Source organism: Musa acuminata, chromosome BXJ1-1 (genome assembly GCF_036884655.1).
Source record: "Musa acuminata AAA Group cultivar baxijiao chromosome BXJ1-1, Cavendish_Baxijiao_AAA, whole genome shotgun sequence".
NCBI lineage: Eukaryota > Viridiplantae > Streptophyta > Magnoliopsida > Zingiberales > Musaceae > Musa > Musa acuminata.
The window spans coordinates 39879532-39934258 of NC_088327.1; the positions used below are offsets into that span (position 1 = coordinate 39879532).

At 37.1% G+C, this 54727-nt stretch overlaps 3 protein-coding genes across 9 annotated transcripts; all 3 read right to left on the reverse strand.

Moving 5' to 3' along the window:
• Positions 1 to 11850: 11850 nt before the first annotated feature.
• On the reverse strand, positions 11851 to 12727 carry LOC135679671 (UBP1-associated protein 2C-like). The gene is made up of 2 exons (XM_065193663.1): positions 12678 to 12727; positions 11851 to 12235 (listed from the first exon to the last, which is right to left on the reverse strand). Exons 1-2 carry the CDS (start codon positions 12725 to 12727, stop codon positions 11851 to 11853), a joined length of 435 nt encoding a protein of 144 aa, XP_065049735.1.
• Positions 12728 to 12981: 254 nt separating this feature from the next.
• Positions 12982 to 30768, reverse strand: LOC104000390 (zinc finger CCCH domain-containing protein 37). 4 transcript variants are annotated; one of them, XM_009422428.3, is made up of 12 exons: positions 30376 to 30768; positions 20435 to 20682; positions 18527 to 18586; positions 18335 to 18433; positions 18164 to 18223; positions 17890 to 18084; positions 16716 to 16753; positions 16576 to 16622; positions 16309 to 16439; positions 16155 to 16208; positions 15501 to 15644; positions 12982 to 13289 (listed from the first exon to the last, which is right to left on the reverse strand). In XM_009422428.3, exons 1-12 carry the CDS (start codon positions 30662 to 30664, stop codon positions 13128 to 13130), a joined length of 1527 nt encoding a protein of 508 aa, XP_009420703.2. In that variant the 5' UTR covers positions 30665 to 30768; the 3' UTR covers positions 12982 to 13127. The 4 variants fall into 4 exon arrangements, with proteins under 4 accessions (XP_009420703.2, XP_009420696.2, XP_065048130.1 ...); XM_009422421.3 differs by having other exon boundaries at positions 18164 to 18229; XM_065192058.1 differs by lacking the exon at positions 17890 to 18084.
• Positions 30769 to 31717: 949 nt separating this feature from the next.
• Positions 31718 to 40685, reverse strand: LOC135678853 (uncharacterized). 4 transcript variants are annotated; one of them, XM_065192071.1, is made up of 21 exons: positions 40172 to 40685; positions 39160 to 39239; positions 38926 to 39012; positions 38692 to 38742; positions 38462 to 38579; positions 38061 to 38177; positions 37900 to 37964; positions 37694 to 37777; positions 37539 to 37589; positions 37376 to 37438; positions 37236 to 37282; positions 37044 to 37113; positions 36865 to 36927; positions 35216 to 35305; positions 35093 to 35131; positions 34728 to 34955; positions 34562 to 34647; positions 34407 to 34455; positions 34212 to 34292; positions 34044 to 34137; positions 31718 to 32101 (listed from the first exon to the last, which is right to left on the reverse strand). In XM_065192071.1, the coding sequence occupies exons 1-21, from the start codon at positions 40287 to 40289 to the stop codon at positions 31881 to 31883; spliced, it is 1902 nt and encodes a 633-aa protein (XP_065048143.1). In that variant the 5' UTR covers positions 40290 to 40685; the 3' UTR covers positions 31718 to 31880. The 4 variants fall into 4 exon arrangements, with proteins under 4 accessions (XP_065048143.1, XP_065048157.1, XP_065048149.1 ...); XM_065192085.1 differs by having other exon boundaries at positions 38061 to 38117; positions 40172 to 40684; XM_065192077.1 differs by having other exon boundaries at positions 38061 to 38165; positions 40172 to 40683.
• Between the last annotated feature and the right edge of the window lie 14042 nt (positions 40686 to 54727).

The window sequence follows — 54727 nt, forward strand, 5'->3', positions numbered from 1 at the left end:
GGAAAAATTATTGGCAAAGGAAATATAGGTAATAAATCAAACCTCTTAATTAAAAATATTTTATAAGTAGATGGTTTAAAACATAAATTACTAAGCATTAGTCAATTGTGTGATAAGGGTTATAACATCAAATTTGAATCTAATACTTGTCTTATAGAGATACCACACAAAAATAGATCTATGATTGCCTTAAGGACTAATAATATGTATATTATTGATCTTGATAATTTTTGTGATGAAACTTACTTTTTGGTTTTAAACGATGATGCATGACTTTGGCATAGAAAATTAGGTCATGCAAGTATGAAATTAATTTCATAAATTATAACTAAAGAACTTGTAAGAGATATGCCTAGAATTACATTTGTCAAAGATAAAATTTGTGATGCATGCCAACTAGATAAACAAATAAAGAGTAGCTTTAAGTCTAAAATTCAAGTAAGTACCTCTAGACCACTATAATTAATTCATATGAATTTAATTAGACCAATTGATATCACAAGTTTAGGAGTTAGTAAATACGCTTTTGTGATTGTTGATGATTATAGTAGATATACTTGGACATATCCGACCGAAAAGATATACTTGGACATACTTCTTGGCATATAAAAGTGATTGCTTTAAATGTTTTTTAAAATTTTATAAACAAGTTCAAAATAAAAAGGGTTTTATGATTTCTTCTATTTAAAGTGATCATGGTGGTGAATTTAAAAACTATGATTTTTAAGATTTTTATGATTTAAATGGGTATGACTATAATTTCTCTACTCCAAGAAATCCACAACAAAATATAGTTGTTAAGAGAAAAAATAGGAGTTTATAAGAAATGACAAGAATCATACTTAATGAATATAGCCTACTCTGATATTTTTGGGTCGAAGCTGTTTACACAACATCCTATGTCATGAATAGGGTTCTCGTAAAATCACTACCGTCTAAAACTCCTTATGAATTATGGAACAATAAAAGACCTAACATTTCATATTTTAAAATTTTTTGTTATAAATATTTCATTTTAAATGAAAAGGATGCCTTAGGAAAATTTGATGCAAAACCCGATGAAGGTATTTTTCTTGGATATTCTTCTATTTCTAAAGCTTTTCAAGTTTTTAATATAAAAACCTTGGTTATCGAGGTATCTATCCATGTTGTTTTTAATGAGTTTTTTGAATTTAAGAAAAATGATCTTGATGATAATTTTAATTTTGATACTTTAAATTTAAATGAAAATTCTCCTCTCCCAAGCAATTAGGATGCATATACTTCCAAAGAATTCTTACCCAAGGAATGAAAGTATGTAGATGCTCATGTTAAGGAGCTAATCATTGGAGATACATCAAAAGGTGTTCAAACTCGTTCTTCATTTAAAAACTTTTATGCTAATGCTGTCTTTTTGTCTCAAATTGAACCTAAATACATTGACGATGCTCTAAAAGATTATTCATGAGTTTTTACAATGCATGGAGAATTAAATCAATTTGAGAGAAATAAAATGTGGACGCTTGTTCCTAGACCTTGTGACCATCTTGTAATTGGCACTAAATGGGTCTTTAGAAATAAGCAAGATGAACTTGGTATCGTAATTTGAAATAAAACCAGATTAGTGGCCAAATGTTTCAACCAAGAAGAATGTATTGACTATGAATAAACCTTCGCTCCTATGGTAAGACTTGAAGACATAGGGATACTTCTTACCTATGCATGTTGTAATAATTTTTAAGTTATTTCAAATGGATATTAAAAGTATTTTTCTTAATGACTTTATTTCTAAAGAAGTTTTTGTTGAACAACCATCCGGATTTGAGAATGTTCTTTTTCCAAACCACGTTTTTAAGTTATCTAAGGTTCTCTATAGATTGAAACAAGCCCCAAGGGTTTGGTATGAGAGACTTAGTTCATTTCTTATTAAGAATGACTTTTTGAAATGCAAGGTCGATACCATGTTATTTATTAAATATTTTAAAAATATTTTTTTATTATTTAAATTTATGTTGATGGTATTATTTTTTGTTCTATAAATGAGTCTTTATATGAATATTTTGCCAAAAGTATGAGCCAAGAATTTGAAATGAGTTTAATGGGTGAATTGATATTTTTCTTATCATCGCAAATTAAACAACCAAGTGAAAGAACTTTTGTTAGTCAAACTAAGTATATTTTAGATCTATTAAAACAATTTCATATGGATAGTGCTAAGGCTATTATCACACAAATGAGCACTTCTACAAAATTAGATATAGACAATGAAGGAGAATATTTTGATAAAAAAACTTATAAGGGCATATAAGTAGTTTACTAAATTTAGTGTTGGACTAGGCCTGATATTATATTTTGATAAAAAAACTAAGAAGGAGAATATACCTCACAGCAACTAGGCCTGATATTATATTTAGTGTTGGACTTTGTACTAGATTTCAATCTAATCCTAAAAAATCTCACTTTAAAGTAGTTAAAATGATTTTTAGATACTTAAAAAGAACTCCTAATATATGATTATGGTATCCAAAATTTAAAAATTTTGAATTGTTTGCTGATGTTGACTTTGCTAGATGTAGAATAGATAGAAAAAGCATATTTAAAATATGTCAACTCGCACTTGTTTCTTAGTCTTCCAAGAAATAAAATTATATTGCTTTATCTATAGTCGAGGCTGAATATATAGCACAAATTATTTAGATGAAAAATACTTTAGAAGACTGTGGACTTTACTTAAAAAATATCCGTATAAAATATGATAATACTGGTGTTATTTGTTTAACAAAGAATCATATTCAACACTCTAAAATTAAACACAATGATATTAAACATCATTTTATTAGATATCATATTAATAATAATAATATATTTTTAGATTTTATTGACACAAAACATCAATTAGCAGAGATTTTTACGAAACCATTGAATGAGGAACAATTTGATTTCATTAGAAGAGAATTAGGCATGTTAAATCTTCGAAATGCATGAATTTTTTTCATATATATTTTGGATTATTATCTTTAATTCTCGATTTTCATAACTTGAGTTTTCTTTTTGAATCAATATCATTTCCTATGATTCCTTCTTCTTGCTACTTACAAAAGAAAAGATTTGTTAAAATGATTCTTGATCTTCCGGTATTCATGACTTAATCTTTCATTTTTTTTGTGATGATTGAATTGAAATATTGATATAAATTTTTTACACCTTTAACTCCTTCCCTTCTCCTTCCTTTTTTTAATAACAAAGGGGAGAAAGAAAATTGCTAGCATGCCATTTTCTAACTTGCACATCTCAAGAAAAGTAAAAAGTGCTAGCTTACACATCTTAACAAATGTAAAAGTGCTAGTTTGTACAACTCAAGATAAGCAAAATTGCTAACTTACACATCTCAAAAATTTGCTGGCTTGCATGTTCTAACTAGAAGTAAAACTTGTTAACTCATGTTTCAAAAAATTACTAGTTGTACTTTTCTCCTTTTTGTTGATGACAAAGGAGGAGAAGTAATTATAATTTAAAAATTTTAATATTTTGGTATCATGCATGTTATGCCTAAAGTGATGATGATTTTATGTTTTATGAATGATAATTTAAAATTATGCATGTAATTCTTTAATTTATGAGGATGGTATATGCAATAATATGCATATAAAGTAAGTAATAATAATTTTGATATTATGATAATGTATGCATATGAAGTGTGAAAGTCACCTTCATTAAAATTGTTTCAACTTGAATTCAAATATATTATAATTAGAAAGTTATTATTTTATGAATTTAAGTTTATTTTGATATTGCATATAGATAGGGAGAGTTTACTTAAACTTCGTCATTAATTGGTTGTCATCGTAAAAAAGGAGATTGTTGAATCCCGGATTTTAATGAAAGAATAAATTGATGAGTTTATGATCTAATTTGTGTTTGAGAAAAGTGATGCACAACTATCTTCGATCATGAAAAGACAAAATGATTGAAATAGGAGAATAATGATGGGGATATAAAGAGGAATAACCTTTGTATATGAACAAATACTAGAAGACCATAATACACAGCGGAATAAAATGGAAACACAATCAAACAAAACACCAAGATATACGTGGAAAACCCCTTTAATGTGAAGGGTAAAAACCACGGGGCAAACTAGAGATAATCCACTATGAGAATAATGAATATACAAATCTCAATCTCTTGCCCAAAACTCTAGCAACAACCACAAGAGAATAACTAGGATACAAGGATCACGTCACTGCCCACAATATCTAAAACCTCCCCAAGTAATCACAGCAAGAGTCTACTGTATATTTGATCTAACCTGAGATGAGAACACTACTAGATGATTGAGAACAGTCTCTCTGCGTTGTCCTTGTCTTCTTCTCTTTCTTTCTCTTCCTTTTCTGCCTTGTTCTCCTTCTTCTCTTTGGAATCCCGTGGCCCTCAAGATCTGCCTCGTTGCTGCCTTTTTATAGCCTTTTTCTGCTTCTAAAACGTAGCCTCCACACCCCCCTTATATTGATCTAGGGTTAGGTTAAAGGGGTGTGGGTTGTGGGCTGATAAAGCCCACCATGGGCTGAACCCACTTTGGGCTACTAGCCCAACAACCTCCCCCTTCAGCCCATAAGGGAGGCTGTCCCATGACTCCTCAATGTGAAGCCATGCCGACCAACTGTCGGTATATCTCCTGTCTTACTTTTGATAAGGTCTTCATCAACATTTGGTAGCAGCACCAAATCATAAGTGTGGTTCTTTTGAAGAGCATCCATCTCTTCCTGCATAGCAACTAACCACTTCTCTTTCTGCTCACTCTCAACTGCTTCTTGGTAACTGTCTGGTTCACCTGCATCAGTAAGCATCACATACTCATCTGTAGAGTATCTTTTGGAAGGTTGACGTTGTCTAGAAGATCTTCTCAACTGAGGTTCTGCGGGAACTTGCTCTCCTACTTCTTCTTGCTCAACATGTCCTGCAGGTAAATCAACATCAGGCTCTACACTATTTTCCTACACATCTCCCCCATCACCCTGATATACTGGAGGAATAACTGGGTCACAATCTGCTAATCCTTCTGCAGAAGTCTTGGCTGGTGCCTTCTTCTTCAAATCCTCAAAGGTTTGATCCTCAAAGAAGACTACATCTCTGCTCCTGAACACCTTCTGCTTTTCTGGATCCCAAAGCCTGTAACCAAACTGATCATGTGAGTAACCAAGAAAAATACATTCTTTAGACTTACCATCCAGCTTGGACCTCTCATTATCTGGAACATGTGCAAATGCACGACAACCAAACACTCTCAAATGCCTGTAGGAAACATCTTTCCCTTACCATACATGCTCTGCAACATCACCATCTAGGGCTGTACATGGTGATAAGTTGATCACATCAACTGCAGTCCTCAAAGCCTCGTCCCAAAACCTTTTGGGTAGCTTGGCCTGTGAAAGCATACATCTGATCTTTTCCATGATGGTGCGGTTCATCCTCTCTGCAATTGCATTATGCTGAGGTGTACCAGGAACTGTCATCTCATGTTGGATCCCATGTGACCTGCAATAGTCATTAAACAATCCCGTATACTCACCACCATTATCTGATCTTATGCATTTAAATTTCTTTTCTGTCTCCCTTTCAACCTTGGCATGAAACTCTTTGAAGACATTAATAACCTGATCTTTGGTCTTCAAAGCATAAGCCCAAACTTTCCTGAAAAAATCATCTATAAAAGTGACAAAATAAAGTGCACCACTTATACCAAGAACATCAACAGATCCACCAGGAGTTTTTGTCCTCAAAGGACCACATACATCTGTATAAACACGGCCTAAGGCATGCATTTTTCTAGGCAAAGCAGCACTAGCAAATGAAACTCTATGTTGTTTACCAGCCAAACAATCAATACAAGGGTTCAGATGTATACCTCTGAGATCTGGCAATACCTCTCTCTTGGAAAGAGCTTGCAGCCCCTTCTGGCTCATGTGTCCGAATCGCCTATGCCACAACTCCATACTAAAGTCTTTCTCTGTAGCATTTAACTGCTCACCATAAGCTTTATCCTGCAACCTGTACAAAGTATGACATTTCTTTCCACTAGCTATAACAAGAGAACCCTTACTGAGCTTCCATTGCCCTTTGTGAAATCTGCTTTCATACTCTTCATCATCTAGTCTTCCAACTAAAATTAAATTCAGCCTCAAGTCAACCACATGCCTCACATCCTTAAGTACCAACTTGCAGCCAAGGTTGGTCTTTAAATGGATATCACCCATGCCAACGATGTCTGCTGTGCCATAGTTGCCCATCTTGACAACACCAAAGTTTTCAGACCTGTATGTAGCAAAAAACTCCCTCCGTGGTGTAGCATGATAAGAAGCACCTGTGTCAATCACCCACTCAAGATCCTGACACACACAAGAAAAAATATCATCAGAAGGAGACAAAATCAAATAATCACCACCCTGCACTGTAGCTGTAGTATTATCCTTTGACTCTGTAGACTCCACTTCTTTTCCCTTTTTCTTGTTCTTCTTAGGTTGCTTACATTGGTTCTTGTAATATCCTTTCTCACCACAGTTATAGCAAACAATATCTTTTCTTGATCTTGACTTGCTCCTACCCATACGTGAACTGCTTCTAGACTTTGACCTTCCTCTGTTCTCTGAGATAAGTGCCTGCGAATCATTCTGAGATGTTGCCGAACTCTTTCTTCTCAACTCCTCATTCAACAAACTGCTTGTTACTTTACTCATAGTGAAAATACCATCTGGCGCAGAATTACTATGGGAAACCACTAGTGTCTCCCAACTTTCTGGTAATGAACTGAGAAGTAACAATGCATGCAACTCATCATCAAGTGACATTTTCATAGAGGATAACTGGTTAGTAATACTCTGCATTTCATTCAAATGCTCAGCAATAGAATCACCCTCTCTATATTTTAGGTTCACAAGTTTTCTGATCAAAAAAGCTTTGTTGCCGGCTGTTTTTCTTTCATAGAGACTTTCCAATTTTTTCCAAAGAGAATATGCAGAAATTTCAGTAGAAACATGGTGAAAGACACTATCATCAAGCCACTATCTAATAAACCCAATTGTTTTTCGATCTAACCTCTTCCACTCATCATATGTCATAGTTGTAGGTTTTGCATTATCCCCCTGCAAAGGTCCATACAAATCTTTGCAATACAAGAGATCTTCCATTCTTGGTTTCCATATCATCCAATTGTTTCCATTCAAACTAATCATGCGAGAAACATTACTGGCCTCCATGTTCAAATACAAAAATTAAATCACCAAAACCCTACTCTGATACCAGTTAATGGGGATATAAAGAGGAATAACCTTTGTATATGAACAAATACTAGAAGACCATAATACGAAGCGGAATAAAATGGAAACACAATCAAACAAAACACCAAGATATACGTGGAAAACCCCTTCAATATGAAGGGTAAAAACCACGGGGCAAACTAGAGATAATCCACTATGAGAATAATGAATATATAAATCTCAATCTCTTGCCCAAAACCCTAGCAACAACCACAAGAGAATAACTGGGATACAAGGATCACGTTACTGCCCACAATATCTAAAACCTCCCCAAGTAAACACAACAAGAGTCTACTGTAGATTTGATCTAACCTGAGATGAGAACAGTCTCTCTGCGTTGTCCTTGTCTTCTTCCCTTTCTTTCTCTTCCTTTTCTGCCTTGTTCTCCTTCTTCTCTTTGGAATCCCATGGCCCTCAAGATCTGCCTCGTTGCTGTCTTTTTATAGCCTTTTTCTGCTTCTAAAACGCAGCCCCCACACCCCCTTATATTGATCTAGGGTTAGGTTAAAGGGGTGTGGGTTGTGAGCTGATAAAGCCCACCATGGGCTGAACCCACTTTGGGTTGCCAGCCCAACAAATCAGACGTTAGGTCAGAAGAATTGGACATTATGCCAAGATCGGATTTTGTGGGAGTCAACATGCTGAAGGATTGGGCAATATATCAAAGGAAAGCATGATGCGTCGAGAGTTCGGATGAACCAATAACATGTTGGACAACATAAAATTCTTGTCTTGTAATCATTTATGTCTTGATCATCATAGATTAGGTCTTAATTGAGTTAGTTTTCGATGTGACTATACTAATTCAGTTAGGAGCCTATTGGGCCTGATCTAGGACTGATTTGGTTCTATTGGGAGTCTCATTCAGTGACCCATAGTTAGGTCAAGCGGTGGAACTGCTTATGAGCTAGAACGTACGAAGTGTATGTTTTCCAAAAGACCTGACGGTGGTACCGCCCAAACTGGTGGTAGTACCGCTAGTACATGGTCTCCCATGTTGCCAAGCGATAGTACCACCCAGGCTGGGCGATAGTATCACCCAGCACTAGCGATAGTACCATCAAAACCTCGAAAACTCGGGGGTAAGACTTTTTTGCTCTATTTTTTAAGCCAGTTGGAGTCTATAAATATCCTACTTATTCTTGCTTGAGTTAGTAAGAAAAATGAATGAAAAGGCTTATGATTCTAAGTTGTAAACTCTTGAAAAGTGTTGAGTGTTCCCCTCATCTTTAAAGATTAGAGCTCGAGAGGTATGAGATTTGTAAAGGTTCTCTCTTAAACATGTGAAATGGAGAAAAAGTTATAAAAAAGATAGTTGGTATTCACCTATTGAAAGAATATCATTAGAGAACTTCGATGGCCTCAATGGAAGAGGAATAGGAGTGGATGTAGGATGTGACGACCGAACCACTATAAATTCAGTGTGCATTTTCATTCTGCTATTAATTGCTATTGCTTTCTGAGTTAATTGCTTATTACACTTCCTTTAAGTCAAGTATACTTTTGATATCAGTTTTCATCGAATGAAATTTTTTAAATCATAATTTTACGAAGGCGCTAATTCACCCCTCCCCCCCCCTCTTAGTGTCGTTATGGTCTTAATAATGCTAACGTCTATTAACTCAAACTTGATATGAGGGGTTTATATGTTAGGTTTTTAAAAATGTAAAAGTTATTTTAGACACGTTATTTTAGAAAACCATAAGAGTTTAATAGATCAATGACCAAAATCATAGAGGTTAAAATATGAGTCAGTATATTGTGAGTCAATATACCACGTAAATTATATGTTATTATATTAATAATTTATTATGAGTTAGTATTCCACATAAGCAACAGACTCTAACATCTATTAACTCAGACTTGATGGGATGGACTTATATGTTACGTTTTTAAAAATATAAGTTATTTTATACATGAGTAAATCATAAGGGCTGAAGAGCTGCAAATGAGTTAAAATAAATCTTAACCTATTTTTAATTTATCTCGCTTTCTATATTATATGCATAATTAAAATAGCTAAAAATTGATAGAATTATTGTTTGAAAGACATTAGCGTTGTAGCATCAAAATAATATCAAAGTAAAAGGGGGGTAAGAGAGAACTCAGGAATAAGTTCTGTGAAAAAATTCAGATTCCCCGTGAAGATCCCACAAGGCATCTATCCGATTGATCGATGAAAGTATTTTTTTTAATTAAGATTTATTTTATAAAAATCACTCGGTCTAAAAATCATGGATTTATATTGTGCACTATGATATCTTCTTATTCATGAATTTAATCATTTACATCTTTGGCTCTCAGATGTATCAAAATATACTTTTTTTTAAAATTAAAATCCATTTCATAGAAATAAATCTCTATGTTACGCACGATGATATTTTATTCGTTGCATCTTCCACTATCCTCCTCAACCGTGCGGTGAGAGCTTTACGCCCTGTGAAACCGAATCTCTATGCATTTGGGGATTAGGGAGGATCAAATCGGTTTAGTACATTTGTCAAATGAATCTTAATGCAATCAAAAGTTTGATTGTTATTTTCACAATTCTGAGTCAAAGTCAACTGTCCATTCTTGTCTAAAAGAAAAAACCAAATGTATGGATAATTGTGCGTTCGACCAATCCAGTAAAAACAATTTAACTAAAAACTTTTTTCTGAATTGCACTTTAAACGCACCTCTGAATTCTTAAAACTTTTCTTTTAATCTTTTTATATTTATTCTGTTTATCATTTTAATCGAAATTAGATTCACATTAATTAACATACCTTCCTGAACAAATATTAACAATAAGAAGAATCTCATCAGGCAACAGTTTCTTTTTCAATAAAAAATAATTATTGAAGAAGTTTTATTTAAGTATTTTATCTTAATACATTAATATACTGATTAGGAGATAGTATTTTTCTCAACAGAATAGAAGATTTTTGTAAAAAAATTTCCTCGTATAATTGAAAATATCTTATCTTCTATCAAAACTCTTTTTTCTATGTGATTTATAATATATCTATCTTCACTGAACCAAAAAATTCAAAATGATTAAAATATTAAAGACTGACAATCTGCTACACTATCAGTGCAGCCAACTATATTATAACAATTAAAGGAAGAAAATGCAGCAACTATACTACAGTGTTACCAATTTAGGCATTTTAAACACTTTAAAATATAGAAACTGATTTCGAAGTTCAACGTTCTACAAATTTAATGCGAACCATGATTTAATTTAAAAAACTAGTGGTTTAACAGGAAGCCAAACAAAATCAGTGCAATCAAACAAAAATAAGGCTAAATATTGATGAATTTGCGGGCCAACGGGTTTGTGGTAAAGAAGAGCACTAAGGAACATATGACCATAATATAATGCAAAATGCAGGAGAAATTGATAAAAAGCTATATCACATCCACTCACACGCAACAAATGACAACATAGACAGATATACTTCTCCGGTTAACATTCCTCGAAATCTTTTATTCTATCGAGAAAAATTTATAAATAGAAGATGGATATGTTAATGCAATAAAGCTTCTTTACAATAAAGTTTCTTTAATAATTCTTTTACAATAAAACTTCTACAATAAAGCTTCTTCGATAAGAATCTCTACTCTTGAGTGAAATCTTCTATTCTATCGAGGAAAATCTATAAATAGAAGATGGATATGTTAATGCAATAAATCTTCTTCAATAATTCTTCTATAATAAAGCTTCTACAATAAAGCTTCTTCAATAATTCTTCTACAATAAAACTTCTACAATAAAGCTTCTTCAATAAGATCTCTCCTCTTGAGTGAAATCTTCTATTCTATTGAGAAAAATCTATAAATAAAAGATGGATATGTTAATGCAATAAAACTTCTTTAATAATTTTTCTACAATAAAGTTTCTACAATAAAACTTCTACAATAAAGCTTCTTCAATAATTCTTTTTATCTTCGCAATATTTTGAACTTAAACATTTCCCATAAAGAAAAGACTAACTACCCAACAAATGAACGTAATTCAATAGAAAGATAAAGAGTTAGACCATAACAGAAATTCATGACACTGGTTATATAAAACCCTAACATGGGGAAAAGAAAGTGCAATATTGGTTAGGCCACAAATTATAAATTCCCTATTTGTGACAACCTAAATATTAAACTGTGGAAACAAGTTCACGAAGATGGCAACACCTAACATGAAGAGCTAATACAATCCAGAAATCAACTACCGTAAATAATCCCTATACTATGTCATTACAAAAAACCAAAAACATAATTTTTTCCAGCATGGGAAAAAAAAGCAAAGCATACAGCTAACATTTTCTCTGTATAGCAGAGCACCCTATTCACTCCGAAGAAAGATCAAGAACAAAATAAATAATAACAGCACAACATAACTGTCTAAATTCATAAGCACGATTCTACGTAATTTAACGCCGAGCCGAATAGGTTGATTGACATGTTTCTATGATAAATATAATGACATGTTTATATGATATGTAATGAACCCTACTTTTATCATGTTGATAAACATGTCAATCAACCTATTTTATTCGGCGTTAAATACATATAATCGCTAGCGGCCCCTCCTCGATCTCTCCGTAAGAGGAGAAATCGGCGAGAAGGCGATACGACGGATGTCGGCAGGAACGTTCACGACCATAGAGGAGAAATGGGCACCATCGTTGTGGCGGAAGGTGATGAACCCATAGCCCTTGCTCTTCCCAGTAGCCCTGTCGACGATGATGGCAGCCTCCTCGAACTCGCCATAGGCAGAAAAGAGGGAGAGGACGGAATCGGTGGTGGTCTCCGTCCCAAGGCCACGGATGAAGAGCTTTCGCTGGCTGTGGTCACGGTCGGCGATGGCCCGGACGTTGGCGACGACGCCGGGCTCGCCGCGGAAGACAGCAGCATTGGCGACGATGTGGCGGAGCCGGTCGAGAGACCGGGACTCGATGATCCTGCAACAACCGCTCCTAAACGAAAGATCTCGAGCAATAGAAGGAAAGTTGAATTGGATTACGGTTATTTAGTAATAAGAGATTATCTTAATACGAGAAATTTTATTAATTATTTATGTTAGACCTGTTTATAAATAGATAGGAGCTAAAAAAAACTTGTATCGGATTCAATAAGTGCCATCTCATCTCCCTTATTCTTCCCTTATTTATGTTAGATCTTATTTTTAGTTTCCGTTCTATTATCGGTAAAAAGGATTATGAATCTTATCTATATTAATCTTTATATAAAGCGAATTTAATTATGCGCTTATAGCTCAAATAATTTTTTTTTTTCGAATGACAAAAAAAATTTAATTATCTATAATTTTAATATTAAAAAATTAATAATAACAATAACAATAATATAATTATTAGTTTTATGTGCGCTTTTCAGAGGAAATACCTGCTGCGACTCCATCGATCGAACGGCTTGCGAGGGTCAGGGCTGGGCATGCAAAATAACCCTCGGTGAAATGCTTCGGTTACATGAGATGACGTACATAGAAGAAAATAGAGACATTTATTGACAAGCATTTGAACACTTACGGTGAAACTGAACGCATGAAGAATTACTATCTCAAACACAACCACCATGTCAGTCAGATTTGTTAAGACTGGTCATGCAACACACGCCACAGACCGGACCTTTCCATTAGCTTCTGGAAAGGCAGTCTTCCTTTTTTAATAGATAGCTGCCTGAAACTACGTCGCACAACCACATTAGCATTACCAAAATAACCAGTACAGTTGTTCAGAGTTCATCAGATGACTGGGAGCAGCAACGTCTACAGAATTCAAAATGCAGTCCCTAAATGACAGATTGCCAGGCAGGGCGCCGCCGTGCCATGGGCTTCTATTGCTGAACCTCTGGTGCATCTTTCGTTTCCTCTCCCTCAGCAGTTCCTTGAATGGTTGCCATGGCTATAGCCTCCCCTGGAGGAGGGTGATCAAACTTGCATGCAGCGCCAAACTTGCATGTGCCTGTCTTCATGTAAAAGGAACATATAACTGCACCCTGCAATGACATTGGCCTCATCAGCAATTTTACCTCAAAGCGTGGTAGTGCAACTGATACTTGACTACAGCATATTTGAGTGCCCTTCCAATACAATCAAACCTTCAATTATTTGCCATGCTTAAGAACTCATAGCATAATGGATAAATTAAAATTGCTAAAATATTCTCCACAAAAACCAAAGATTTACATATTTGATTGAGGCTAATGCTTCTGTTCATAAAGAGCATTGAATTGGATACTTGTCCAATAATGACGAGCAAAAATCTGAAGTGATGCTAGGTATAGCCAAATGATGGTACCAGGAGTAAGAACAAGACAGATGGAAGTGCAATAACACTCTATGTAAGAACATTAGCCTGAAATTTTGGTACTAGGAGTATGTGATGTATATCTTGTGGGAAAAGACATGCAAGTGTAACCAAATCCAAAAAATAAAATAACATGAAGTTTACTGACACATGTTTGCAAGGCAAGATTGCAACTATTTTGTTGGAATCTCAAGTGTAATCACATATTTTCTTGTATTCAAATACAAGATTAACCGACAACCGACATAGAAATTCCAGTGTCGAGAACATCGCTGCTCTCATTCATACACTTTCAGTTGCACTTAGCTCCGCACAAAGCTGGGTCAAAAAATGACGTGGGGCTAAACTCACTTAAGTAAACTTAAGCAAGATTATTTAACCAAAGATCTAACCTAACAAGAGAAGGTTAAAATCAAGGAATTAAATCAGGTGGACCAATATGTACTGCCCACTACTTATTGAGCTAAACCGGCATATGGACCAGGGCCTCCACAATTAGTTTAGGATTGACTGTAAGAAGTAATTTCATGAATTTAGTTTGTGGCATAGGGTGTTTTCCTCATCCAACATGGGACTAGATCTACAAGGATCAAGCCTTGAACTTTGTGAATCTAGGCTAGACCTGTGAAGTAATTTCATGAATTGAAGGAAGAGTTCATGGTGCCTTGTTTTCTTTGAGGAATTTGGAACCTAGATCCACAAAAATCAAGTTTAGATCTATACGAAATAATATTTCAATCATGTCATCCAAGATGTGAATCATAACACAAGTGAATCCACACGAAAGGATAAAGCAAAAGGAAAATCAGTTGATAACCATGTGGAGAAGAGAAACAAAATTCATAATGATGTCAAGTCCGATAGGAATTCCTCATATTCACAACCTTCTAACTAGCATAGATCTCATGCACAATAGTTTTTCTTGATGTTGGATGCATCATATGACAGTTCCAGTATAGTGATGACAGTTGCAGCTCTGGTATACTGCATCTTGCAGAGTTGTATTTACCACATTCATCCTTGCTTAAGATACCTCTTTCCACATAAGATGTTAATGATGATGATAACTCGATTGTCACTATATTATGACATCAGTTGCACATTATCTACCAGTATCTGATGTCATGAGCACAATTCTGTGCATAGGTCATCAGACCTACATACTTATGTACAATGAAGTCACATCAAGGATTCTGAACCACCTCTCATTGACTCAAGATGATTAATTTGGTAGTAGTAATAGTCGTAATATAAAAAAATGATATCAAATTTTAGACCGAAAAACTCATGTTTACAACTATCGTATACATGTTTTCTTTAACACAGTTTGTATTCCATATCTGAAACATAACTTGATTAATCATTTATTGTTTTATAGTCGATTTCACCTATATTTTATAATTTTTGGCTTTAATCAGGTAGAAATCATTAAAAAAATATACTTGAGTTTTGTTTGGTCCAACTAGTCCAGACAAGCTGAACCTATGCCAACCAGTACATTGGAATACCATGTGCCTGACCATGTGTCGAATGTCCTATGTACCAAGACCATGTCAATCCCCAACATCAGGTAGGAAAGAATTAATCTACAACACATTGTTTCTTGCAAAAATGGCTAAACCTAGCAAAAAGTAAGCAAGTGCATTGACCAAGTAACTTTGCATGGATTAAGCCAACCAAGTCTTCACCCAAAAATCAACCATAACCTTAATAAATCAAAAGCCGAATGGCATATTAGATAACGGAAAAAACCAATGGAAATTCCATGTTAAATGTGTAACTAATTTTTCTAAATGAACAAGTATTTGACTAATCACTGAGGAAACTAAATTTTGCTGCAACAGATATGAACCAATCAACTTAATAAAGCAAACATAGATCAGTGGTTCCAACATAATACCTCTCTTCGTGGCAACCCAGCAAGAGTAAGCTTTACTGTTTGCTGAGGAGTCTGTTTCAATACTGAAGTTGGTGCTGACCGGTCAATAGGGTGGTGAAACTTGCATCTTTCTCCAAATTTGCACTGTCCAGTCTTCATATAGAACTGCATCCTCAAAAGCACATGAAAAGATCCCATGAGAAGACTACAATCATAAAGATGATTAAATAACCATGCAAGAGAGAATTGGAGAGGAAATGGCAACACTTAGAGATCCTCACTATAAAATATAATGTCTAACCAGGAAAGACATAATTAGATAATCTTAAGCAACATCTGATTATTGATTACTTAAGCCATCATAAACATAGGATATACGTATGATTAAATTACAATAAATCCTACGGTCTGAAGCTAAATATGATATAGACACGACAAACAAATATATTAACTAGGAAAAAGAATCAAATCAATTGAAATTCCATTATTTCACTGAAAAAATTATCCAAATAAAAAAAGTACCATAGAGCTTAGGGACAAAAAAGTTGAGTACTAACAATATGCTTCGTATGGAAATAGTAGCTACATCCAGCATTATTGCCAAAGCAGTAACTAATTTGAATGTCATATTAATGGGTAATTATGTGATCCCAAAGGATATAAGCATTAACATACATCACATTCCAATTCCCCAGGCCTTTGAGGATAGATTGTTGGGATGACACTGATCTGCATTAGAAAAATTAGGAATCAACATATCTAACACAAATAAGGTTCCTCGTAAGACACCAATGGATGCATCATCAAACACTGGGATTTTTCATCTTACCGATGCTTGGGCTGACCGCAGATCAATATTCTGAAGAAAATTAGCAGCAGGATTTAGGCCACCAAATGAAAGATTGGCTGCTGCAGAAGGCAGAAAACTTTGTCCCAGACCAGCCACCAATGATGGATTAACTGTTTAAGAAAAGGGAAAAGAGAGAGAGAGAGAGAGAGAGAGAGAAGTTGCTATAGTATTTTTTTGGCTTCAATAAATCAGTATAATTGTCAATTACAATGCAAAATGTATATGATAAGTGTGAAAATAGCATACTGATTCTTTCAGGATGAGTGTAGCGACAAGTAGAACCATATTTGCAGCTGAGTGGCAAATAAATCATAAAGGCATAATCAGGCTTCAAAAGAAAACCAGAAATTGAGACTAATAATTATAGTTCTACAGAATTCCTGTACCTTCCAGTTTTGAGGTAAAATGGGCAATCTGGTTCACCCTACAATATGAGGCAAAATTAAATGCACGGGGATTTAAAATTAATGCATAGATTAAGAATCCAATTCCACTTGCTAGTAAAAAAGAAGCACTCAAAATAAATGGCTACTTATCATAAAAATGGGCAGTCCCAATGCACAGGACAAAGATCTAAAAGCTATATGATAATCGATGCCACGGAGAAACTCAAAGTTCTACTTTTTCAAGTTACACTGTTAAATTTAAAAAGCGCCAGGCGTCAAAAGGCACCAAGGTCCAAAAACACCCGAGGAACTAAAATATAAAAATATATAATATAATTAATAAATATAATTATTTAAATAAAAAATATGCTATTAAATTAAGAAAATCGAGTACAAAATCACAATAAATAAATAAATCATAATAGTATATTTTTATTTTTTAAATAAAAATATATTATTAAATAAATAAAATTTAATAGTATTAAAATTAAAATAATATATTATTAATCTAGTAAATAAAAATACTATTATTAGTATATAGTTAGCAGTATACTGTTAATATACTGTTAACAGTATAGTGAGAAGAGTGTGAGAAGACCGAGGCTACTGAAGCAACGGTAGCAGTAGCAGGCGATAGCCGTAGCTGGAGCGGGAGTGGGAGCGGCGAGCGACAACGGGAGTGGGAGCGACGAGCGAGAGTGGGAGTGGTGACAGCAACGGCGAGCGACGACAGCAGCGCCGAGCAGCGATTGTGGCAACGGCGAGCAGTCGACGAGCAGCGAGCAACGATAGTGGCAACGGCAGCAGAGAGCAACGATAGAGGAGAAGAAATCTCGACGGCAAAATCGCGTGTTAGGGTTGGGGAAATCGGGGAAATCGCGAGAGGGAGCCTGATATCGGTGATTTAGTTAGTTCGATTGAACCAACTAAAGCACCGGAGACCAACCAGACCTAAAAATCTAGTTCGATCGCCTGGTTTAACCCAAGCGCTCGCCCGAAGCGCCTCACGCCTGGGCTCGGGCAAGCGCCTAGACAATGCCTCTTTGAAGCGCATCGCCTGGAAATGAAGCGAGACGCTCGGGCCTCGCCTCGCCCGAGCACCTATTGTAATCACTAACTGTTACTATTAAATATAACCATAAATTACTAAATAAATATGATACTTCAATTTTACCGGACGAATGGGCAATCCTTTTGAATTATGCATTAATGCAGGGGTGAAGGGAACATATGTCTTGCTATTCTGCCCTTGTGGTTCTTGCTGTCCATGCCTCACACTATCTTGTATGTTTGATAGTATATGAAGATCCTTTGGATGATGAAACTTGCAGCTTGTGCCAAAACTGCATTTTCCAGTTTTCATATAGAACTGTGGCATAAATTAATTTAGATTAAATATGACAATAAATAATCAAAGGAAATAATGCAATGTACAAAAAAAATATTACAGTGCAAACTGGCTCAGATGGCCTCTCAGGTAAGATTGAGATATCAGCAGTTTCAGAAACCTGCAGCTTCGCACAGAAATCATTGACAGAAAGGAGGGTGACAAGCCCGCTCATACAACACATAAACACAGATCAAATATATAAGTAAATAAAGTGGATGGCATCACTTACCTCTGCACCTAGTTCACCTGCAGGAGCATTTCCATTTTCCTTTGGATGGTTGAACTTACAACGAATTCCAAACTTACATTTCTGTGTCTTCATGTAGTACTGCAAATTAAAGAAAAAGAAAATACATGACAAAAGGGCTTCCAGTAACAAGCAAAGCAAACAAATATCATGAATACATCAGGAACTACTAACAGGACAATCAGGTTCTCCTGGTCTCTCCGGAAGAGATTCACTAGTGGGGATAAGTGGAATCTGCAGAAAAGCACAATCAGATAAAAAAAGAATTTCATAAATAATGTAATATCATTTGCACAGTCAATAGATGCCACGGTATACCCACAAAGAAATTTCTATTCATTTTACAGGAATTGTAAGCTCATGATTAAATAATTAAAAAGTTATAAAGTAATTAATTTTCCAAGCACCTAACAACATTGATGAACTGGCTTACTGTGAAAAACCAAAACCATTAGAAAACTTGAGGTAGATCATATGGCATCAATATTGGTTAAGATGGGAAGAAGAGTAAATTTTGTTTGATCAATTACAGAGATCCATTTGATGTTAAAACAACTTAATTAACGCTAACTAGTAACTAATAATGGTCTATTTCAAAAGCAGTGCATCTATGATACAAAATTAAACAACATTCTGATCCACAATTCAAGATCTCAGTTCCATTGGTTGAAACTTCCATAGAAACATCATCATTTCAAAGAAACAGAGACCAGATATATATTGCCATCAACTACTTCAAAAACTATTAACATTTAATATATATTACATAGTAAATTATTGTAGGCAACCCCAACTGATGTATAGCAAAAACAGCATATCGCATCATGCTTTTTAAATCCTTGGCACATCATGATGTAACAATGGCAAGAAATTAATCCACTGATACAGGTCCAACTCTTAGGGGAAGAAAATACAGGATGTGAACCTCAAGCAAACAATGTGAATATATAATAGCTATGGATCTCAGTGGTTCAAAGAAAGACTGGCTCAGTGCAGCTATGATAAGTTCCCAAAAATAGGAACAACCATTTTGTGAGAAAAAATAAATGTTAAAAAAAGTGTTCAAATTGTATATGCACATGACCAAGATAAATGTTCACAAAAAGATGTACCCATTAACCATACTCTTAATCACAATATGATGAACATGATTTGTCGCAAAAAATTACCTTCACACATAAACAAACAACAAAAATTAAGTAGACTTCTCTTTAGATAAGCACTACAAGGTAAAAATCATCTAGATTTACTTGTTAGTAATCATGTATCATGGATCAAGTGGTGGACTTCACAAGAAGCACAGAAATAACCCCAGTAACAAGCATCAAACTTTGACTTAATCTCACGGCTACTATTTGAATTTTGATGCACACAGTGAGAATAATGGCTAACAAAGAGGAAAGCTTCACCTTAAAATGAGTTTTTAAAAGAAAAATGATCTGACATCAGCACAAGTACAGATAAAAATCATATATATCTAGTTTTTGTGTTCTGCTGGTTTTACAAAGGGCATAACACCTTAAAATATGCATTCCTCGTTACGTTTCATCATCAATGAAACAAAATTTAGATGAAATTCGTGATAAATATATATTAACTAATTTCCAGATCAAACAAATCTCTTGGTGAGAACCAAGACTTCCGAGGAAAGATACATTCTGAAGAAGCTGAGTCAACTATTTGTCCTATCAAAAGGACTTTATTAATGGGTATGAAAATACTCACTTTATAGCACCAATAAATATCCAAAAGAAGTTAATACTTTCCTGGTACAGAAGGCAGAATTTTTGTACAAATTACATGAGTTCTAGTTTATTACAATAGAGAATTATACTTATCTTGTATTAAAATATTTAAAATATCAAATAAGTAGATAAATGACAATATAGTATAAGTAACCAAACTGTTCAACACGACTACACATATCCACATAAGGACAATATAGTATAAGTAACCAAATTGTTATACACATATCCACAGAAGAACATAGATTAAATAGGATGTAGGACATATCTACATACAAAAAGATCGTATATGTAGTTATTGCCTGCAAAAGTACGAATAAGATTAACCAAAAGTCACCTCTTTCCAATCCGGTATTCCACCCTCAGGAACCCAAAGAGGATGGTCGAACTTGCAGGTATCACCATATTTACAGGTTCTTGTCATCATATAGTAAGCACAATCCTTTTCTCCTGGTCGCTGAGGATAGATTGGAAGATTGCTTCCGGTTTCAAGTCTAGGGCGTTTGATCAAAGAATTTGTAGAAAATAAGGCCTCAGTTTGCCCAATACTGTTATGACTTCCAAGAACTGTCTGATGGTAGAGTGCTATACGTAGATAAGATAACATCGTTATATATGGCATACTTTGTAAATATATGCTTATTGTAGAGTATTAAACATGGGAAAAACTCATATTACATACAACTAAATAATACAAACAATTAAATATAGAAGCTTTACAAAGGTAATGTGCATGCAAAAATATATAGGCCAACATACACAAATTCAATGAACTTATTGTATACTATATGATAGGAGAAAGTTTAAAACATAAAAAATCTTACATTTAAACCAAAATATTAAATTTATATAAATGCATCTACATAATCAGTAACTTTTAACACTTAAGTATCAGTTAAATATCAAACAACCATAGTAGATAGATCATAGATGTAAGAAATACAAGTCAAATGCACCAAGCTGGAAAGTGGGAATTCTATAACATAATTCACCAAATAGATTCCAATTTCTCACTATAATTCCCAAAGGAGGCCTGTCTTCTTTTTTCAACTCAAAATGCAATGATGGACTTGAACAAATACCATATCTAGCACAAATAAAAGTGGAAGAGAATATTTGTTATTTGTTTAGGACAAACTTCAAATAACTATCTATTAGTTGACCAATAACCACAGCATTTCACATATGTCATGATGACATGGCACTGTTCCACAATTTGAATAGGTCATTGTCCAGAACAGTGATTTTAAAAGCACTAGGCATCAAAAGGCGCCAAAGTCCCAAAATGCCCAAGGCATCGAATGCTTGCCCGAGCGAAACGAGGTGCTCCCGAATATTATAATTAAAATAATATGCAGCTAAATAGAAATATGCTAAACATGTTTATGAAGACCTATGCTAGAATTAAACTGCTCCAAAAGCATCTTGTTAACCTAGTGATTTCAAAAGGCGCTCCGGTGCTCGCCTAGGCGCTCGGGCAAGAAGAGACGAGGCATGTGTGCCTCGTTTACTATCCAGGCCGACGCGCTTTAAAGAGGCGCCGCCTGGGCGCTCGCCCGAGCCCAGACGCCAAGCATTTCGAGCGAGCGCTCGAGTTAAATCGGGCGACCGAACCACCATGTTAGATATGGTTCGATCGCATTTGCATTAGTTGGTTCAATCGAACCAACTAAAGCACCGATATTAACCTCTCTCTGCTGCCCCTCGCGACTTCCTCGACCCTAACCCGACTCTCGCCACCGACATTTTCTTTATACTACCGCTGCCACTATCGCTATCACTACTCTCCATTGTCGCTGCTCTCTGCTCTGCCTCTCTCCACTACAGCTACCGCTACCATTGTTGCTACTCTCCGCTACCGCTGCCAATATCGCTACTCGTCGTTGCCACTGTTGTTGCTCACCGTTGCTCTCAGTAGTGATTTAAAAAATGTTAGGCGCCAAAAGGCACCAAGGTGCAAAAACGCCTGAGGCGCCTAGGCGCTCGCCCAAGGGAAAAGAGGTGCTAAAATATAAAAATATATTAATTAATTAATTAATATAATTATTTAAATAAAAATATGATATTAAATTAAAAAATCTTATATAATCACAATATCACATTAACAAAAAATCTTAAAATTCAAAACAATAACAATAATTTTAAATAAATAAAAATTAGCAGTATTAAAATAAAAATAATATATTATTAATCTAATAAATACAAAAATATTGTTACTAGTATACAATTAACAATATACTGTTAATATACCGTTAACAGTATACTATAGAGTCGATGTGAGTAGAGAGAGTAAGAGTAACAGCAGCGACAATGGGAGTGGGAGCGAGAGCAACGATAGTGGCAAGCAGCGACAGTAGCGGTAGTGGCAGCGGCAACGATAGCGGTAGCAGTGAGCAACGATAGCAGTGTAAGAGTAAGACTGAGGCTGTTGACAGAGAGAAGCAGCAGCTGTAGCAAGAGCGGGAGCGGGAGCGGCGATAGTGACAATGACAGCAGCGACAACGAGCGGCGACAGCAACAACAAGCAACGGTAGTGGCAGCAACAGCAGAGAGCAACGACAACGAAGACAGGCAGCGATAGCGGAGAGAGGCAGCGACAGTAGAGAGAAAATGTCAACGGCAGAATCGCGAGCAGGGTTAAGGTTGGGGAAGTCGCGAGAGGGATGTTGGGAGGCTGATATCAGTGCGTTAGTTGGTTCAATCGAACCAACTGAAGCACCGGAGACCGAACCAAACGGATTAAACCAACTAAAGCACCGGAGACCGAACCAAACATAAAACACTGGTTCGATTGCTTGGTTTAACCTGGGCACTCGCCCGAAGCACCGACGCCTGGGCTCGGGCGAGCGCCACTTTGAAGCGAAGCACCTAGTCATGAAGCGAGGCGCTCAGGCCACGCCTCGCCTCACCCAAGCACCTATTAAAATCGCTGGCTCTCAGTCAACAGCCTCGATCTCTTCTCTTCTCACACTCGACTCAGTATACTGTTAACACTAACAGTATACTATTAACAATATTTTTTATTTATTATATTAATAATATATTATTTTAATTTTAATACTACTAACTTTATTTATTGTTTTAAATTTTAAGATTTTTGTTAATGTGATATTGTGACTTTATACTTAAGATTTTCTTAATTTTATATCATATTTTTATTTAAATAATTTATATTTATTAATTATATTATATATTTTTTATATTTTAACGCCTCGCTTCGCTCGAGCGAGCGCCTCGAGAGTTTTGGAACCTTGGCGTCTTTTAGCGCCTAGCGTTTTTTAAATCACTGTGTTAATCACAACTAATGGTCAAACAAAGCTGGACAATGACGTAAGCTCACACAACAAAGAAAGGAAGCTCTAGACGACGATGTATGGGGAGGAGGTTCGCGATCCTACGACATAAGGCGAAGGAGGCTCATGGTCTGATAACGTAGTGTCACGGACAAACTTCTAAACAGGGTGTTTGATGTAATGCTTATGTATGTCCGTGTCTTTTAGTATGTTCATGCTTTGTACAGCATGTAGGGGGACGACCAAAGGCTTAATAGTCTCATTTTAGTTGGGTCGGTGGCCGCTTTAGGCTTGTAAATAAAGGTTGTGTCATGTGGACACGTGTGAGAGATTTTCGGTCTGTAATGGACCATTTTACCCTTTGTTATGCAACTGTTCAGAGCTTGTAAAGTTTGTTTGTAATTTGCATTGTCTATAAAGTGTTTTTCGAAGATGTTTGCTTGTGGATCCCGAGTGAGGCCTTTTCTCTGTCATGTTCTCTCTTTTGTGGGACCTAAGGGACCATGGGAGGCTTCAGGGAGGCTGACCTTTGCGGACAGACACGCAAGGGTGCCGCACGACTTAGGCAAAACCAGCTAAGTCCGTGACAGATGGTATCAGAGCGGGACAAGCACTCATAGAAACACTTAGCATGCAAACGTGGGGGACCTAGCAGGGCTGCGCTGAGGGCAGTCAGCACATGCGCGACCGTTTGGGGGAAAACGGGCATGGAGATGTAGGGAAAAGGAGTCGCTCAGAGGAGCGGGCATCTGAGATTGGCATTCAGAGGAATGGCCAACCCTTCGCGCAAGAGGCACCACGAGAACAGACAAGCTTGGAAGAATATGAAGCGCACAAAGGTTGGGATGGCTGAGTTTGAGCTATGGCTCAACGTTGACAACTATACTTGATGGTGCTCAAGGCAAGCGAGGCGCTTGGTAAAGGATGAGACCATCCAAGGTGGAATGAGTTGCTCAACGACCAAAAGAGTTATGCAAAGCTCACAGAGGTGAGGGGAATTGCTAGCTCGAAGAATTTGGTACTCATACATGGGCTTGTATGCGAACGACGGAATGTTCGTGACCATCCCAAGGCTACCGAAACTCGGCGCCATGGAGCATTGAAACTTTCTCTTCAGCATGTGAAGGATACGTCCGTAGGAGGCTGAAGGGTGCAACTAGTTCAGCATGTTGCTAGGCCTTGAGGGGTGCAGCGGGGGCTGTATTGACGTGGAGTCGCAATCTAGCAAGTGTGTTTGCATGAGGCAGAACAAAGCACAGTTTGTTCAGCAAATCGGAGTAGTCCAAGGGGATGGTGGTCTCTGAAACGAAGAGAGATGTTGCTCCAATGGGACAGTTATCCAGGAGGGATAAGTCCCGGCTCTCCAGAGGGAGAATCATGTGGGACGGACCTCACAAGTTGAGGAGGAGTACCTCAACAAACAACAACTCCACGAAGCTCAATGGACTGAGCAAGCGGCGAGGAGTCCTCGCATGATCTCACTTGAGAGAATGCATTGGTGGATGCATTGCGAGATCAAGTGGGGGAGTGACCCAAGGCAACACAAATGAAGGCACACTTGGAGTCGATACGGAGATCAAACTCAAGGGAGGGCTGACCCGTGGAATGGTGGGCGCGAGGGCCACCATCAACTCAATGCAAAACGAGGAGCGGAGCAACTTGGGGGTAACTTGGCGAAGTACTCAAGCCGCTTGAAGGGAGCCAGCATAGAAGTTGGAACATGGAGCAGAGGCACAGTGCTTTCCTTAGACAGTGGTCAAGGACATGAACTCTTGCAGAGGCAAGAGTAAGATCATGTTGTTCCATGGGTCCTTCATTCTGACGGAGCGGACTCATCTTGCATGGTGCCAAAGACGAAGGGAGCTTCGGGGCACATGCACCTTATCTCGGAGGAGCATTTGATGGAGGAACTAAGGCGACTCAATTTGCGAAGGCGAAGTTGAGTTCAGAAGGCCTTAGCACGGGGCAAGAGTACTCTCGAAGAATATGCCACAGCGTTGTCATTCGAGTTGCCATGAAGGAAGCAGTGCGCAGCGAACATTGTGCTGGTAGGGGCAGAGGCCCAGGATCCAGACAATGGTGCACAAATTACAGTGAAGTCGGTGGACTTCGGGAGCTACTAGGCGACGGACTGTCTTAGAGCGGTACTTCATCTAGGTGTGACCCAAGAGTGGGTGGATGAAGGTCGATTGCCAAATGAGCGAACAAAATCGAAGGTAGAGGAGACCCTACGATGTATTGGCAGAGGCCACACATGGAGGGTTCACAATTCAAGTTTTTTTCCACAAGGATCAGAATGCAATGGAGAAGTCACCAGGAGGCGACATGGTGCAGCGGATCGTGGTGGAACAGTTCGTGGCAATGCGATACACACGACTTTGCCCCGTGAGGGATTGGATCATACGGAGGTATGATCGGGTGCTACTGGAAGCTCCACTTCGGTGAACAACACGACGGCAAGAAGGGCTATGGATTCAAGGAGTGAAGGTCATGGTACCGCAGAGGCGGGTCTTCCGTGCGTGCATCGAATTTTGCATCGGATGAAAGCCTTGGTCATCAGCATATGGGGGTTGTGTTCCACCAAGGGAAAAGTTCGAATGCAAGTACCAGTGAGTCCCATGGGACGAACTTGATCATACAGCGGTATGATCGAAGCAGCTGGAGAGTTGGACTGCTCTAGAGCTCATATTCGCTTAAGGGAGCCCGACAAGTTAGAGGACAAGGTCAAGTAAGCGAACGTTGCTGCCAAGGAAGCTAAGGAGAATAGAATCGGTGCAAACTCTACAACGTGATGGCAGAGACCATGCATGGGAGTTGCAGTCTATCTCTCCATCGACCAGACGGACTACTTGGAGAACACAGAGGTGTTGAAGCAGGGGGTCGAAAGGGGCGAGGAAGCGACGACGAGTCCAGAGGGACTTAGCTACCCAAAATCAAGCATCAGTTAGAATGGAGGTGGACTCAGAGGAGTGCCACGGAGACATTTCTACTGATCGTGAAGAAAAGGGATGCAGATGCGAGGCGACGGATAGTAGGGCCATGGGCATGGCAGCGCCATGGTACCGCAGAGGCGGGACTTCCGTGAAAGTCATTGATCCCTTGCTCTCATGGAGGGAGAGCGCTTGGTCGTGAAAGGGGCCGAGGATGTGGAGAACGCAGAGGCAATCTCTAAGTACCGAGACAAAGCTGAAGGGCAGAGGCCGAAGAACTTCGTAAGACCAGTGTCAATGTGCTTCTCATCAAGATAGCCGAAAGTGAAGGACTTCGGGTCATGCAAGAGTGCATAACCAAGGAACGAAGCAGGCAATACGCGGTGTTGTACCTTTGCTACTCAGGGGAGTAGGTGGCAGGGTTGATGGAGAAGATGGTACAATCCCAGAAGCGACCAAACCTATGAGAGAACTACTCCAAGTTGGGGTGAAAACTTCCTGCATTCCAGAAGTTCAATGGCATTGAGAAGGTGAATCACAGTAGCTAACTCAACGCAATGAGTGCAAACACTTCAAGTGCTTCAGAAGTGTGAGCAAAGAGTAGGCGAAGGCCAGTAACCAGCTCGATGCATGGAGTACAACCTCGAGGAGGCGGGCAAAGTCAAGTAACATTTGCCTTCTCAACTCTTAAGAGAATGGGCGAAACCGAATACCCCAATTCTCTTATCTATCCAGCAGAGGAGCTCTGCATATGTTCAAAGACCCTTCGAAGATAATGGAAGACAATAGTTGTCAAATCCTCACCAACGGTGATTAATGTTACTGAGAGTAGATTGTCCGCTTCATTTCCCAACGAAATGCCAATCGAAAGTGGAAGTGATGCGAACCTACTTGAATGTGACAACTAAGTGAAAGAAGAGTCAATGAGCAAATTTTGTGGAGGAAGGACCCAAATCTTCAGAAGTTTGCGAGACGATGCTCGTTAAAAGCTCCAACAAGCATCCACCCAGTTCAAGCAGCATGAGGCATTTGAGAGACTGGCACAGTAAGGATGGTATTTTCCTTCATTTGAAGGATCCACAGGAATCAACAAGGATCAACACAACTCAACCAACCCCACACCGGAGTCAGAGTCATTGGTGAGTTGAAGCAGCATGGCGGATCAAAAGGTTCGACTACTCGAAAACAACAGTGGAGAGCAGTTGGGAGCCAAGGGACGCATTGCAGCTGGAGCAGAAAGATTGAAGACTCAGCAGAGGCAAGGAGTTGCAGTGTCGACAAAGGCTTCGACGAGGACGTCGAAGGAATAAGTGGGGGAGAATGTCACGGACAAACTTCTAAACAGGGTGTTTGATGTAATGCTTATGTATGTCTGTATCGTTTGGTATGTTCATGCGTTGTACAGCATGTAGGGGGACGACCAAAGGCTTGATAGTCCCATTTTAGTTGGGTCGGTGGCCGCTTTAGGCTTGTAAATAAAGGTTGTGTCATATGGACACGTGTGAGAGATTTTCAGTCTGTAATGGACCATTTTACCCTTTGTTGTGCAACTGTTCAGAGCTTGTAAAGTATGTTTGTAATTTGCATTGTCTATAATGTGTTTTTCGGAGATGTTTGCTTGTGGATCCCGAGTGAGGCCTTTTCTCTATCCTGTTCTCTCTTTTGTGGGACCTAAGGGACCATGGGAGGCTTCGGGGAGGCTGACCTTTGCGGACGGACACGTAAGGGTGCCGCACGACTTAGGCAAAACCAGCTAAGTCCGTGACAGTAGGGCAAAGGAGGCTCGCGGTCCGACGACATAGGGAGGAAGAGGCTTGCGGTCTAATAGTGTTGGGCAAAGGAGGCTCGCAACCGGATGGTGAAGAGCAGAGGAAACTTTCGATTTATCGACGTAGGGTGAAGGAAGCTCACGATCCGACGACATAGGGCAGAGGATGCTTGTTGTCCAGCAACGTAGAGAGGAGGTAGCGTACGGTCTGGCAACACAAAGTGAAGAATTCTCACAATCCGACGACATAGGGTCTAAGCGACTCGCGATAGGGTTTCTGATTCCTTACACTAGGTCAAGCATGACGGGGAGGTAAGTGTTGTAATTAGTTGGTTCGATATTGAGCCAACTATATGAAATTGGTTGAACCTGAACTCGACTTGATCAAATGGGCGCCCGAGTCGCCCAACACCTAGGCCCAAGCGCACGCCCAAGTAGCGCCCCCTTCAAACGCCTCACTCGACCCTCCTATTACTAGGCGAGGCACTCAGGCTATTATCATATATCAAGGTTCGTAGCACTTAGTCCTCTTAAGTTCTAGAATTTAATGACTTCAATCTTGCATTAAGCATTGGGGACTACTTGGCCAAAGAATTAGCATATTAAATATATATAGAAAATCTAGAGAGAAACAAAAACATCAGAAAAATGAAACAATGAAATTAAAAAAATAGAGATTGCTTGAAGTTATTTATCAAAGCAAAAAAAAAACAATAGATAAGAGAGAAAAAGATATAAAAAAAACATTATTAAGGATAGTCCAGCTATCATCATTTAAAGGAGATGAGAATGACCGGGAGAAAGGACAATGCAATGCAAATTATTGAACTAACCAAGTAGGTGTTTCCTTGACTAGATGGTCTAAGGTTCCACTAATTTTTTTACCATATTTCTTTTCTCCCAATTAATTCCTTTTGTATCTATCTTTTTAAAGCCTGCATAAATGCCTCTTAACAGTCTGTCCAATTGCTTATTATCTATAGATTCATGATGTAACCATCAGCATATTTATTGTCACTATTCTTCTTCGAGATAGCATGAGCTTTTTACAGATTTGATCTGGGCATACCCTTACTCACCAAAGATTTGCAACAAGAAGCTTAGATATATGAAAAGAGTAGCAGCCATTAATGTATATTACTTCCAAAAGCAAACCTTCCATAAGCTAAGTTGGAATATCGACAGCAGCTGGGTCAGTTGAAAAACCAAACTTTAGTATTTTCCTGTTAAATTATCATGCAGTGTGTGATACACATCATATCATAAATCTTCTAGGATCTCATAGAAGTCAAATTAGACAATATAAGGTGCCAAAAAAAATTAATCAAAAAAAATAGACTTCTACCCTTCACTTTTTATAAGGTGCAATTATCATACATCTAACCTTCTTTTTTTATAAGGTGCCACCTATACAAAAATAGACTGAACCAAAGGCACTCTTTAGATGATCATAATAGAATTTAAAAAATCAGGAAACTTTAGGAATGGTTTGTGTTCCTCAAAAAGGGCTTTGGAGAAGGAGGAGCTCAGGATGAAAATAACCAAAGCAACAGGCAGTTACGAAGATCTAGAGCATTTGTCAGAGTTTAAGCTAATTTAGTAAAGAAGCAGTGTTTTAAACCTTGAGATAGTCTCAACAACAAGGAAACTGACAAATTTCACATATACTTATATTTTCTCCACAATAATTGGAAAAATAGGATATTACCAGGCAGTCAGCCTCTAAATTTCATTTCTGCCTAAATTTCCAAAATGTGCTACCCTTTCACACCGTTGTATAATTCTAACTGTCACGATCAATCACTTCCACTCGTCACTCGTCTAATGCACCACAAACTCTGTTTTGACCCATTTTAATTTTTTTTATAACCCCTTGGACACACATGCAACGGTCAGAGCTTTAAGTTTTATATTAGCTTTTCTAATAGCTTTGCTTTCTGAGCTCATAAACAGCAACACGCTATCAGCCCAAAGCATTCACCAATTTAGGTTCATGTTCATGCAAGCACGACCTCTTGGAATCCACCATAGCCATATCTCGGGAATGAAAAAGCAGAACCCATAGACATCAAGCATCCTGCGATGAGCCTGATCTATTTGGAGAGCAGGTTAAAGTGACAATCTGTGTTGCAGATACAATCATGAAATGATGTAAAAAATACTTTCTAAGTAAGCAAATCAAATCAATGCTGGTTTTCGTATTAGTTATTCTAACGGAAGCTATGCTGGTATCAGGATACAGCGACATTGGAAACCTCATCAAACGTGAAATCAAGGAATCCCTAACCTTCCACGGAACGCTTGGGTCCACCGAGCAACGAAGGATCGAAGGCCGAGGTCCCGTACAGCGAGGGCGTCGACATGGCCACCGCGGCCGCCGTGTACCTACTCGAGGCCCCGATCACCTGCTTCGTGTAGGCCGAGGGCACACGGTCGGCGTACAAGGATTCCGTGTCGGAGTCGGCGAAGGGGTCGACGCTGGGCAGGCGCGGTGAGTCACGGTAGGAGTAGAGGGAGGAGGCGTCACGTCCGCCTCCTCCGTAGATGGTGCGGTAGTTGTAGATGTTGCTAGACATAGCGGACGAAGGGCCGAAGGTAAGCGAGTTTTCGACTAGGGTTTCCGACTTCCCATTCCAGGAGGAGAGAAAGGGAGCGAAGGTCGGGTGTGGGAGGAGGGTGAGGGTCCGCAGAGATAGATGTGTTCGGTTTTAAATACTGGCAACTTCTGAACCCGACCCGTTAGCGAGGCCTGGTAAACCCGGATCCAATAATTAAAAAAACCACCCCAACTATTACCTGATGGATCCTTTATTGTTATAAATAGGGAGGCAAAAGCAAAGGTTAGAATTGTAGATTTATACCAAAAAAAAAAAGAGTTTATATATATATATATATATATATATATATATATATATATATATATATATATATATATACATATCTAAGTCATTAAAGGATTTTATTTATATATTAATTGTTTTTCTTAATTTTAATCGGTTTGAAACCAAAGATTTCAATTTCGGTTCGATTTCAATTTTCAGGAACTGCAATTAAACCGCTAGAATCCGATCCCAGTTCGACTTAGAACCGTTGAACCATTGGTCCGGTTCTATTTGAATTCTCGAGTGGTTCGTTTAAACCGAACGGTTTAGCTGGAGAAACAGCAAAACTAGCAGGCAACATAAGAAGCCCACTGTTTGATGCATGTAGAGCACACTTCAATTTGGTTTGCAGAACTTCCTGCCATCTACAGTTTGCAGAATTACACATTTAACAAGCTGAATAAGAAGAGCTCAGTTGAAACTTGATGCATTCTACAGGCTGCAGGAGTGCAAATGAATCTCGAATAATGACTTGAAATATACACTTTAATCAAGTATGATAAGAACATAAAATATACTTTTAGTCCACCCTATCTGGAAAGAAATCAAACAAGGACTACTCAATTATGGCCCTGCACAATCTGGAAAGCCAATGTTTTCAGCATAAGAAGAAAACAAACCATGCGAAGGACCAATAATTAGTGATAACCGATGTTAAGCACCGACGAAACACAATTATATATATATTTATCTTCCTGAAACATATGTACATCGATGCTACTAGTAGGCTTACAGAAGACTTAAAAATGCTAAGAAAGGCATTCTCGATATAAAGATCATGAAACCAAAGTCTTTTAGACGAATGCACAACATTTTCCAACCTATAAAGAAAGCGAGATTAAGTAACTGGCTGAAGGAAATGTATGGTTGTCCCCTGCTAAAACCCTGGAGCGAGAACCATTCCTGCAGCTTATTCGTCAGAAACCATGGTTAATTCGACATGAACACCGTTGCCGTTGGAGTAGAGGTTCCTATCTGGCAGGCTCTTTACAGGCTTCTTCAAGTTCGTGTTCCTGTTGGATTTCACAGGTGAGAAGCTGTTGCTAAAGATATGTCTTTTTGTTGGGTTGCTACAATGGCTGGGATTTTGCAGCAAAGTATCGAGTTGCCCACATGCAGCTCCAATGAGTCCTGCCAAATAATTAATATTGCTATGATCAAGAGATGCTAGACTCAACTTCATTCTCCTGACATGAATGTGGAATCAGAAGAAAGGCATGAAAATAACATAACAGGTCATAAAAGTGAGATATTCATGGATAGTAGTCTGAATTCAAACAACCATCAGAAAGCCTAAATGAACAAGAGATGCATACATTAGCACTCAGCCCTTCAGAAAGCTTCATATAAAAATGGAATTGTGATAACACAGCCAAGCCAGTACCACACAAAGCAATATCAATATAACACTTTCTCATATGGAGTAAACTATATGACTATAAACATCCACTGTAACCTTGTATAATGAACTTCAACAAAAACAAACAAGGAGGACATCCAAAGTTCATTACCAAAAAAAGCATATAATATTTCTACAAAAGGCGCATGATAAACATGCTCATCTGCTCGACGTACAATAAACAGCCATAATCATCGAGTCATCATCATGCTTGGAAGCAATAGCAGAAGATGATCAGAGAAAAATTCTCAATTGTACTGAAAAGCAATTGCAAATATACAATGGAGAGAATATATGAGCCTGCCTATCCCATTAGAAGTTAATCATAACATCTAACACCAACAAGGCTGAAGTGCAGAGCCCAAGCGGTGTAATTGCCCTCTTATCATTCTCTATTCATTTCTCTGCCTTACCCACAGGTGGTCGGTGACACAAAGGGGCACACGAGAACCACTGAATGGTCCTTTAGCATTCCTTCTTACTCACCCTTTAATCATGATTATTAGTAGCTAATTTATATTTAAAAAATAAATGTATAATATATCCTTATTATTATTTCACCATTTATTTACTCACATTCTTTCTTTTCTGTTCATTGCAACAGTCTTTGGTTTTCCTTTTTCTCTTCTTTTCACTGCATGCTACAATCTTAAAATCAGAAATAGATATTTTAATTTTGAAAAAAAAAAGATCTTTTAATGCATACAACAACAAGCCATACGAAATTGATATTTTAATAATTACATTAATTACTGAAAGAGAGTTGAAGATTTGAAGCTGACAGGAAGGTCACAGAATGCCAAAGAACAACCAACCTAACGGAATATTAATGTCGATTCCAGCTTCGATGTAATTATAAATATTAGTAGTGAATTACAGCTATGAACCGCAATGGCATATTTAAGTCTTTGAGTTACGCAGGAATGCACATCCTAAATCTAAATTTAGAGTGTGTGTGTGTGTGTGTGTGTGTATAAAGTTATAAACACACTCAAAACTTAGATTTAGGATGTGCGTTCCTGCATAACTCAAAGACTTAAATATGCTATTGTGGTTCATAACTCAAAGCTTCAATATATATATACACACACATGTATTTCCCTTCAAAGTTAGTGATTTTCATTTTTGTATCTCTATATATATAGAGAGAGACACAAATGTGAATATATATTTTGTGATTTCATATGAATATATATATTAATATGCAATTTTGCCTAAGAATTATTGCACTTCAACTACAGTGGTTACAGCAACAAAATCATCTCTACAATATGAGTAGAAGTGTCCAACTAATAGACCCATCAGCATTGTGCATGAAACCAAAAGTATTTGCTAACACAGACAGCATCTGAGTTCCAAATTCAGTATTTAGAGGAAAGTAAATGAGAATTGATGGGTTAGAAGCAATAAGTTGGCAATAGGACAGAATTATTTAGGAGTTGGTAATTTTTTCTTCTAAAAGGAAAGGAAAAATGATGAAACCATGGATTATGAAATCATTAATCTGAAAAGATGAGCAGGTCAATTATGTGTAGACTTGTTAAATGAAAATTAAAAAAGACATTCCGAGATATAGTGAAAGAACAAGGACCATTTCTAGGGTGAATTTAGACTAGAGGAAGTGCGGCATATGCTGCTACAGACAAATGGACATGTTTCTGAGTGAAGCATTACCTAAAAATAGGGCAGAGGGTTTTCCAGGTCTTGACTTGAACTCCGGATGAAATTGCACACCAATAAAATAAGGATGAGCATGGAACTCAACAATCTGCACCAGCTTATAAATATTTAAAAGAATTCAAAATTTTCACAAAATTCAGGTCTATGCCATCGTATGCATACCTCCATTCGTCTTTTGGTTTCATCTTTACCAACAAAAGAGAGACCAGCCTTTTCAAGTTCTGCAACCATTTCAGGGTTTACCTGTGGACATAATAATCCAGCATAAACAAATTTCCCAAAACTTATGTATCTATTTAAGCATCTCAAATTAGAACATTATACTGAAGTTCTCAATTTATGTGTAAATAAACAGACCTCATATCGGTGTCGATGTCGTTCATCGATAAAGCTGACATTCCCATACCTAAAGAGAAGGTGAACTTCACTTAGATTTATGCTACATAAGGGCAATGAAGAAAAATGAGAACAGAAATGGGCATAAAATTTTAGAAGCATATTTGTCTGCTTACAACTTAGCAGATATACAGTCAGGAACCTCAAAAAAGGTCCTCCTTGATCCAAGATGCATTGTAGCTCCCTTATGAGTCTTAGAACCCTTTATTTGTCATAATAAGATATGTAAAGCTGCAGAAGATTCCTGATAGAAATAACAAAAATGATGGCCAAACTAGTTACCTCTGGCATAAAAACAATACATGGATTTGTTGTGTCAGGATCAAACTCTGTGCTATTTGCATCTTGCAAGTTCAGAATAGAACGGGCAAATTCAATGACAGCAACTTGCATGCCAAGACAAATTCCAAGAAATGGAACATTGTTTTCACGGGCATATTTAGCAGCTAGAATTTTTCCTTCCACCCCTCTATCTCCAAAACCTCCTGGGACTAGTATGCCATCTGCACCCTGAGCTGAAGATAATTAGATAGCTACAGGCAAAAATGTATAACCTACTACTGTTGTTAAAACTACAGCTAAAACCTTGAAAATGCAGATTGTCTCAAGAATCTAAGACCAACTATATAAATGAGAATTACACTCACCTTCAACCGTTTCCATGCTCCTCTAAAAAGATCAGGTGTCTGTAAATGAGATTAATCATATAGTCATCAGTTTCAAATGTGAACCAGCAACAAAGACTGAAGGATTTTGAAAAATAAACAGACTTCTATTGCTGCACTGTCTTCAAGGTCAGAAGGTCGAACCCAATCCACCACAAGTTTCTTATAACAAGCAATAGAAGCATGCAGAAGAGCCTGCAAATATATTGATGATACAATCAGGTACAATTTATAAGTTGGAGAAGCACATATTTAATGAGATCAACTAATGGGAGGAACTTATCGAATCTTCCTTTTTAAATTCCAAAGAAAAACATGGGACAAAATATCAACCAAATTTTGCATCTTTATGAAACCATAATTTGTAAAAAGAGTTTAAAGCACTCACAATGACTGAACTTTTGTCTGATTAAATCATAGATTGCACATCAGAAATATGGATAAATCCTCTAAAAGAACTAAATAGCCTGAGCATGTTTGTGCTAATAGTTAGATTTTATGCTTAATGCCGAGCCTCTTCCTACATGCCAAAGCTTTTGGGAATAATGTTAACCCAACCATTATTATCACAGTACAAGAGCATGTCATTGATTGACCGGCACCCTCTTTTCCACCATTTGTCCTTTGCTCTTGCCCTGGATCAATGTGCAGAGACTTTTAATCTCACTTGGATCCTCATTACAAGTCCATTAATCCTTCATCCACCTAAATGTGATAGGTCTTAGAGCATGTATATAATGTTTGACTCTTTCATGCTAGATGAATTACAGAGACCCAACTGTAATTTATTATCACTAATAATTAATCAAATCCGTGTTAGATCTTCTAAGCACTAAGAAAAGTAGTAGACACAACTGTCATGCTTTTAAACCATTTGAAGTATTAACAAAGAACCTTTCATTTTATGTTTCCTAATGGTGTGATAAAGGCCAAGAAGGAGCCCAATCAGGTGGAAAATACATTGTATGCCAGGTCAAGCTATACAATTACCATATTCTTCCTCATTTTGTGATACAATGCAAAATTGGGGAAATCCATTAAACTTAGATTGTGATTGATTATAGGTCCTAAAACAACATGAGTATCCTATCATCTCCAGGCAACATGGACGAAGCTGAATACCAGCCAGGGATTGATTAATTTCCAGATATTATTTCCATATGTGTTTTGTGAATCCAATATCAATTGTTCTTTTGCTACATCATATAATGCATAATAAATGCAACAAATACTTCCTAGTCAAGTACTTTCTTAGCTACAGTTTCCCCGAATAACATACTTGCATTCCTCAACCGATATTTCGTCCTAGAAAAAAGTTTGTGGTCTTATCATTATGATAGACTGCGAAGTAGAAATGTTTCTGAATACAGGACGAAGACAACAGACATATTCTAGAGATAGTGGTATATGCATTTTATCTGAACTCAATGTGCTTTAATGTGAAACTATGTACATGTAGAATCCATGAAGAGTTATGTCAACATTTAGAAAAGTTTACTGTCACCAGGCATCTAAAGTACATAAATATACTAATTGCATGATCATCTCTTTGTTGAATCAATTATTGCAACCAATAGTTGCAATAGATGGACCATAGAAGTGGAGATAAATTAAGAACTATCTATTTATCATGTCCAGCTAATGACAACAACTAAATAATTCAAATTAAATAATCAATGCAAAACTTTCCAGCAAATACCAGAGTTCAGAATTTAGGAACATGGATATATATCATTGAATAAACATGTATTCACCTCCAATACTGAGAGATAAGAATCAGACTGGCCAGTATACTTTCCAACCATCACAATCCTAACCTGAAAATAACAAAATGGGTCAAACTGCAACCAGAAAATAACCAAGGCACCTAACTTAGGAGTAAAAGAGAAAGAGGAGAGAGAGAGAGAGAGAAAGAGAGAGAGAGAGAGCTCACAGGATCGTGCAAGGTGTCATAACTTCTGGCTCTACTTGTCCATTCTTCCAATGCAAGTTCCTTAGCAATCCTATGCAAATAAAAAGTGAATATTTATATCATGCCTATCTATATTTAGATATCATTAAGCAGAGATCAAGATGATGAACTATCAAAATTATTGCAATAGAAGGACAAGTTAATCAGACCAACCCTTGAAGATTCAATAGCTTTATAATAGTCTCATGTGCCTTTTGCTCCTACAGGGACAAAAGTAATGTTTAAATGTACAGGAGTACATATTTCAAAAATATAATAACATCCACAATCTTATTAGAAACAATAGACTCTACCCCCAACAATAAAGGAATGTGCCAAATATTTGTAACATCATTGAGAGTAATGATATCTGCCACCTGCAAAAACAATTTATTGATCAAGTAGCATTCGGGGTAAACATATATTCATTTATTGCAAAAAGGTTAAGGAGAAATAATTAGAACTTAAGAAGAATACCGGGACATGGCAAAATCTTGAAAGTTTCTCTTTTATGTTTTCATCCAGTGCCTAACAAAAGCATAAGAATCGGAACTATCATAGGCTAAAGTAAAATGATAACTAAAGAAACTTAAAAGGAGATGGTGGATGGACAAAAAAAATTGAGTGGAAACCTTAGTGCTCTGGCAGGCTAGAATGTCAGGTGCCAACCCAAGTCCTCTTAGGCCCCAAACACTATGTTGTGTTGGCTTAGTCTTCTACAAAGTTTTTTAAACCAAATTATTATCAAATTGAAAGACCACACTGAACATATAGACTGCAAGATGAACTGTTGCTCAATTTTGTGTATGGAGTATGTATACTATGCTACACCCCTAACCTGCTCACCGACTTCATTTAGAACAGGAACAAGACTGACATGGACCACACAAAAGTTATCAGGACCTGTAAGAAGATTGATTTGGAGAAACACTCGTGTAAAAATGACTGAGATGATAAGTTGATTGTAAGAGATAGTTGACTCTAAGCAGGTCTCCTCACCTACACGGTAAGAGAACTGACCCAAAGCTTCTATAAATGGCATAGATTCTATATCTCCTGCATGAAGAATTCCACTGTCGTTATGCCGTGAAAAGATCGTGGTCCCTGCACCGCATACTTACACCACTATGGGTAACATCATGAAAATCATAATTATCCATAAATAAATTGCCAAGTTTCTGGCTGATATATATAAATATTATATATATATACATATATATATACATACATATATACATACATATATATATACATATATATATACATACATATATATATACATACATATATATATACATACATATATATATACATACATATATATATACATATATATATATATATATATATATATATAATATCTCATCTTTGTATGAGGAAAATCAAACAAGATGATATACCTATGGTTCCACCCAATTCTATTACACAAACATCCGGAGGCCCTTCTTCCCCATCCACGGGTATCATAGCTGCACGTTCTATCCACTCTTGTATGGCATCTGTCATGTGCGGCATGACCTTGGTACAACAAACATTGAGAGAGGTTCAGGACTACTAGGATAATAACCAAATTATGATCCAAACAGATCAGATGATTTTTTAAGAGAAAAGCTGCAGGCAGGACTCATACCTGGACTGTCTTCCCCAGATAGTCTCCCCTTCTCTCCTTGTCAATGACAAACTATCACAAAACAATAAGAAAATAATGGTAAGTTGATAGAGCAAAGATAGACAATGTTTGCAAAAGAAAATTCAAAGATGAATGTAAAAGTACAAAATATAGTTGTAGCATACATGTCAAAGTAGTTCATAAATGCAGCATAGTTAGACCAGTTAATAGGGAAGGCATGGATATATTTGGTACCTGATAGATCTTTCCAGTTGTGATGCTATTGTCACAAGTTAACTTGACATCAAGAAACCTTTCATAGTTTCCAAGAACCAAGTCCACCTGCAAAAATAAATCTTCAGCCAAAGCGAAACAAAGAAGAAAAAGAATTATTTCTAGAATAAAAATCAATAAGATATAACAGTTGAAATAGAAGGCATGTGGGACAAAGATAGCAGGCACAAAAATGTAGCAAGAACTATTAGTTACCTCACCGCCATCATCTAAGACAAACACTTCGCCATGCTCAAACGGGGACATTGTCCCAGCGTCAGTATTTAGATAAGGATCTGCAAAGAATACCACGAGTGGAAGGTAAGTCATCCTTGGCAAAACAAAAGCAACAAAGTGACATTGTGAACCACACAACTGAGACTCTACTATTAACACAGACTTCAAACACAATAACTTCAGAGCACCTTTCAATTTTATTTGTCTGTGAAAGAAATTGGAGGGGAAGGGTGATTGTTTTGCTAATTGTTCCCTTTTGCCATCACATATGAATCTGTTTTGACTGAATCCTCAGCCTTTTAGATTGCTTAAACAAGAATTAGAAATAAATGAATAAATGCTTGTTTCAATATGAATTAAGTGTTCCCAGTTCTAGTTACTGGAGATAAATGCTATATATCATATCCTGAAGTTTCAAGGTTGTTGTTATTCTCATCTTAATGACTGAAAATCTGCATGATATCTCCCAAATTAAAAGGCTACAGAACTACAGCAGAGTTGAAAAAAACTTAAAGATCCCAAAGCAAACGGCAAGGAAAATAAAATCCAGGTTGACAAAGAACTGAAGAACAACTGTTGCCGAAACAAAAATAAACAAGCTGCCCTATTTCACAAGTCATATTGTGAACCAGCGGCCCTAAAGATAGACAACGCAATTACCATGCTAAAAATGATACCATGTTGGCATGATTGTTCCTCTTGTAAATGAAAAGCTAGAGATGATGGTTTGCCAAAGTGAGAACAGATTACTCTCCCTGGAAACCAGTGATGAAAAGATTGTTCCTTCTCCAACGAGAGACCAGACCGACCATCTCTGAGCGAAACATCCGCAAGAAAAGAGACAAAACAAACGGCAATTTTAATCGGTAAAAGGGAAAGCTGACGCCCCAAACAAGCCTCATTCCCGAGACAAGAAACTTCTCGTATGTGAACAAGATACTGGAAAGCTCGATCACTTGGAACAGAGGCATCAAAGAGAGGAGAAAAGTACCAATCTTTATCGCCGTCACTCGGAGCCCGCATGCCTTGAGGAGGACTCCAATGCTGCTCGCCGTCACCCCTTTCCCCAGTCCACTGACCACTCCCCCCGTCACCAACACGTACTTCATCTCTCTCACATACACACACCCACAATGAAGAAAACGACTAGTAAAGAAGCTCACTCGAATTGAAAAGCGAAAATTAGCAAGCGGAACAATTTCCTCTCTCTCTCTCTCTCTCTCTCTCTCTCTCGTTACGGCGAAGAAGTGTGGGATGAGAAGAAGCAGAGAAGGTCATTATATACTTTCTTCCAAGCTTTCTACTTAAAACAAAAAACTTTAGCTGAAAGTTACATTTTTTTCATTGCCACTAAAATGTAAATTTGACATTTTTTTCCACATTCTTTTTCCTTCCCTCTCATAAACCCAAAAATTAATCGTCTAAAAAGAAATCCAAAAAAATAACGCATCGCAACCGATGCCGTCCTCAAAAGAACATCATGCTCCCTCTGCTTCTCTACCATTTTAATGAGAGCTTTACGTCGACCCAGCTTTGTCGTCCTCCGACTTACACGATCAGGACGTATCCGCCGCTTTGCTCGAGGATGTCCTTCGCCATCTACGCAAGCATGCTTGTCATAAAATTACACCTGGATTCCAATCGTATTCTGCTGGTCTTAAGTATTGGTCAAAAGAGTTAAACTAAATTATCTGCTTACGATCAGATTACATCATCTCAGGAAGGTTGTAGCTGCCGGGAAAAAGCAGCAGTCCAGCGAAGGCTTAAACACCAAACACGTTATGCTGCATCGCAACAAACAACATCTGCATCACGTATCAATTTCGGCGCCATTAGCGCCGAAAGGGTTCAGATCCAAAGATTCTCTTGTGCAAAACACCGTCGAGTTGAGATAAGGACAAGCGATCTATGAACCACGCTGCTCCTGTGTTTTTTCATTCATCACGACAACGATTTCAACATCCATTATACGGCCACCTGTTAACTGTGTGCTATGGTTATTACGACCACAGTTTACGTGGAACAAATAAGCATTGCACTAAATGCAATTCTATGTGCTACTTGTAGTGAAAGTTTCTTAGTAGTAATTTACAGTGTTTCTTGCTACGTGCTACATTATCGACCGTAGACAAGTGAGACTTGGCCAGAAGACATCGCATCTGCCCCTTTCAGATTCGATATCACATCAAGCTAATTCAACACGAGCAAATTAGACTTTGTAGCCAATTTGAGGGAGAAAAGAGGAAGATTGAAGTGTTTGGTCACCAGATTTGACCACACGGCACGAAATTAGGCCACATTACCACTTTATTTAGCAGTTCGTCAACTAAAACTATCATTAACGAACGAATCTATTATAGTTCGTCAACTGGAAGAAGCTTTGCAGATCTGCTATCATGATCGAGGCAGAGGACACGATTTTCCCCAGCAATATTGAATGGTTGATGACGTCGTGTTAGCTCCATGACGTCAGTACGAGCATGTGGGAGGCAAAGGAGAACCTGGTTCTTGCCTGGTTCGAAACAGGAAAGCCACGCTAGTCCAAGGGAGGATCCGGAAAGGGCCCTTGCGTATCACACCCACGTTATCACCGCACATGAGGGTGGGGGGATGGTCAACTGTAGTGCTCCGTCATTTCCTTGTCAGCTGGGGCCCGGTCGAGTCGACGTTGACGATGATAAGGTACGGGCCGAGTCGGCGGTATCGTGGTCCACGTTTCCCGGCTACGGGCGTTCGCCCGTCAAAACTGCCACGTCAAGGGAACGTGTATATTCCCACGTGGCCTTCGTATGGCTGGGTAAATGGGACCCACGCGGGGAGGACACCCTGCGACTGGCCCAAAGCAGATACTAACGAAACGAAGACCCAAGTCCTTGAGATGGGGCCCTTTTCTAACTCCAATAACAAAGCAGGTAGGTTGGCCGATTAACGTATTCATGGTAAGTATGTACGATAGGAACGGGAATCAGGATCTCCTTGCTGATTCCGAATTATGTCATGATCACATAATAAACTATTGGTCTGGTAATGATATATCTCGCTCACATATGATAGGTTAAGGGTTCCAAAGATAACAATAGATTATCCATAAATTTTATTCTTATATGATAAGACATTCGATGGAGTATTCATTTCAGATATCTATTTTTATTGTCATACCTATGCAGCTTATCGAAGAGTAACTAAATTTGGATTAAACGAGTAAAGTTGGTAATAGTGTAAGAAAAGACTCTGATTTGTTGTCACCTTCATATTTTGAATCTTAATCTCTAATCTTCGCCACATGTTTGTTCTAATGAATCTAATGACACAAGCCTTGTCTTCATGGGCATCTCATCTTGTGTCTCACGAGGGCTGTTGACCCCAAAAGATCGAGAGCGAATACTACAATTTCCATTTCAAGCAGTGGCGACCGCTTCCGGAATGATTCCAAGACCCAATGCATGCATACAGTTCCCTGCTGTCTTCCCATATATCAAAACTGGTGTTGGCTCCCAGTTCAGTTCAGGAGTAGAACAATAAGAGAACCAAGCATACGTTTAAGGCGGGTTTACTAATTGGGAAATATAAGTCTTTACCTTGTGATATAAATAATAATAATAAATTTTTGTATACGAACGAATATTAGTAGGTCATAACATAATGAAATTAAATGAAAATCACAATCAAATAGAATAATAAGATTTACGTAGAAAATCCCTCCAACGTAAAGGGTAAAAACTATAAGATAAACTAGAGATAATCTACTATAATAATAATAAATATATAAATCTCAGTCTTTTGTCAAAACCTAAATAACAATCTCAAAAGAATAAGGATTACGTCACTGTACACAATATCCAAATTCTTCCTAAATAATCATAGTAAAAATCTACTATACATCTGATCTAACATGAGATGAGAATATTACCTAGATGATTAAGAATAGTCTCTTTGTGTTATCTTTATCTTCTTCTTTTTTTCTTCTCTTATTTTTTTTTATCATTTTCTACTCTTTTTGAATTAAGTTGCTGTTGTAATTTTTTGTCTCGTTGCTATGGTTTTTCTCCCTATTTTCGTAGCCATCACACCCCCCTTATTAGATCTAGAGTTTAATTAAAGGGAAGTGGGCTATGGGCTATTAAAGCCCACTATGGGCTAAATTTGTGGGCTATCAGCCCAATAACCTCCCCTTTAGCTCATAAGAGAGATTATCCCATGACTCATCAATATGAAGTCATGCCGATCATCGATATATCTCATATCTTTCTTTTGATAAGGTCTTTGTCAACATGTTTGCTGCGTTATCATCTATGTAAATTTTCTGAAGTTGTAATTGCTTCTCTTCAAGTACATTTCGAATCCAGTAGTATCTGACATCTATATGCTTTGACTTAGAATGAAAAATTATGTTCTTACACAAATAGATGTCACTCTTGTTGTCACAATTCATCACATAATTTTTCTATTTCAGCCCCAATTCTTATAAGAATTCTTTCATCCATAATATTTCTTTGCAACCTCTGTAGCAATAATATATTCTGCCTCTGTGGTGGAGAGAGCAATATACCTTAGCAATCTGGATTACCATGACACAGCTCCCCCAGCAAAAGTAAGTATAAAACTTGATGTAGACTTTCTCGCATCAATATCTCTTGTCATATCTGCATTTGTGTAACCTGTCAACATATGTGATCCACCTCTAAAGCTTAAACAAACCTTAAAGCTCCCTTTGAGATATCTAAAAATCCACTTTGCTGCTACCCAGTACTCTTTACCTAGATTTGTAAGAAATCTGTTAGTAACACCTACTACATATGCGATGTTCGCCCTCGTATATACCATTGTATATATTAAACTTCCAACTACTGAAGCATAAGGAATCTTTTACATTTTCTCTTTCTCCTCATTACTTGACGGTCTCTATTCTAAACACAACTTGAAGTGACCTATAAGAGGAGAACTAACTACTTTGCATTGCTCATACTGAACATTTCCAAAACCTTCTCAATGTATTTCTCCTGTGATAACCAAATCTTCTTAGTTTTTCTGTCACTGAAAATCTGCATGCCCAATATTTGTTTTGTTGGCCCCGTATCCTTCATTACAAAAGACTAACTCAGTTCCTTCTTCAACCTGTCAATTGTAGACATATCTTTCATAAGAATAAATATGTCATCAATATAAAGTAAAAGAATAATAAAATCCTCACCAAACCGTTTGATATAAACACAATGATCTAAAGTCGTTCTTTTATATCCATTTTCAGTCATAAATGAATCAAACTTTCTGTACCACTATTTTGGAGCTTGCTTCAGCCTATACAAACTCTTCCTCAATTTGTAGGCAAAGTTATCTTTACCTTTGACTTTGAAGCATTCTAGTTGCTTCATATAAATTTTCTCCTCTAAATTACCATGAAGGAAAGTTGTCTTTACATCTAACTACTCAACCTCCAAGTCTTGGCTAGCAGTAATACCAAGAGCAACACGAATAGAAGACATTTTAACAACAGGAGAAAAAATCTTTTCAAAGTCAATACCTTTCTTTTGACCAAAGCCTTTCACAACCAATCTAGCTTTTTACTTTGGTTGAGAACAATATTCTTGAGTCTTCAATCTAAAAACACACTTGTTCTTCAAGGCCTTTATTCCCTTTAGTAGTTGCACCAAATTATATGTGTGGTTCTTTTGTAGAGCATCAATCTCTTCCTGCATAGCAACTAACTACTTTTTTTTCTACTCACTTTCAATTGCTTCATAATAACTCTCTAGTTCACCTCAATCAGTAAGCATCACATACTCATCTGTAGAGTATCTTCTGGAAGGTTTACATTATCTAAAAGATATTCTCAATTGAGGTTATGTGGGAAGTTGCTCTCCAACTTCTTCTTGCTCAACATATCCTACAGGTAGATCAACATCGGGCTCTACATTATCTTCCTGCACATCTCCCCTATCACCCTAATATACTGGAGGAGTAACTGGGTCACAATCTGCTAATCATTCTATAAAAGTCTTGGCTGGTGCCTTCTTTTTTAAATCCTCAAAGGTTTGATCCTCAAAGAAGACCATATCTCTACTTCTAAAGACCTTCTATTTTTCTGGATCCCAAAGCCTATAACCAAACTGATCATGTAAGTAGCCAAGAAAAATACATTCTTTTGTCTTACCATCCAGCTTGGACCTCTCATTGTTTGAAATATGTGCAAATGCACAACAACCAAACACTCTCAAATGCTTATAGTAAACATCTTTCCTTGACCATACATACTCTACAACATCACCATCTAGGGATCTAGGGTTGTACATGGTGACAAGTTGATCACATCAACTGCAGTCCTCAAAGCCTCATCCCAAAACATTTTAGGTAGCTTGGCTTGTAAAAGCATACATCTGATATTTCCAATGATGGTGCAGTTCATCCTCTCTGCAATAACATTATGTTGAGGTGTACCAAGAACTGCCATTTCATGTTGGATATGACTTGCAATAATCATTAAATAATCCTATGTACTCACCACCATTATCTGATCTTATGCATTGCCCTTCTATCTCCCTTTCAACTCTTGCATGAAACTCTTTGAAAATATTAATTACCTGATCTTTGATCTTCATAGCATAGGCCCAAATTTTCCTAGAAAAATTATCTATAAAAGTGAAAAAATAAAGTGTACGATTGATATTAAGAACATTAACAGATCCACCAGGAGTTTTTGTCCTCAAAGGAGTGGTTTGTATAAACACAATCTAAGAAGTGCATGTTGCTAGATAAAGCAAGATTAGCAAATGAAACTCTGTATTGTTTACCAACCAAATAATCAATACAAGGGTTCAAACGTGTACCTTTGAGGTATGACAATAACTCTATCTTGAAAAGAGCTTGTAGCCCCTTCTCGCTCATGTGTCTTAGTTGCTTATGTCACAACTTCATGTTGAAGTCTTTCTCTGTAGTATTTAACTGCTTACCACAAGCTTTGGCCTACAACCTATAAAAAGTTTGACATTTCTTTCCACTAGCCATAATAAGAGAACCTTTATTAAGCTTTTATTGTCCTTTGTGAAATATGCTATCATAGTCTTCATCATTTAGTCTTCCAACTAAAATTAAATTCAGTCTCAAGTCAACCATATACCTCATATTCTTAAGCACCAACTTACAGCCAAGGTTGGTTTTTATGTTGATATCACTAATGCCAATAATGTTTGTCATGTCATAGTTACCCATCTTGATAACACCAAAATTTTTAAACCTGTAGGTAGCAAAAAATTCCCTCTATGGTGTAGCATGATAAGAAATACATGTGTCAATCACCCACTCAAGATCCTGATACACATAAGAAAAAAATATCATCAAAAGGGGACAAAATCAAATAATCAGCACAATGCATTATAGCTACAGTATTATATTTTTACTTTATAGTCTCCACTTCTTTTCTTTTTTTCTTGCTCTTCTTAGGTTGCTTGCATTGGTTCTTATAATGTCCTTTCTCACCATAGTTATAGCAAATAATATCTTTTCTTGATGTTGACTTGCTTCTACCCATGCGTGAACTGCTTTTATCCTTGGACTTTGACCTTTCTCTTTTATTTGAGATAAGTGCATGTGAATCATTCTAAGATGTTACTGAGTTCTTTCTTCTCAACTTCTCATTCAATAAACTACTTGTTACTTGACTCATTGTGACAACACCATCTAACATAGAATTATTGAGGGAAACCACCAGTGTCTCCCAACTTTCTGGTAATAAACTAAGAAGTAACAATGCTTGCAACTTATCATCAAAAGACATTTTCATAGAGGATAATTGGTTAGTGATACTCTACATTTTATTCAAATGCTCAACAATAGAAGCACCATCTTTATATTTCAAGTTTACACATTTTCTAATCAAGAAAGCTTTGTTGCCAACTGTTTTTCTTTCATAGAGATCTTCCAACTTTTTTCCAATAGAATATGTAGAATTTTCAATAGAAACATGATGAAAGACATTGTCATCGAGCCACTGTCAAATAAACCCAACTATTTTTTAGTCTAACCTCTTCCACTCATCATTTGTCATAGTTACGGGCTTTGCACTATCCCCCTACAAAGGTCTATACAAGTCTTTACAATACAAGAGATCTTCTATTCTTGGTTTTCATATTATCCATTTATTTCCATTTAAGTTAATCATGTGAGAAACACTACCAGCCTCTATTAGTTTGGCAAGTCCCACATAGTCCCACATTAGGAAAATCAATCTTGGTATCTTATGTTTAAACTATAAATAAGGGCATGAGCTTTGAAGTCAGATGCACCACAAGAAAATCTAATTGTTTGCTTTATGCTTTTCTTGTTTAGTAGTTTCATGTTTTATGGCCTAGGAACATCTTCCTAAGGCATTTGTAATAGTCCCTCTTTTATAGTAGTGATTTGCTCCTCCTTCGTCCGTGGATGTAGGTCAATTGACCGAACCACGTAAATCTAGTGTTCTTGTCGCTTCTTTTATTATTTCTGCTTTATTATCTTTATTGGGTTGCCAAAATTACCCTTTGGTAAATTTCCTGGGGCTAGCTCTAACAAACTGGTATCAGAGCCTGATTTCGGGATCTTTTGGCAACAATAACAATAACAAAGATCGTTATCGAGAAATTCGATAGAAATGTCAACTTCGGCATGTGTCAACTCAAGATTGAGGCCATTCTGGTTCAAGACGGAGTTTATTTGACACTATAGGGAGCTGAGAACATTTCAGATGGTACATCAAAGGAAGATCTTGCGGGTATGAATAAGAAAATCTGATCAAGCATTATTCTAAATCTCTCTGACGAGGTTTTACGGGAGGTAGCTATGGAGACTACGGCTAAGAGCATGTGGGACAAACTTAAAGCCTTATATATGAAGAGGACAATGGAGAATCATCTCTACTTGAAGTAGAGTTTGTATATGCTTCGGATGACTAAAGGTACATCTATGCTCTCACATCTTGATAAGTTTGATTCCTTAGCTATGGATTTGGAGAATATATATGCAAAAAATTATGATGAAGATAATGTCCTGTTACTTTTATGTTCTCTTCCCTAATTTTTTAAGCATTTCCGTGATACTATGATTTATGGAAAAGAAACAATTTCATATCAGGAAATTAAATTTGTACTAAAATCTAAAGAGTAGATAGACAGGGATATCACTAGGGAAAGTAGAAAGAATCAGGCTGAAGGTCTGATTGTTAGGAGGAGAATAAATAAAAAGGAATTTGACAGTAGTAGATCTAAATCTAGATCTAAATCCAAACATAGAAATTTGGAGTGCAGATATTGTCATAAAATAGGGCACATTAAGATTGATTGCTTTAAATTGAAAAATAAATTAAAGCAAAAGAAAAAAATTATTGAGAAAACTACTGAATCCATTGAAGCTAGTGTAGCAACTGATCAGAATATTGGAAATATTTTCTCTGCTATTGATGATAGGACGAGGTCTACAAATGAATGAATTTTAGATTTAGGTTGTTATTATCACATGTGTCCTAATAGAGATTTATTTTCTATATATGAATCTTGTAATGGTGGAATTGTTTTGATGGGCAATAATACCGCGTGTGATATTGTTGGAAAAGGCACAATCCGAATTAAAATGCATGATGGTATTATAAGGACACTCACTAATGTTAGACATGTTCCTGATTTAAAAAATAATCTCATCTCTTAAGGCACTCTAGAGGCTCTTGGGTATAAATACACTGCTAAAGGTGGAGTTACGAAAGTTTCCAGAAGTGCCCTTATTGTTATGAAAGCTTGTAGGTCTGGTAGCTTATATATTTTGTAGGGAACTACTGTCACCGGCTCAATTACAGTCTCATCATCATCATTATCTGATTCTGACATCACCAAATTATGACATATGCGTTTGGGTCATATGAGCTAAAAAGGCTTGAGCATATTGAACAAAAGGGGTCTACTTTGTCGACAGAGTACTAGGCCATTGGATTTTTGTGAACATTGCATTTTTGGAAAGTAGAAAAGAGTCAGCTTCAATTCTCCGGCAGTTTACAAAACGAAAGGTACTCTTGACTATATTCATTTAGACCTTTGAGGTCCAACTCATGTTCAGTCTAAGGGTGGCGTCAGGTATATATTGACTTTCATTGACGATTATTCTAGAAAAGTTTAGGTTTATTTTCTGAAGTATAAAAATGATATTTTTCTAACCTTTAAATAATAGAATGCTTTGATTAAGAAGCAAACAGGTAAACAGATTAAGCGACTTCGAACAGATAATGACATGAAATTTTATGAAGGTGACTTTGATGAATTCTACAAAAATGAAGGAATTATTCGGCATCGCACTATTAGGATGACGCCTCAGCAAAATGGTGTGACCAAACGTATGAAAAGAACACTCTTAGAGAGAGCAAGGTGTATGATCTCAAATGTAGGGTTGACAAAGGACTTTTGGGCAGAGGCGATTAATATGACTTGTTACGTTGTCAACCGCGCTCCTTCTACAACACTTAACTTTAAAACTCCAGAGGAAGTTTGGTTAGATACTCCTGTTGATTACTCTGATTTAAAAATTTTTGGGTGTCCAGCATACATGCATATAAATGAAGGAAAATTAGAGCCTCGAGCGAAAAAGTGTATTTTTCTTGGGTATGCTTCTAGGGTGAAAGGATACAAATTATGGTGTTCTGATCTCAAATCCCCAAAATTTGTAATCAGTAGAGACGTTACTTTTGATGAATTGTCTATGTTATCTTCTAAAGAAGAATATACTAGTTATACAAATGATAGTGCGCAGAAGCAGGTGGAGCTTGAGATTGATAGTTCTAATTCTTTTCAGCCTAACTCTTCTACTCAAAGAATACCAGTAGATGGTCCTGAGTCTACTAACAAAGTTGATCTAGAGAAATAGCAATATTCCATAGCCAAGGATAGACCATGGAGAAATATTCGACCACCACAAAGATATGCAAATTTGGTTGCATATGCTTTGTTTGTTACAGAAGAAACAAGTGAAGTTGGTGAGCCTACTTCCTACTCAGATGCAGTTTCTTATGATAATTCCGCTAAGTGATTAATTATGATGAATGAAGAAATTGAATCTCTCCATCGGAATAGAACTTGAGATCTTGTTAAGCCGCCTTCGGGTAATAAAATTGTTGGATGTAAATGGGTCTTCAAAAGGAAGGAAGGTATTCCAAGGGTTGAAGATGCAAGGTACAAAGCACGATTAGTTGTAAAGGGCTATAGTCAGGTACATGGTGTTGATTTTAATGACGTATTTTCATATATTGTTAAACATAGCTCTATTCGTGTTTTGCTTACTTTAGTTGCCATGTATGATTTGGAATTGGAGCAACTTGATGTCAAGACAGCTTTCTTACATGGTGAACTTGAAGAACAAATTTACATGGAGCAACCTCATGGATTTGAAGTTGATGGTAAGGAAGACCATGTTTGATTGTTAAAGAAATCCTTGTATGGATTGAAGCAGTCTCCAAGATAGTGGTATAAGAGGTTTGATTCTTTTATGTTGGGTCATGGTTACATGAGGAGCATGTATGATAGCTGTCTCTACTTTCGGAAATTAACTGATGGCTCTTTTATGTATTTGTTACTTTATGTTGATTACATGCTTATTGCAGCTAAGAATTTGTCAGAAATTCACACTTTGAAAATGCAACTGAGTAGTAAATTTGAAATGAAAGATTTGAGAGCAACTAAGAAAATTCTTGGCATGGAGATCAAAAGAGATCGAGGAGTTGGAAAATTATTTCTGACTCAGAAAAATTACCTCAAGAAAGTCTTGGAAAGGTTTGGTATAAAAAATGCTAAGCCAGTGAGTACTCCTCTTGCTAGCCATTTTCGGCTATCTGCTACTCAGTCACCACAATCAGTTGAAGAGGAAGAATATATGGTGAAAGTTAAATATTCTAGTGCCATCAGCAGTATTATGTATGTAATGGTTTGTACTCGTCCAGATATTTCACAAGCAGTTAGTGTGGTTAGTAGATATATGTCTCATTCGGGTAAAACACATTGGTAGGCTATGAAATGGATTCTTAGATACTTGCAAGGGACTTCAGATGCTTGTTTGGAGTTTGGGAAAAATCGTGACACTTTGGTTGGTTTCGTCGACTCTGATTATGCTGCAGATCTTGATAAATGAAGATCTTTGACAGCTATGTTTTTTGCATTGGCGGTTGTGCAGTTAGTTGGAAAGTTTCCTTATAACCTGTCTTGGCTTTTTCTACTACAGAGGCAGAATATATGGTAGTGACAAAGGCGATCAAAGAAGTTTTATGGTTAAGAGGTTTGTTGAGCGAATTATGTCTACATCAAGGTATTACTATAATTTACTATGATAGTCAAAGTACTATTCATTTGACTAAAGACCAAATGTATCATGAGAGGACGAAACATATTGATGTGAATTTTCATTTTATTCAGGATATCATTGTTGAGGGAAAGGTCCTTGTTTAGAAAATGCATACGAAGGACAATCCAACTGATATGCTTACGAAACCTCTTCCGATTTATAAGTTCAAGCAGTGGTTAGACTTGGTTGGTGTTCATTGTTGGTGATTGTCCGTCGGAGCTTTTGTGAAGAAGGTGGAGCAAATTTTGTTGAGACATGCCAAGGTGGAGATTTGTTATTTTGGCAAGTACCACATAGTCCCACATCGTCCCACATCAAGAAAATCAATCTTGGTATCTCTTGTTTAAATATAAATTAAGGTATGAGCTTTGAAGTCAGATGCACCACAAGAAAACCTAATTGTTTGCTTTAGGCTTTTCTTGTTTAGTAGTTTCATGTTTTATGGCCTAGGAACATCTTCCTAAGGCATTTGTAATAGTCCCTCTTTTATAGTAGTGATTTGTTCCTCCTTCGTCCGTGAATGTAGGTCAATTGACCGAACCACGTAAATCTGGTGTTCTTGTCACTTCTTTTATTATTTCTACTTTATTGTCTTTGTTGGGTTGTCAAAATTACCCTTTGGTAAATTTCCTAGGGCTAGCTCTAACAACCTCCATATTCAAACACAAAAAATTAAATCACCAAAACCCTGCAAAATTAGTAGGCCATAAAACGCAGCAAAATTAAATGGAAATCACAATCAAATATAACACCAAGATTTACGTGGAAAACCCCTCTTACGTGAAGGGTAAAAACCATAAGGCAAACCAAAGATAATGCACTATAAGAATAATGAATATATAAATCTCAATCTTTTGCCCAAAACCCAAGCAACAATCTCAAGAGAATAACTAGGATACAAAGATTATGTCACTATGCATAATATCTAAATTCTCCCCAAGTAATAACAGCAAGAATCTACTATAGATCTTAACTAACCTGAGATGAGAATACTATATGGATGATTGAGAACAGTCTCTGTGTTGTCCTTGTCTTTTTCCCTTTCCTTCTCTTATTTTTCTATCCTTTTCTTCTCTTTTTGAATCAAGTTGCTGTTGTAATTTTTTGCTTTGTTGCTGTAGTTTTTCTCCCTATTTTTGCAGCCACCACACCCTGCTTATTAGATCTAGGGTTAAATTAAAGAGATGTGGGCTATTAAAATCCACTATGGGCTAAATTTGTGGGCTGTCAGCCTAACAATCATCACCGGATTAGATCTTCAAGAGGAATGTTGATGATCATACGAAGATGGAGGTGATGCATTCCATTGTTAGGGGGTCATCATTAAACATGTGGAGAGCTAATGCCATGGGGTGTGCATTCGTGAATTGGGTCAAGTGTTCTGACAACAAACGTGGCTCGCTAACTATGGCAAAGCTCGATGAGGTAGCACATGAACACGAGTCCTCGTTCTTCTTCACGCATCATTTGTAAGTCATGAGGCAACCAATACAATAATAGTTAATGCATAAAATTTAACAAAGATAAGCTTCTTTGATATTAAAGCTGGATTGTATTGCCAAAGTTCATGTTGCTATTGAGATGTTTGACATATTGCATACCATCCCCATCCAAGAAAATCCTCTAGGACATGAATTCGAAGTTGATAGTAGATTTGACATAATTAATCAATCTAACTTGATTTAGACTCGATTTATCTTAGGGGTTTTGCTCTAGCCCAAGGAACCTAAAAAGATCGATTTTAGATGAGTTTCTCGATATATTCATCTGACGTTTAAGTTAGACTCTCAATATAGATTTGGAAGTTGAGAGAGAGGTCTATGACCTCGATATTCATGCTTGTTATTATCTTTTATAATTGAACTTTTAGTTTCCCATAATTAAAATTTTTTAAAAAAAAATTTTCTGATCTTATTGACATGACATATCTAGTGGTTTAACTTTTATCATTTTTTGATAAAGTGGTTGGCCATATGTCAAGCTCTAGTTAGAGATGAATATTTCTCGTAGCATTTGTCCCTCTAAAATTATACTTCGATGTACTTCTGAATAGGAGGTAAAGTGAAATTCTTCTCATGATTTGAGATGTTGGTCTTTGATGGCCTTGTCGTTTAATTTTATAAATTAAATGTCTTGGAGGGACTATTATGCATAGCCCGAGGACGAGCGCATTAAGTGACTTGTGATGCTTACCTCAATGAGAGTGCATCAAATAACTTACGATGCTTAGCCCTTTAAAGATGCATCATGTAATCTTCAATGCTTAATTCGAAAAAGATACATTTAGTGACTTTTGATTATTGGAGCATATAAGATAACTTTAGATAGTTGCCTTAAATAGAGCACATTGAACAACTTTTGTGGCTTAACTTGAGGAGGACACGTTAGATAATATTCAATGCTTAACACGAAAAAGGTATATTGAATAATCTTTGATGCTAAACCTGAGAAGGATCCATTAGTCAACCTTCAATATTCAGCTTACGAAGGGTGCATTAAATAACAATGGCTCTAAGAGTAAGACTTTTGTCAGAATCAATGCTCATATCGATCATCTTTCTCTTTGAATGTAAAGGCAATGAGTAGATGTCTAGAGCTATAAAGAGTCCCTCCAGCATAGAAGAGGTCTTACTTGCATTTTGAGCCTTCTAAATCCTTAAGTCCTCATCCTCCCCACCTCTAGCCCCAAGTCTTTTGAAGTTCTATCCTAGTCCAGAGGTAGAAAATGGCCTCCTCCTATTCATCCAAGTTTAGATTCTTTAGCCTCTTAATGGTCGAGGGTATTAAAGTCTTATCTTTAGATAGCTTAAGATCGGAAAGGGTTCCATCATTTTCCTCCTCAGAGGGGATGCCGAGGGTGGGTTCAAAGGTTGAGAGAGACCTTCAAACTATGAAGGATTTCTATGACCAAGTTCTACCCTAACCGCAACCCTCAAGTTCCTCAAGCACCCATACATCAATTACTATAACTCAACCAAGTATGAGATGTCGATAACTCGACCATGGATTCAACCTTATGGACCTAATATATGTATGTCAATGTGCTAGAGATTATACTCTAATTCCCCCTCCATCCACTCAGCCCGATGTGCCTCTGATGGTGGAGGATATCATATTCTCAAATCATAGCATTATCTCATTGCATTCATCAGGGAATGCTACAATGTTGTGCTAGTATAATCCAACCCTCAACTTATTTCATTCT

What these genes read in the sequence shown, in the direction of transcription:
- LOC135679671 (XM_065193663.1), bottom strand. Translation starts at nt 12,727, where the DNA reads ATGCCCAGCCCTGACCCTCGCAAGCCGTTCGATCGATGGAGTCGCAGC. An exon ending in GATCGATGGAGTCGCAGCAG is followed by an intron (nt 12,236 to 12,677) that starts GTATTTCCTCTG and finishes CGGTTGTTGCAG; the next exon opens with GATCATCGAGTCCCGGTCTC.
- LOC135678853 (XM_065192071.1), bottom strand. Translation starts at nt 40,289, where the DNA reads ATGAAGTACGTGTTGGTGACGGGGGGAGTGGTCAGTGGACTGGGGAAA. An exon ending in TAAATGAAGTCGGTGAGCAG is followed by an intron (nt 37,778 to 37,899) that starts GTTAGGGGTGTA and finishes AAAACTTTGTAG; the next exon opens with AAGACTAAGCCAACACAACA. An exon ending in AAACCAAAAGACGAATGGAG is followed by an intron (nt 34,138 to 34,211) that starts GTATGCATACGA and finishes AAGCTGGTGCAG; the next exon opens with ATTGTTGAGTTCCATGCTCA.
- LOC104000390 (XM_009422421.3), bottom strand. Translation starts at nt 30,664, where the DNA reads ATGTCTAGCAACATCTACAACTACCGCACCATCTACGGAGGAGGCGGA. An exon ending in CATCTGAGCCAGTTTGCACT is followed by an intron (nt 18,085 to 18,163) that starts GTAATATTTTTT and finishes TTTATGCCACAG; the next exon opens with TTCTATATGAAAACTGGAAA. An exon ending in TGCGGTCAGCCCAAGCATCG is followed by an intron (nt 16,209 to 16,308) that starts GTAAGATGAAAA and finishes TTTCTAATGCAG; the next exon opens with ATCAGTGTCATCCCAACAAT.